Genomic DNA, 55,841 nt, shown 5'->3' on the forward strand with positions numbered 1-55,841 from the left:
ACCAGACACTTACTACTCTGCCTCCTCCCTCTTGACATTATCATCTCAGCCACAGATTCAACCTTATTTTAAAAACGTCGATATAATACGATGTATGTGGAAATGCCATGAACCACAGAAGTGAAAGACTAAGCCTTAACATTCAGGAGAGCAGCATAACCTCTCTTGCCATATCACCCCTTATATAGTAGGAGGGTTTTTTTTGGTTTCTTTTGTTATTTTACCTTAAACATGAGCTTAATCCAAAAACCACATTCAACTGTACATTTTCTGAGGCTTCAGAAGATGCCTCCCCCCCCCCATTTAAAAAGAAAAAGAAAGAATCGAGGTTAGATAGAAATGATTAAATACAAGGTCCTTTTGGAGTCCACCATCAAAGGGTGGTTCTCCAGAAGTAGTCATCTTCCTCGATCTTGATGTTTTTTTGTTTTCGTCTTTTTCTTTTTGTCCTCTGTTTTGGGTTTCAATGCACAGACACATGCAGACACGCCAGCAATTGCTTTGGGTAAGTCAGTTCCTTTGTACCACTTATTTTTCTCCTTATCATAAACCTGGACCGTTTTGGAGAAGACTGTTTCCTCCCAGCTGTAGCCTCCGAGGATATAAATCTTGCCTTCCCAAACTGCCACCCCTGACTCGCTGTTTGCTTGCAACAGAGGAGCAACTCTGGTCCACTGGTTACATTGAGGGCTGTACGACTCCACACTCAGAATGTCAAAACGAGCCATGGTTTCTATGTTGTCATCGCTGCCACCAATGGAGTAGATATTGTCCTGTAAGGTGCACATGCTGTGCCACCCTCGGGCAGTGATCATTGGCCTCTTCTCCTCCCAAACATCCGTGCGGTAATCGTAACAGAGCAGGTTTTTTCTATAGGGGCCAATTTGGTAATCATGGCCTCCTGAAATGTACACAAATTCCTTGTAGACTGTTCCAGCGTGGCCGTAGGTAAACCTAGGACAGGGAAACAAAAATGATCTGACTTAGTACTTATGGATTCTACCAAGATACACAAGCATTCAACACGGACTGGTACTAAAGAAGAAAATAAACAGTAACTAAAGACAGAAGAATCCCTAATCCTGTTCGTTACCCAGTAACTATTCTTATTCATACTGCTTCACCCTGCGCTGCAGAGTGCTAAGGTACGACAATCACTTTTTAAGGCATCCTTTTCATACCTGGTCGCTACAGAGCGCTAAGGTATGACAATCACTTTTTAAGGCATCCTCTACAGTGTGTCATACAACAGAAGTAACCCATCCTGCTCTAGTTGGCATGGCCTTCTCTCCCATTTTCCTGCTCCAGTGCTTGGGTTGGATCAGTCTGAGAGGGCCAGAGAGGAAAAAATCCACATCTCAGCAAGGGTTTCTATGACAGAAAGAGGAAATAATCATGATACCTCTCAGACTTACCAGTAGCGATTAACCAAGAAAAACCAACAAGAAAACTACTGCTGCCTTCCCCTTCCACAGCTTCAGGATCATGAATCACATTTCTTACCCACTACTGTTCACAGCCCAGTTTATTTCCAGTCATGATATATGTAGTGTCCTTTCCATGAGATATCCATCTGCTCTACCACTTCTGCTATACAGGTGATAACTTCTTTGGTCACCTCAAGACAAGGCAACAGACCTCAGTCAATCATAGATCAGTCTATGTTTGAAATAAGACAAAACGAGATGGTAGAACCAATATCATGCATGCTGTTTCCACAGGGTAGAGAGAAAACCCCTTTGATCAGCTATAATAAAGCCACTACAAACCTAATTCTTGAGGCTGTTCTTAACTTCACATGAGGGTATGTCTGACCAAACCCCCTTGAGCTCTTAGAAGTGGAATGCTAAGATGAGGGGCAGCCTCGGCTTCTTTGAACATACCCTTCCTGCACGTGCCTTTTTTTCTTTTTTCGGGTGTGGGGGCTGTCGAAAGATGTAGCTGCAGCACCAGCCACAGCAAACTGGCTCACACACTGGTACAAAGAGCCGAAACAATTTAGTACCCATAGGGCTGCAGAGCAATATACTCATCATGCTGCACTCATGAGCCTCTACTACCATCCTTTGTAGTCAAGGACTCAAGACAAGTCAACTCTATGGCAGACAAACCTACGTTAGCATTCCCTTAGCCTGGAATGCTTTTGAACCATGCCTGAACATGCTCAAAACTCAATGTGGATAGAACCTTGAGCTGTTTTTATTTCGCACGGTAATAGTTTCTCTCAGCTACACAAATGATATCATCACTTCTTCCACACACCTAAGTGCCAAGCACTTTTGTGCCAAGGGAAAAGGTGGAATAGAAAAGAAAACCCACATTTACCCTGAAAGCACAACACTTCTGAGAAAAGCTAAAAGATGTTTATTATTCTGGATGCCTACCAAAGCTTCTGATCCCTGACCAGTGTCTGAATCAGATATTTTAACAGGCTCCTGCTACGAGAAACAGAAAAATCCTTGACACACTTGGCCTAAGAATGCTGAGTGACCAGGACAGACCTTTCAACTACAGGGGCTGGAGCACCATCCCTGGAGACCTTGCAAAGATGACTTCAGCACTGTACTGCTTCTTAGCCACTCAGGAAAAAGAAAGAAAGAAAAAAAGAGAGGACTAAGGCATACTTATGAGACTTTATCCAAAAAGGCAACTCAAAAATTCCACAGCTCACCATCTGCCTAACCATGGAAGCACATAACTCATGCTCGGTGCTTCTGTTTGACATGAAATACCCTGAGCACGTGCGCTCCAGCTTTCGCACCTGCCAGAAATGCTGTGGCAGGTGTAGTGTACACAGATGCTGCTCTGCCTTGTTTGTGGTCTCTTACGGACAAGAACTGGGAGCGTATGTCTCCAGTGGTACCCAGTCTGGTTGCTAGAGTCTTTGCTTCTCTACGTACACAGGAATGGGTCTTAAAAAGTAGACTACCTATCTGGGAAGTGGGATGGACAACTGGAATTCACTTCCTTTCTCAAACTGCACTAGATTTTAAACCCACATCTAACCAGCAAGCTACCTGGAGGACATGCAGTGCACTCCACTGTGGAGGTAGTGTCAGATAACAGAGAGTATTGAGGAGTCAGAAGGAGAAGACTGCAATGACATTGAATCCAACGCAAAGCCCAGGGTTATTGTACTGCTGACAGCAATCACGTTACATTCAGCATTTGAAAAAAAAATGACCATATGTTAAGAAAAACTTGAGTGACCTTTGGAGAAGTAGGTTAAATGTTTTCCTACACTAACTGGAAGGTGGAATTCTGTACAGGTAAGCAAGCAATAGACATTTTCTCTCAAGCACATGCATGCACTCTAGCACAGACAGCTACAGAAAAAGTACTGATGCTTTTCTTTTTGCCTCAATCAATGGCTATGCCTAGTGAACAGCAATAGCTACAGGAGTAATTTGAAAGAGGCAATCATATCTGAAGCATCAAATCGACCATCAATTTGTTATTTTCCAATATAGAGAGATTACCCTTTGAAATACGCTAGAGGTGTTTCACTTCTGACTTCTGAAAAGCTCATCCAAAATTGCACATACCCGGCTTCACATTAATAGAAAACTGCATGAAATATAATGCATAAATTGAAAACAATCAATAAGAATCCTTTCTGCAAGCCCTATGGTTTAAACAGAGGCATTTCTAAACATAGAACAGAACAGGACACTTCAATACAGTGGGTCCAGACATCCTCCAACAGAAAGCATCAAGCATTTTGGCAGCGTTATCTCCAAGAGTGGCCAGAAAAAGATAGAGGCATTAAGGAGAAAGAAGTTTCGATTCAGAATATCTGCTAGAGCCAGCTGCCAATTCTGAATAACTTACCTAGATACAATGCTGCAAAAATGACAGCTTCTGACACAGTAACACCATTCAGTAAATGCTAGAAAATCTACCATTTATTTTCTTAAACAGAAGAACACTTGGCCTAACTCGATAAAGCTTTGGGAATCCCCTACTCCAACCAAAGTCCAGGCGAGCTGTGGTTGCTCTGAATCTCGGTGTCCACCTGTTGCAACCCTGCGAGATCATTCCTGACACAACTAGCAGAGCAGATACCATCATTCGTTAACCTGTTCCAACACATTTCCTCATACAACTGCTTTCAGTTGTTCTGCCAAACTTTAACCTAGGGCCACTCAATTAATTTCACTGATGTCTGCACCAGACTTTTTCATGGTCTATTCAAGATGAGAACACATTGCACCAACTTTGGCTCTGCCAAGCTTGTCAGCCACTGCTGCTCCCTTCCGGGCTAGAAACTATGGCAGCAACTGCTCCCAAAGAGCCTGGGAAAATGGTGAAAAAAAAATATAGGACCTCTCTGAAGAATGGGAAAGGTTATCCCACAACCAAGGACCCGAATGAGAGTCAGGCAAAATTCACTTGTAGCAGACTTGGACCAGGTCCACCATTTAGATAGCTTGGCTGAAGTTTTCCACGTTAAGCATCTGCCTCAAGAGGCTGTGTTTTCTTCTTCAGTAAGACAGCATTCAGTCAAAACAGCTCAGCTCCTTCCAAGAAAGTGGTTAGGGAAAACAGGGTGGTGTTCTGACCACGTTGGGGTGGGAAGGGGGTGGGAGGAAGAAGAGATAAGAAAGAGCTTGCAAAGCTCTTCCTTAGAGGAGCATGACTGTGCCTGTGTACAGCAACATGGACACAGGATTTGGCAGCGGACAGGAGGCATGTGTATTCAAGGACACAACCATTGCCTTTCTCCTGAAAATCTCTACACACATGGCAAGCTGTAACCCTTGGGAAGAAAACAAATAAAACCATTTTCTGCACATTCACAGTAGAAGCTTTAACAAATCTAAAATCTGAAAGTCCAACCCCACACAGCTCAAATCGAACTACGCAAGCCTACACTCCAGAATGACCACACCATGTGCCTATCACTTCAGGGAATAGTCTTCCACGCAGCCGCTGGCTTAGAGCAGTCAGAAACAACACCAGAGGTGCGGGCAGAGAGCCTGCTTCTGGTGGCCATGCACCCAAGAGGACAAAACACCTGCACATTTTCTCTTCAGAGGGAAGAAGAGAGAAAAATGCAGGAAACGAGGCAGCTATGTTGGGACGTGTCGCCTGATCAGGCAATCAGGGAGCAGAGGACTAGAGCTTCCGATTTCCTCTACGTGAGTAGAAAAGACTTGCTGCTGGAATAGGGCTGGGGAAGATGTTATTTGGGTAAAAACAGTAACTAAGATCAGTTTGAGGAACAAAAGCATGTGGCAGGGAGGAAAACAGAGACCAGATCAAGAGTATGTTGAAGGGAAGATAGGAGTACACAGAAGGAACTGCAGTTAGCATGCTTTCTTCTAGATCACAAATGCTTCTTGAATAGATCACAAAATTCTCTCTTCCTTCCTCTGCTGTCAGCAAATCCATCTGAAGTACATCAGGAAAGGCCTGCCCAGATCCCTTCCAGCAGCCACCCACACCTGCCAGAGCCACATCTCTCTGAGCTCAAGCAGCGTTCGCTTGTCCCTGCATTCAGAAGGTTTCTGTCTCTTGTCCACCTCTGCGCTGATTTTTGCCTTTTGCAACCTGCATAAAGTTCTTTTAACTTTATTCCTTCTGTGCAGAAAAATGGTTGTTGCAAACAATATACTGCCCAACGCAAGAGTTCTCCAAAAGGAGAAAGAGGGCTGAAAAGACAGAAAATCTGAAGGTACTAAGTGTCCATTAAGATCTAGCTAAAGACATATTAACATGCAATAGAGCAGCTACATGGAAAAGTGGGAAACTAGTTCACTACGCAGCTGCACAAACACCTGAGCTGGCACAAGGGACAGTTAGCATGGGACGAGGACAGAGCAGACAGGAAGAGAGGATGCAGAACTATTTTTTGGGGATGCAGCAATAACTTAAAACAGTCGCTGTACTACAGCCTAACCCTGCAGTTTAGCAACCACCTAGGTCAGTGTAAGCGGGGTCTGTCCCATAAGGGGGACTTTTCCCTAGTCCAAGCGGATCAGCTAGGCAATCTAATAAAAAATTAACACCCCTCATGTCAAAGTTCACTTTTAAATGCTGCAGCTGCAAAATCCCCAAAGCCAACACACAGGTAGCAGTAGGAACATGCAGAAAAACTGCCCCTTTTCGGACAGCTTACAGTCTGCAAGCTTCCCCAGGACCACTTATATGCTGGGGAAAAAATATCCATACCGGTTCTAAGGTGAGTGTTTTTCTAACAACATACAAGGCAGTCAGGTCACATCTACATTTTTTTGAAAATTGTTTTTTAAAAAAAAAGGGGGGGGGGGGCGGGAGAAAAGCTGTGCTACACTCTCTATGACATGTTACTGGGATCTCACAGGTCACCCCAACTAACACAAGGGCTTAGGAACTGAAGATACTCTCATACGCAGCTTCCCAGGAAAGACTGTGGTGTTTAGCCTCAACTGCTAGATCAGCCTATGTGAGCAGAAATAAAACAGAAAAAAGCATCCTGCTTCTGAAGAGGACTGGAGCCCAGCTGTTAGCCTGGATCAGGCTCGCATTGCAGCACCTGCCCAAAATAGAATTGGGCAACAGGCTTCTGTGCCTTCACTGGCTGCCTATGGCTCTGCAGCTCTGCAGCTAAGGGAATAAGGGAAAACAACCTGAACTCTAAAATCAAATTGCAAGTATCTTGTTCGTGATGCGACTAAGAAAGCAAGCGCTGAAGTTGCAGGTTTGAGACATCATGAAAATACCATCCGTATAGGCAATACTCCTGTAATTTCCATGAATGTGACATACTACTAAATCTGACTAGCTGTTTGCAAGTGAAATGCTATCATACCATTCTTACAAAGTCACCACTCAAATGTTGATTCAAAACACTAGCAATGTCCTGTGCTGCTGTTACAAGAAAAGCTGCAGTACTAAAGCCTCTCCAAAGTAGAGCAGCTAAGTTTTAACTCAGACTGAGAGAAAGAGGTCACATTTGCCGGGGTTATCTATTTGCAATCCAGGTAAACGTGGTTTATCTGCAACAGCCAACCTGAGCAGCCAAACAGAGAGAAACACCTTACACGGAAAACAATCACACCAAGGTGACAAAGTAAGGCCAAATAAATTATAAAAGCCTTTGATCAAGATCTAAACAGTGCCTCTGAAAAGATTCAACTCCAAGTGACCTCAGGAAAAATATTTTAAGAGTAGTAGAGCAAAATTACAAGAGCTCTCCCTGCCATCCTTCAGACGTACCTGAGGTACCTCAGGACAAAAATTAAAACCAATCAAGCTGACATGAGGCATGCTGCCTGGAAGAGCTGGTTGCTCAAATACCAAATGCTGATATGGTTTGTTACTTGCTGATACCATGTTGGTTATATATCCCCTTGCCGCCCTTCTAGGGATACCCATTCATCAGCTGAAGTCACAAGCTCCCTTTACTACTGTTCTTCAAACACAGGATAAGTTTCCAAACAACTCTGTTACCTGGGCAAGCCTGCTATATAGGACCACGAATCCTTCTGAGGACTGTAGGTCTCAACTGAAGATAGTGCCCCATTTTCATTCCTGCCACCAACAGCTACCAGCATGTCGGTAATAGCTCCCAGGTAGAAATCTACACGGCGTTGTCTCATGGAGGCAACCTGTCAAAAAAAAATAACACGCTGACATCTTCAAACATCTGGTAAGCAAGGTGACTTAAGGTATATTCATGTCTGAGGATAGGATAGTTGCTTCTTCCCATTTATTTGGAAAGGAGAGCTACTGGTTTTGACCATTATATTCATAAAATACTTTTGTTTTTCTGCAGTAGCATGTTACATAGCATTCATTTTCAAAAAAGGGGACAACAGGAAGCATCTAAGAGACTGGCTACTCTATAAATGTTTGTGTTACATGGGCCTCCTTCCAAAACTCTGCAGGAAACACATATTGGAATCACTCAAAACCACAACTGAACCACACAGAATGATTGGTTCATATAGCAACCTGCACTGGCCGCAGGGTTTTACAGCAGGACTGGAAATGAATAGCTTGTTCTAAGAGACATGTAGCACAGAGACATTTGACAAGTGTCAGAGACATTTTCGTTTCACATCAGACCCATTTTTGATTTAGTTATATGTGCTACTGCTTGAGAAAGATGAACTAAGCAATCGCCTCTGTAAGTCCATTCTAGCATTATTCCCAAAAGTAATGGAAAGAGTTGCAGGTGGACGCTGACCAGGAATTTCACAGATGAGATGCCCAAATCCCAAGTGAAGCTGAAAATCTGCCCCAAACTCTTTTGCCATGTGTGCGTAACTTAAGCATTCCCACAAACAATTCAAGTAGCTGCTTTTTCAACTTAAATAACTTGAATTTCCATTTGCAAGTGTTGCTATGTTGGCTATTCTCATGAGCCCTGTCCTTCCACCAAAAAGAAGAAAACACTCTAAACATTAAGGACTTTAAACAGAGAAATAATACAGCTTAAGTCTCACCTTTATCCACTGGTTACAGCGAGGATCATACCTATATAGGAGATTTGAAGCTGCATCCCCTCCATTGTCTCTTGAAAAGCTGCCTCCGGCTATGAAGATGAAGCCTCCCAAGACTGCAACACAGTGGTGACTTCGTCTGGCTGGGAGAGGGGTTTCTGCTACCCACTGCCCCTTTCTGATGTCCAAGAAGCAGGTATCATCACTCAGTTCCAGGCACCGTTCGGAAACCTCCCCACCCACAAAGAGGAGCCTTTCCTCGCAGGTCCGCAGGGCTGTCCGTTTGTTTTGCAGCACTGGCTGAGCCGTGACGTTATTATGATAGTTCACCGCCTCCTCTATAAACCCCTCACAGTTTGCTTCTTTGGGAAGAAGAGAGCAGACGGCAGGCTTGACTCGATGGAGGAGATCACTTTTAGGTATCAAGGGAAAATGAATGTTATCCAGAACCTGGTAAGCCTCGTTCTCCCTTTCCGGGTACTGGGTAAGCCACTGCAAGGCAGCCTGCAGCAAGTCGTGCTCGCACTCCTGCTGCACGTTGCTGCTGTCCAGGTATTGGCACAACTTCTGCAAGGAAATGTTCTGCAGGAAGTCCGGGGTGAAAGACAGCGTGCCAAAGTTCTGCAAGATGAAAGAATCAATGTAGGAGTCAAGGCGCTTCAGGTTGTAAATAGAGGCTAGCTCTTGCAGGTACAAATAGTTCTCCTCACTGACTTCATTCTCCAGATACTCGCAACAGAAGTCGACCACCTTCCAGATCTGCAGCAGGTGAGCTGTTTCGAGCACGTAGTCGATATTGCCTCCATCTAAAGACAGCTCACTGCCATAAAGGAAATCCACCACAGCCTTGAGACCAATGTAAGAGGCTCCAAAAAGTTCAACCTCTTTTTGGTGGGCTTCTCGCATACCAATGGTGAACATAGAGTTGAAGTAGTCACTGCAAACAGCGAGGAGGTTCCGATGGGCAGGGACTCTCTGTTCATCCACCACGAGGACAATGTCACAGAAGAGGCCGCGGTGCCTCTGCTCATTCAGGCTCTGAAGAACAAGACTAGAGTGGTCATCCCACCTGTACACCTGGAATAAACAAACAGTATCAGGCAGATGTTATCTTCACCAAGATAAATTTCAGTGTGCACAAAGTGTTTTCCCATTAGATGTAGTCATACACGAGAGAGAGAAAGCTTACTTGTGTTGCACATTTATAATAAATTCTGACTTGAAACGATTGGCAAGCAATGTAGTACGAGCCCAAGCTCCTCACCTTCACTTTGGAAGGCCTATGCAGACTTTTACTGCTTCCTACTCCTTTTTTTTTATAATTTACTCCTACATCCTCCACAATGCTGCATCCAAACCTCCTCCCTGGTGATTTATAAAGGCACAATTTTCTGAAACTCTTCCACTCATTGTCTTCGAGACATCTTGCTGACATTTCCTTTCTTACTTGGCCCCCAAATGACTCCTTACAGAGTTCTTCTCAACTAAGCTACTCGCTAAATATTTGGAGTGGGAGACACACATGCAGCAGTATGCCAAATTTTCATTCAGCCCATGTATTGTTTGGGTTAGTGCTTACTTGACAGCTACCCCCTCTTAAATCTTTTCAGAACTCTAAGCTCGTTAGGGTAAAATCCCTTCTTTCTTTCCATATTATTCCAGGCACACACACTGCATTCAGAAATAATAGCTGTTTATTTATGTGCAAAGCCACACATGTGGATAACTAGTTCCCATAAGACTCCTACTTGCTTCCAGAAGCCGAGGTAGTTTTTGTTTTAAGGAATATGACTAAATATTTTTTTTTAAAGAAGGGGGAAAATGCCCTCAGAACATGTCCGTTAAGTGCCCTTCTGGGATCCCTCTGGTCCAGACATTCTTCCCACCAGCTCTGTACATGCCACAGAGCTTTTGAGGCAACCAGCGTTCGCCTCTTTCTCAGAGGCTCGCGTTACCAGTCTTAAGAAGAACAAAAATGGAAACGTTTTGTTACCCCTTGAATGTCCCGCAGAACACGTATTGAAGGGGCTGGTCACCCCAGTATGTCAAGCGATGCAGCTTTTAGGACCATCCTTCTGGAGGAATGGAATGCTTGATGGTACAGTCAGTTACCTTGTGATCTCTCTTAATAAAAGCCAGGTTAAGTTAAATGCAAATACATAACTTTAATTACCAAATCCAAAACAGGCAGAGTTGCAGAGCCTGTAAGAACATGTAAGAGAAATGAAAGGAGGTGGAAAGGAAGCACATCTTTGTATCGTACCTAAGTTAGCTCTGAATAGTTCTGGCTGTAGGACCCTGCGTCTTGCCCAGTTCTACACCCTCAGACTGCATTCCCCGAAGTGACACCCCGAAAAGGTGTCTCAGTCCATATCTACACTGAAAACAGTCACACAGATGACCTGAGGTCTCTTCAAGCCTCTCAGGCATTCAACCTTTCCTTCACCAAACTGCTGCTTCTCCTAGAAATCCTAACTATCCGTCGCTTTCCCGGTTTCCCAAACTGAAAGCACACGATTCTTATGAGATAACCAGGATTAAGGCACGCAGCTCACCACTGTCCAGACGTGATGGCAGCCAATCATCCTGAGCTAATACCAACCTTGGGAGTCTCATCTCCCACGTCTGCCTTTTAGCAGTTGGAGGTATAGCGACAGGCAGTCCGCCAAAGATGAGACCCAAGTTAATAACCAAATGTGCTGCTCTTAGCGTGATAGCCCAGTGGTTTCTCTTTAGTTTTGCTTACGCTCGTTTCTAAACAATGGAGACTAAGCTGCCAAAAAGCCTTCTGTTGGAGTAACTTTGTACATGCAAGCGTACAGAGTTAAACCAATCTAAGTGAAGAGGCTTCAATAATTATAAGTTTTCTGGGCCAAAACTCTTTAATTTGCCTTATACTCATTGCCTCATCATATCTCTGAACTTAAAAAGGAATCTATGGCATAGACAACAAAGTAACTTCCACTGAGGAATAAAACTGCCAGAGATCTGTAACAGCAAAAAATATGGGGTTTAAGGACTGTAAAGTTTTCTATCTTCATTTTTCTGAGGTTGAGAAATGCTGACATCAGACAGGAGCCCAAGCAGAGACCAGGGGATGGAGGAGGTGGGAAGAAGAATAAATATGGCAAAGGACAAACCACACATTGGTGGCAACTGTGATAAAGGACAGTGGATGAACAGCCCTCTTCTGAATCTGACTCATGGGGGGCAGTTATTGGATTAAACCAAAAACATTAAACCAAACCTCTCGTCTCTGTAAACTGGCTGATCATTTCTCTCTAATATTCTGTAATACCACCATCGTGCATAACAAGATTACACCAGAATATAAGATTTGCCAGAGATCCCTATTTACTTAGCTGGCTGCCGAGTCAGCAGCATAATCCTGACCGCAAATAAGCCTGACAACTTGTACTCCGAAAATCCTTGTTGCCATGTACAACTGCTGCTACTTCAGAAATCAAGCATAAAATCATTACGTATAGCATTGGATGGACTCAGAATATGTTAACATATTTCAGCCACTTAGCAAGTTCATTCGTTCCGTGAGCAAATAACGGAAGCTGATAGCTGCACATTTCAAAACCAAGGCTAATTTTATACTAAACACGAACATCTTTCTCGAGCTATTTATATTCTGTAGAACAGCTTTAGCATTATCTAGTAATTCTAAGTTTAACAGATAGTGACAGCTGCTGTCTAAGCAAGAAAATAAAACAATGCTGTCAAGTTAATTGATTTTTAATGTGATGAATTATCATTACATTCAGACTAAACCATTTAAATAGTAGACAGGATCAGCACTCAGGGAAAGATTATATTGGTAGGGATGCATTTAAAAATTACTCCTATTTATCTTTTATCAATTGTATTGGAGCTGTATTTTAACTTCTTTCGGATTCAAACATCTAATTTCTTTCCGGTTGTTAATGCAGTGCCACTACTCGTCAGTGACGCAAAAGAAAATGAGATCTGTCTCATTCAACTTTGGGAAGACAGACACAGGCACCGAAAAGTTTTTCTCGTCTAGCTGTTGTTGGTAGCACAAGGCTCTTGCTCTGCAGCATCTGTAACCTAGTGCTCGCACTAGAACAGAAAAGCAGTTTTCACTGGTATGAAATAAAGTGAACATAATAATTACAGCTGATATTAACATCTTATAAATCTTAGGTCATCATCCTCATGACCTGCACAAAGAGCTACCTAAGATGGACTTCCGTGGATTCCCAACTAAAATCAATGTGTTTGTGCAGAGATTCTATACGAAGAAAATTAACCTCACAAACCTAAGAAAACATCTCGAGTTCACTGGAATAACTACTGTTTGCAGGATCAAGACTCCCGTCTTGTACAAAACAAACACTAAATCTAAAAAGTAATCCCAGCTTTGCTTCTGTAACTAGCTTGGATTTTATGAGATGGATCAGAACGAAAAATTCCCAAAATAAACACATCGCATTTAGTGACTGAATTTTCGGTGTAGAGAAAATACTGTGCTGCGATGATGTGGGTTTCTTTTTTAAGTTATGAGTCATGATGAGCAGATGCCCATTTGCTGCTGCTGCTTTTTTTTTTTTTTAAATCACTAGGTAGCAACTTCTTCTATCAAAAATATTTGAGCAGGTAGACCACTGTTTTCATCCCTCTTTTTAAAAGCTCAGAATATTCACATTCCTCCAAAACAGGCCACCCAAAGGAGAGCCTTTACACCCCTTCTTGTTATTTCTGTAACTTGTTTTTTTTGGTAGGCAACACAAAATGTACAAACCTTTGAGGATTCACTTATCTTGTGTGGACGACAAATCCTGGTTTGCCTGGTTCCCTCCATGACCGGCTGATCCGCAGTACTTCTAGAACAAAAGCAAAGAAAGATGTTAGCAGCATACCAATCCTTTCAGACTGCTAAAAACCAGACTGTGCTGCATAAATAACACAATTAAGAAGACCTGCACATCCTAATCTGCAGTTTGAAAATGTCTGAGTTAAAAAAAAAAGATTTTTTTTTTGCTCCCTGATGTTGTTTTCTCACGTTACTAGCGCTTGGTTGTGTCAACAAGTCGGGTGTACGCCAGGCTACAACCAAAGGCCAGCGCGTATATAATTGATGATAAGTTATTTACTTACTGCTAGTTCTCGCTACCGCTGCCAGAGGTAAAACCATTGCCTTTTCACTGCCAGCACGACCACGCCGTGGGCCCCAGACCCTTCACGGGGCAGCTGTGAGCGGGGCGGCGGGGCTGACCGGCGGCCCCCGGTGCTCTCCAGCGCGGGCGGCGGCACCGCGCAGCTCCCGCGCCCCGCGGGCACCGGCCGCGGCACCTCATCCTCCGCCCGCCGCTCTCCCGGCCGGCAGCTGGCCCGTCCTCCGGGAGCTACACCGGCTGCGCTTTCCCACAGCGTTTATTTAGCCGGGAAAAAAAAGGGGGGGGGGGGGGGGGGGAGCAAAGCAAAGCAGCAACAAATACCAGGAGCCGGGGAGGCGGCAGCGGCGCCCGGGGGAAGGGGCCTCGCAACCGGCTCGCAGCCGCCCGCACCCTCCGGCCGTTGCAACCGCAACGTCCCCCGCGGCGGGAGCGGGGAGTTACCACAGCGCGGCGGGCAGCCTGACCGGAGGGCCCGCCGCGGCCATGGCCGGCCCAGGAAATGCCGGCTGGATGGAGCGGGGAGGGACCAAGGCGGGGCGGGAACCAGCGCCGGGCAGGCCGCGGGGCCGGGCGGCCGCCGGGGGAGGCGCCGCGGGGCCGGGCCACGGCGCCTCCGGTGACCCCCGCCGAGAAGCAAATGGCGGCCGGGCCCTCGCTGTCGGCCCGCTGGGCTGGGCGGCCCGGCGGCGGGGAGCCCACCCCCCCCGTCCCCGGTGGGCTCGGGGCCTTTCCGTGCCGGCAGGCCGGGCCGGGGATGGTGCTCGCAGGGTGAGGAGCGCACGGCCTAGAGCGCAAAGCCCGGCTGGCGCCCATGGCGGCGCAGCCAAGGCCGTCCCTGCGTCTGTGTCAGGGGCGTTTGTTACAGCGAGCGCGGGATACTCGGCAGTGTTATTTTGCAAACCGGTGATAAAGAGTACAGAGTGGATGTGTGTGTGTGTGTGCATTAAAGTATGGTGAGAGGTCCGGTCACCATCTCGTTGTCCTCGCCCAGATGTGAATCTATCTGACTTCAAAAACGCCTAGCCTGCAACTGGCACCTCTTCAGCAATGCATGCCGCTGCAGGGCTTTTTCTCATTGATTAGGGCCCAGGAGGCTTAAAAGTTAATAAAAACCACCTTGGTGAACAGCAGGGCTGACAGTACACCTCCTCCAGTGATGAAGTAGGAAGCAAAGACTTTGTACGCACACCCCACCAAGTCCCATTTCAGTGCAATGGTCTTCACTAAAACACTACCAGTAAAAAAACCCGTTTGTTAATCCAGACCTCCTGGGTATCTTCCAGAGGTTATCGTCAGGACAGCAGAAGCCAGCAAGATTGTGCTTGCGTCCAAGCTCCATCTGCTCTCACTGAGGACAGCCCAGCTTGGACACGTGTCCCACACGGTGACGAGGCAGTTGTTGCTGGCAGAAGACGATGTGTACAGCGTGGAGCAGCAGCACTTTAACCAGGGGGAGTGTGCCGGGGCTGCCTGGGATGTTAGCACCTTCACCTACCCCAGCTGTCATCCAGCCCTCCACTGCAGGTAACTGCTCTGGCGCTGGGGCAGTGGCATCCAGCCAGCTGTGTCTGTTCTTCATAGAATCACAGAATAGTTTGGCTCGGAAGGGACCTTTAAAGGTCACCTAGTCCAACCCCCCTGCAGTGAGCAGGGACATCTTCAACTAGATCAGGTTGCTCAGGTCCAACCTGACCTTGAATGTTTCCAGGGATGGGGCATCTACCACCCATCTGGGCAACGCGTTCCAGTGTTTCACTACTCTCAGTGTAAAAAATTTCTTCCTTATATCTAGTCTGAATCTACCCTCTTTTAGTTTAAAACCATTACCCCTTGTCCTATTGCAACAGGCTCTATCAAAAAGTCTGTCCCCATCTTAAGCCCCCTTTAAGTATTGAAAGGCCACAATAAGGTCTCCCCGGAGCCTTCTCTTCTCCAGGCTGAACAACCCCAACTCTCTCAGCCTTTCCTTATAGGAGAGGTGTTCCATCCCTCTGATCATTTTTGTGGCCCTCCTCTGGACCCGCTCCAACAGGTCCGTGTCTTTCCTGTGCTGAGGGCTCCAGAGCTGGATGCAGTACTGCAGGTGGGTGCAGCACTCACCAGAGCGGAGCAGAGGGGCAGAATCACCTCCCTCGACCTGCTGGCCACGCTGCTTTTGATGCAGCCCAGGATACAGTTGGCCGCCTGGGCTGCGAGCGCACGTTGCCGGCTCACGTCCAGCTTTTCATCCACCAGTACCCCCAAGTCCTTCTCCGCAGGGCTGCTCTTCTTCAGCCACCCCAGAGAAACCGGAGATGATGATGGGTCTTTACGAATCTAATTGATTATCGAGTCTGAAGATGAGAAGCATTTTTTGCTAGCTTTGGTCTCTTCTGTAGCCCTTGTGACTGTGGGGACCCAGGATAAAGACCCGCAATTCCTGGACTGTCTGAGTAAAAAACCTACTTTGGTGACAACCCTAATGCGAACTGTGATCCGTAAATTCACAGCAGCTTTTTCCTGAAAGAGGGTATTATTCTCTCCATTATTTTCTCTGCTCCTGCACAGAAGAGACAGAGATGGAGAAGCAGGCTTGGGGACAGCCACATAGAAAGATCAGAAAAGCAGCAAAAAGGTGGGATGGCAAAGAGCCACAGGAGCAAGGCACTAGCAATATATTTTAGGAGAACAGCTAAGCCTCCTGTGGGAGCCTAGCTCTGCAGAGCCATCCTGTTTGCTCAGCTCCCTCTACCCATCCTGAGGCCCTTCTCGAACTTCATCGGTACAGTCCAGACAGCTGAAGGTCAGTCCAGATATCCAAGACTTCACGCTTGCTGGAGATATTTTTTCGAGGAAGTCCGTAAGTCCTCTTTTAAGTCCTTTCACTTTCTCTGTTGTCCGTGCTTCCTCTTTGAGGACTCCTGTGAGATGGACAGATGTTTCTGCCAGGCCAGCGACATCTTCCTGCACAGGACGAAAAGACCCATGTGCGGAAGATGGAGGTCTCAAAACTCCCATATGGAAAGCAAATCAGAGCTCACCAAAGCCAGACAAGTAGGCATTTTCCCCTCTCCAATTACAGCCTGATGAAACTGAGCACAATATTTATTTCTCCATGTGTTAAAAGAAAAAATCCATGAAAATATGTCAAAGATAAGGAAGAGAAGCAAAGAGAAGAGGTTTGATCCCACGAAGAAGGCACGCATTTCTGAGGTTTGAATCTGGCACTTGAAAGTGTGAGCCATGAAGTTCCTGATGAATATAATTCAAACACTCCAACCACTGGGTCGCAGAGACCGAAACAAGGTTGAGGTTTTCTCCTTCTAAGGGAAATGACATTGCAGTCACCCACCTCTGCCCTAGGAAACATCAGGAGCTGAGGAACAAGCGTGAAGAGACAAGGACAACCAGCAGTTGTTACAGGTATAAACAGCAGCAAGGCAGTGCCAAAGGATGATAAATGCAGACTACGAAAAAAAAATATGTTTATGAGCAGATAATGGTCAGCATAAAGGCTTTTAAAAAAGAAAAAGTGTTCCTAAAGACAGTTCCAAAAGAAAATCAATAGAAATTCAGAACTATCAATGTGTGATTATATTATCATCTAGAGCCTGCACTCTACAGATATTGAGTGCGATTCACCCAGATGCCATGTCCTACACTTGTACTGACTTCAGAAATACTTCTCTCTTCCCTATGACCTCATCTACATCACAGAGATGCACTGCAGCAATACGCTCATATTTTGGGCCCTGATGCTCCAGGGAACCTCACGTCATTCCGGACTCTCTCTGGAAGAAGCTGCGTGCAGGATTAGGGCTTCATATTGTATGGCAGTAAGTAATGTATCTCACAGTTAGCACATGCTCTGGCGATCTTGTTCCTTGAGATGTCTGAAAACACTGAGCAGCTGTATGTGGTAATGAGGTTACTTACTGTTCGGACTTCACATTTACAACATACTGACGTGAAATGAATAATGAACATCCCACTGCAAACTTTAAAAGAAACAAAATGTGATACTTTTTATCATGGAATGTAGTTTTTATTAAATTTGTAAGATCCAGCCCCCCAAGTTTAGGGTGGAAACCCACTAACATGTACAAGGGCTGGTTTTTAAAACTCTGGTCCTTGGGCACACCACCGTCTGGTGACATTTATTTCAAGCGGAGTCCTGCAAAGCGAAGGACCTGTCTGTATTTCTGTGGGCGCAGGACTGAAGCGCAATCTTACAGCCAACCCTTATCCTCTTGCCTAAACCCCAGCATCTCTCATTAGCGCATTGACCTGGGTTAGATTTTGTATTTTCAATTTGCAGTGCCGGCAGCGCAGCCCGGCAGGGGGAGATCGCTCCATCTGAAACGCGGTAAAACACGCTCCCGCGCACACGCACACGCACACGCAGGGGCACCCAGCGCCTGCACACGCACCTGAAGCAGCAGCGAGCTGTCACGACTCAAAGTCACCCTCCCAGACCCCGACAGAGGTCTGGGCCAGCCCGCACGGATGGAGACGGGGACGCTCCCCAGCTCCCACCCGCGGCCGTGGGGGCCGATTCCTCCCGCCGGCAGTCTCACAAGCAGCGGGAGCGCTTTACCCGCCTCCCGCCCCTGCCCCCGGCAGCGCTGCCCGGCCGGGGCGGCTGCCACAGCCCGCATGCCGGCCTCCAGCCCCCCCCCCCCGGCCCCGTCCGCAGCCGGCCCCTCGCCTTCCCCTCGCCTACCTGCTCTCAGTCCTCCCGTTCCGCTACCTCCCGTGCGCCCGGCCCGGCTCCCGGCCCCGCCGCGCAGACGGCGGCTGCTCCATCTTGCGCATCGCTTCTCCCACCTTCCTCCTCCCCTCCGTCAGGGGCTGGAAAAACATCAGCGGCCGAAAAACGCATCACCGCGGCCAGCCCTCCGCGCCGGGACGAGCCCCTCGCCCCCCTGCCCGGGCAGCGCCCCGCCTTTGCATCCTCAAGGCAGGTGCCCCCCCCCCCCCCCCCCCCCCGTCTCCCCCCCCCGTCCCCCCGTCCCCGGGCTATTGCATCACCCCGAAACCCCCGCGCCGGGGCCGGGAGGGGCGGGCGGGGGCAGGCTCAGCGCACGCCGCGGAGCCATTGGCAGCCGCCGGCGGGGCGGGGGCGGGCCGCGGGCCGCGGGCGGCAGCGGGCTCGGCACTGCGCGGCGCTGCGCGGTGCGGTGCGGTGCGGCGGCAGCGGCGGCGGCGGCGGCAGCAGCAGCAGCGGCAGCGGCGGCGGCCCCCCTTCCCGGCTCCGCGCCGCTCCGCGCGCTCCCCCCCCCCCCCCCCCCCCTTCCCCCGGCGCGGCCGCCCCCATGGCCACCAAAATCGACAAGGAGGCGTGCAGGGAGGCGTACAACCTCGTCAGGGACGATGCCACCGAGGTGAACTGGTAGGTGGCCGCCGGCATCTCCCGGACAGGCACCGGTGCTCTGTGATTCCCCTTCTTCTCTCCCCCCTCCCGGAAGGGTGACTTCTGTAGACCTTATTCCCCTTCTCCTTTGCCCCCCTTCCTAAACGATGTTTTTTACAGTATATTCTTCCCCATCTCCTCTCCTCCCTTCCTAAAGGCTGAGTGTTAAATACATTATTAGCCTTCCCTTTCCCCCATCCCAAAGGGTGACTTCTAAATGTATTGTTCCCCTTCTCTTTTCCCCTTCCCAAAGGGTGACTTTTAAATACAATGGCTCTACAATCGTCCCTGGAGACCAAGGGGTAGACTATGAAACCTTTAAAAGGAAGTGCACAGGTAAGCTCCGTCTTGATTGCTTTGGCACCTTACCGTGTTTCTTGCTGCCCGGTGCAAGGGGGGAAAGGATGGGAGAAAACTTGGGTGAACTGGAATCAGTGCTGCGGCTTCCCCGTGTCTGCCCTGTCCTGCATGATCGGGTTTCCAGCCGCCACAGAGTGCAACTCACTGAAGTCCATAGTCCGGCCGGTCCTTTGTCTTCACCCTTAGACTTAAGGTCCTTTGGGCTTTTTTTCCTCCCTTTGCACAATTTTTCATTGCTTCTTGGTTATAAACAAGATAAAATGCTTGATTAGCAACGGTCTCCTTGTTTAGCACTGCAGTTTCAAAGCGAAAAAGACTCAATTTTTGTGGCTAAAAAGATGCAGTCGTACAGATCATTTTGCAATAAAATTCTTCTATAAATTGTATTCATAGTGCTAAAGTAACTGCAGTTAGAAGACTTGCTTGGATTTTTTAAGAACATGAAACTCGAGAAGAGTGTGGTTATGCCGAAGATCGGCTCGAACAATACAGCACCGAAAACAATTGTATATGTGGCGTTGCACAACTGCACCAGTTGCGGCTCTAGGTTTAAACGTGGCAGTTGATTGTTGAACTGTCGGTTGTAGAACATTAACAGGAGAAACAAAGCCTGGGGAAAATTAAAATAAATGGAGGAATATTTAACTTCATCTGATCTTAACTTTTGACGTGTTTTACAAAAGCGGGCTTTGATTTTTCTCAAAATAACTTCTAGGGGGGGAATTGTATAGCCTGTCCTGCTCTCTTGGCTGCTATTTAACGATGTCACCAAGTGACACGAGATATGAAGCATTCGTAACCAGTACTGGACTATAGCAAAGTCTTCCTCACTCATCTAGTTACTCTACAATCAAGTGTTATGGTTAACCTGTATTTTTAGAATTATGTGTCTGTACTGCGAAGGAATTGTGTATTGAGCAGTCTCTCCCTTCTCAAGGTGGGGCGAGTCCCGGAGGCACTGCAGTCAGAGTCCCAAAGCTATTGAAACGCCAGTGCCTGTCCAAATCGGTCCGTCAAGTCCTAGGGCTTGGCTGTATTTTACTGAGTTGGAGGGGAGAACTTCCAGTGACTTAAATGAGGGCCGGACTGGTCTGATCAGTCAATAAATATCATAGGAGAAAAATACGTTTTAGTCCTTGGAAAGCAGCCACTAAATCACGACGGTTTAGACTGCTCTGCTACGACATTTGCAGTGGGGTCTTACTAGGAGTAACACAGCTACTCGTCTCCAGCTGTTCCTGAGACCTGTGCAGGGAAAATTCTGAAAACTGAAAAGGATCCTCTTGTAGTTGATATCAGAAGAGCTGATAGCCTGTACTGCAAGAACTCCTTCCCACTCAACTCTTCTTAATGGGCAACATAAGGAAAAAAGCAATTACCTGGCATAGGGGGAAACCCAGGGCTCGGCACTTCTGAAGTTCACGCCAACGTTATCTAAAGGGTTAGTAGTTTTCTGGGGAGGTCAACAGCTTCAGTATCTGAGTGCCATGTTCTCTGTCTCCTCTTGTGGCCAAGATAACTGAGCATCTCCAACATCTCCAGACATCTGAGGCTTGCAGAGGAACCTTCCCCATTTATTTTCTCTCCTCTTTTTTAAGGAGTCCATGTCTTACTTTGCCTGAACTGATTTTTAATGTTTTGTCTGGAGTGGCACCCTCTCAAACCCAGTTCCTATCTTCCCTTCTGTAGCAAAGGGAATACTTTCATCCAGTGGCTAAGCAGGCAGAGGGGCTTTGGCAGAGAGCAGGCACCGGTTGGGCTGGGTAGGATGCGTATAACAGCTAATGGAGGCACATATTGCACTTTGGAATATGGCCAGTTTTGTTTTCTTGCCATCATTTGCATGTGCCAAACCCTTATTTATAAACAGGGTATTAAAATAGAGTTTAAGGAAACCTTGTCTTATACCAGCAAAGTGCCAAGCTGGCCCCAATACTGAAGCATTTTTACAGCAAAAAGGAAATTTTGCCTGTTTTAGGCATAAGCACGGTAAGGGAAGAGTTAAATAAAGGGCATCTGTGGGGTAGACTGTGGCCTATTGTTAGCCTTTAATGTGGAGCTAAATCCCTTATAGCTGCTCCCTTGCTCCCTTTCCCTCTTCCTTCCTTCTCTCTCCCTTCGCATGCAGCTGGTATGGGCTGCTCCTCGGCAGAGCAGGGGCAAGAGGTTGTCCTCAGACTTACCTCTGGAGCACAGTTGTTGGAGGCTTAAAGAACCAGGCAAATTCAGGTACCGGGTTCTTGGCTAAGCGCTGGAAAGGATCTTCCTCCACCCACAAATTACGGTGCAGCAGTTGGGGAAGCAAGAGACGCAAGTTTCGGTGCCTCCATCTGTGCAGCAACCCTTCGCCTGGACCACTAGACGTAGTCAGAAAACAAGGCTCGTGCCAGCAGGGAAGTTAGAGCTTTCCTTCCCATCTGGAAGAAAGGTGCCAAATGTTACTATGAAGTAGAGCTGGTTGGAATATTTCTACTGAAACAAAGTCAGTAAAAAAGAGTAGGAAGGGATGGGAAGAGCTGCTACATACTATTCCTTCCTATTGCTGCATCTCTTCCCTCCTGGTCCACACCCCATCTCCTTCTACATTTTGCTGGAGGGGAGAAGAGCTACTATCAATGCAAACAGCTTCGGAAAATGTGATTAAAAGATTAAAAAAACCGGCATCAGAATAAACTTCCTTCCTTGTTTTGAATTCCTGTTTTGTGAAAAACACTGCCCTGAAAGCCACAAAGTACTGCAGCTGCCTCTGGTAGGAGCTGAGCATAATTTGGTGGTTGAAGGTGAGAGCAGGAGCTGGAATTGAAAACCTCAGCGTGCAAAGTGTCACCAAGCCCCTCCGTCAGAGCTTGCTCTGTTCTACTTTCTGCACCATCTATTTCAGTGCTGTTCTGAGTGGCAAACATCTGTGTCCCCCGCTTCCTTTAATAACCATTCTCATTAAAAGCACCTTTGGCACGCCGTATGTACTGCTTCCCTCCAGGGCATTAAATTACAGAGCGGGCGGTGTCAGTGTGTGCTAATTCATGTGGCTCCGAGACCAGGAAGGTCTTTTGTACCGGTTTGGAAGACATTTGCCTGTGGTGGATATCCTGCCTTGTGCAACGACAGAGGTTAGGAAGGGCTGGAGGGGGTTGTTGGTAGCAGGGTTGTATTTTTGCTTTTTCTTCCCCCCATACATAACCCTTTTCATGCAGACCGTGGCCCAACCCATTACTGATTCTGCAAACCTCCTCGGGGAACGAGAGTGGTAGAGGACAAAAGGAAAAGCAAGAAACTGAAATTGCTTCTTTTAATGGAAGTAGCAGTTCAAAAAGACTGTGTTAGAAACCAGCTCTCTGCAAACCTCCAGCAACGCTCTGCGGGTTGCCGTTGCAGGAACACCCAACAGAGTGAGATGCTGAGCTCGTGGGGCAGTGAGGCCCGTGCTCTGAGCCAGGAACTGCTGCTGCAGCCCGTCTGCCTTGTGCAGATTTCATTACTCTCACTGCTCTACTCTCAGATACGCATTGCACATCAGACCTACATGTCACATATCCTGGGGTGGAGGTTTTTTCTTCCTAAGCTCTTTACTAAGCTTTGTGTACTAGCAGAAAAGTTCAAGGAACTGCATAATCAAACTATCATCCTTTTCCAATCCCACTGTTTGGGGACAGCAATTGCTACTCTTAAAGGAAGAAAACATGGGAAGAAAAGCTTCTTCAGTGCCCTTTTTTGTTCAGGGCCCAGGATTATGCTGCAAACACAGCCTGAACCCTGGACTTCGGTGCGTCAGTCGCTGTCATGCTGTTGCTGTCAAGGTCTGTGTCAGGCCACAAGACAACTCATATGCTTTGGCTGGGGGGTAGTAGGCACTGCTTGAGTCTCAGGCAGTAGTCTTCTCTGTCGTCCAAAGACCAGCCGCAGATGTGCGAACGCCTCTCCGCCAGCCTATCCCAAAGTAAAGTCGAGGAGGTTGGTTTAAACCACTGGCACAGGAAAGTCCTTACATGATTCGGAGGTGGCCGCTGGTGGCACTGCCTCTTGCAGTCCGGCATAATGACCAACGAGCGTGACTATATTGGCCTTTGTCTGACCCAAAGAGTCTGGAGACCAAAGTTGAGGACATTAACTGTGTCAGGGTCATGAAACACACAGTGTAGACACCCCCTGTGTCTTCTGGCTAAGGACTGTTTTGGTTGGGCTTAACAGCACAGATTACCTCTGCATTAAACAAGGACTTAATACAAGGGTTTTGATCCATTTTACTTCACAGTTACAGCTCTTGCCTCTGCAGATGGCATGGATCCAGACGTAGCGTTAATTTGGTGTTTAGTAGTACGTGCTATCAGTACACTTTTAAAAAACCAGCTGAGCTGGTGGATTTGAAGCCAGAAACACGGAAGAGTTGAAGGTTATTGTACAGAAGGATGTGAAGACTCTTGGGTTTTTTTGTTGTTGTTTTTAATTTCAAAGTCTCATAACTGGGCTGGTGATGCTGTTGCTGAGAAGAGTAGAATGACATACAACTGAGATACTGAACTAGAAGTCCAGTCAAAAACATCCACTTAAACTTTTGTGTGTGTCAGTAATACCTGGCTGCACGGGACAGCTTGCCTCAGTTTCCGTATTACAAAGCAGCAGAGCATTGCATTGTCTCTGTCTGTGGTTTACTTTAGTTTTTTTAAAGTGTGTATTCTGCCATTAAGTAATGGAGCAGTCGGAAGACTGTGTTTCCCCTCCATGCCACATGTGAACAGTTGTTTTTCAATGCATCTCTGACAAAAGAAATAATGAGACTTTTATTTGGAAAGCCCCAGTCCAGATAAATAATTGCAATGACAGCATGAAATGGGATAGTTATTCATGTGTCTGAAAAGATCAAACCAAAACCACACTGTGCATTCAGCACGAGGAAGAACTGAAAATCTTTGGTCTGAAATAAATACCCTATAAAATAACTTCTCATTGACATAAAATGTTAGGAAGAAAACAGAAATAGAATTGGCTCCTAAGACGAATGCAGGCTCTTTTGGGCTTATGACAATTGTGCTATAAAGCCTGGCCTGGATATAAAATTTCGGAGCTAAGAGCTGAGAGATCACCAAGATTACGTTGGCACCTTAGGTTGTAGGAAAGATGTGTAAAAATGCACGAGGACATATAATGAGATAGGTGCTTATCTGTATTTGGCTACATCTTAAGTTGCTAAAATGGGCTTTGTAAATCAGTCTCCTACTGCTTTTGTTTTTCCTCTAATGTTCATCTTGCCTGCTTTCCCTTAGTATCTATTTAAAGGAAGACCTGGGGCCATGGGTGGCGTATGGGAATTTCACACTGTCTTTGCAGCATTTCCCTGCCCCTGTGCCCTCCCTGCTCGCTGTGAAAGTCACGCTCCTGGGAGGGTCAGCTGAAGTGGCATGGGTTTGACAGCGATCTCCTGGCTGCCTGCCGGCTGGAGCTGCTGCGGAGGCTGCCCCTTGCAATGGACAGGAGGTTGTTTTAGGGACTATTCTCATTCATTTTTGTGGGAGTAACTCATCAGGTCGAGTTCTGCACTGAAATAGTAACTCTTTGCATTCAGTTTAGTTTTGTGATGCTTAATTAAAATAGCATGGCTGTGGGTCTGCATTTTACCATCCTGTGCTAGGCATAAGAGCAGGTAAGGAAGGGCGTTACATCTTTTGCATGCCCTTTGTTTTGGGGCCTGCCTGGCCCTTACTTCTGGCCAACTAACGCAACCGTTCCTTCCTTCAGGGAAGGGGAACAAAGATTAGCTGGATCCTCTGTTTCCTCCCACTCTGTCCTCCAGTATGTACCCAGGTCAGGAGAGAGACCACTACAGGACCAGTGTCACTGGGGTAGCAGCAACTCATGCTGATGAAACACTGCTGGTGGCTTCACTGGACCAGAGAAAGCCAGAGAAGACAGCGTGGGGTCATCCTCCCCATGCATTTGTTTCCCGAGTACCCTGTACTCAATGTCAGCCACCTCGGGCTACATGGAAAAGGTTTGGTGCCCCAGCTACAGCATGCCCTGTGGTTGTGGTCCTGAGGTCAAAGATTTTGTACTTGGCTTAGATGACTTAATGAACATGTCTGCATGGTGCAAGGCAGCATTGCATCAGAGATATACAGGCTTCAGTGCAGGGTTAAAGAGGGAAAAAACAGTGTAGTGAGAGGTAGGGAAGATTTTCTGTCTGCACTTCTAGCCACGTGACTACAGGGGTGAGTGAAGAGGTGGAAAATTGACAAATTAATCTAAAATTAATCCAATTGAAACAAACAAAATAAATCCTCGTGAAACCTGTCATGCGTGATCAGTAATTCATTGTTGGACAGAACACAAAAGCAGATCATTCCATCAGCTGCCTCGCTGTATGTGACCTTGATGTAGCAGGCAGGTGAAGCTGGGAGCGGTGGCCTTATCTTGGCATGTCTCTGGCTTGGCCATTCAGAGCTGTAAGACTAAGAACCATGAAGCTTTTGACAGCGTATTTCTTTCCTGCAGCTATTATCTTTTACTGATGAGTCAGTGCATTTTAATCTAATGGGGAATTTTTTAGTACAGCTGAACCAACGGGTTTGAGTGGATGACAGAGAGGAGAATACCATCAAGGAAATCTCTGCAGCTTGGCATCGAGCTTTGCTGACAGCCAAGGGCAGCTGAATCAGTATATTTGGAAAATCCTGCCTGCTGATAAGTAAGGGGTTTGGAGAAAAATACTAAGGGATGCTCATTAAGGCATTCATTGTACTCTTCATTGTTTCTATAGCCCTATTGTCATGCTGTACAACCATAGTTAAAGGAGTAGTGGTATTAGAGGAATTAACGTTGTTGTAATTTGTGAGCTCTTCTCAAATAAAGCTGCTATTTCCGTTCTACCCAGATCTATTATTTGCTTCTCTCTGCCCTGAAATTCATGGCTTAGTGACTAGGAAGGTGGTTGTGTAGAGCCAGGCAGGATTTCCTCTTTCAGAGGAAATCTACTGTCTCTATGATTTGTTACACTCCCCCACACACCCAGCAAATTCCTAAAACAACTACAAGTGGGTTTGTGTGAAAGGGGGGGGTTGATATTAATGCCCTGAGATTTCTAGGGGAGTTGGCACTGATGGCATTGATGACTTCCAGCGCAGCGAGGTGATCTGGCAGGGTAGAACTGATTAACTGCGAAAGAGGAAATCTGGGAGCATAAAAGAACTTGCGTTTTGGTCCCGTTATCACTCTGAACATGCTTCAGACTAATTGTGAAACTCAACCACTTCTGCTCAGGGATTTTGACCTGCAGTTGGAGGGGCTCACACCCAGGCTGAACTAGTGCTAAAAACCTCCACGGCTGTCCCTGGTGCCTTTTAGGAAGAGAGAGACCTTAATTGCTAAGGGCTCCAATTCACATTCCCTCTTGGCTTTATCTGCAGCTGCTGAAATGCTCCTCAGCTGCTGCAATTCACAGACTGGCACATCAAGTTCAAGTGTCACGTATTGGTAGTTTCTGTCAAATACAGTGGACTGAAAATTGCGGCAGCCGAAGAGCCTGTTCTGCCTACTGTGGGGATACAACCTCCATGGGGAGAGAGGAGGAGAAAGCACGCAGCTCGGGTGTAACCTTTCAAGCCCCCACAAGTAAATCGGCCCCAGGTAAATTCTGCCCAAGACGGTGACTCAGAGCCCCACATCTAACCTCAGTTGCTCATTAAACTTATTGGGACTGAACATGATGAAGTAGGAGTTGCTCATAGTGACTGAGTAGTAGGTGATCTAATAGATAAAAGCCCACGTGGAATTGCTGGGTTTGGTTCTCTTCGGTGCCACTGATCAAGCTGCTTTCAGACAGGATGGGAAAGCACTCGAACTCTTCTGCTGAGAAGCAAATCCTGCTGCTGCCAGTGATCTCTGGGTTCATGTCAAATTAAAGTTCACGCTGACAGAGAAATTCCTTCAACTTCCTTTCTATGTTGCTATGAAAAAGCACTGCTTTTTCACATTCATTTTTGCATTATCTTTATTATAAAGGGGCATACTCCAAAGCAGCCTTCAGGATCTGTAACAGCCTTTGGTCAAAGGGGCAGGGATGAAAAACCTACATACTCAAGGTGGAAAGTGATGGGTCCATGGGAAGGGCTGTGACACGGTTACAGTATAGTAGGGGCCAGGACTTGATGACATTAAAGTGCCTTCCAGCACTGTGTTCCCATAGGAACCACAGTACAATTCTTAGCAGAGTGTGGCCTCCTTTACTGGCAGATCTGGGAAAGCAAGGTTTTTTCATAGAACTGTTAATAGTAACGTTAGGGGATTTACTGTCTCTCTTCACCTTGGGTATTTCCTGGCTGTCTGTTCATTTATGGTTCTAATCAATCTTGGGAAGAGGATTTACTGTCAGAAACAGGAGTCTCTCTGTGCATTTCTTGTACTTGCCAGTAATAGAGTATCTGAGAGAGAAGTTTTGTTTGCCTGTACTGTCGATACCCATGACTCTTACTCTCCTTCCAAAGATCCATCTGGATTTTTCCTTTGAATAAGATCTCTCTTTCTCTTTGTTTCAATTTTGAAATCTTCAGAGGAGTTTGTTTTAAACACTGTACTGGCTCACACCCCCCCTACATACATTTTCCAGTTTTCCCCAGTAGTCCTCTGTCAGTGGCAAAAAAGTACATAGAGAACAAAATAGGGAGAGCATAGGTGGCTTTTTTCCAGACTTAAAAACGTCTTATCTTTTATCAAGGAGAAGTTGTCTTTACTCACACTTGGGCAAAACAAAGTGTTAAAGAAGCTCTGAGATCTGTCAGCGTTCAGAGAACATCCCACTTTTTTTGCATTGATTTCTAGCAGCTTATTTTCTGGGGATGAGCAATTTAGAGCTGCTTCTCCCCTATCCCCGGAGCTCCTGGGGCTGTCCTGACTGTTCATGGAGCATGCTGTAACGGATCCAAGGATGGGGATGTTGGCAAACATTACTACACCTGGAGCCTGCATTTCACCTGGCAGTAGTCAAGACAGCAAATAACTATAAAGCATGTTGAACTGGTCACAACAAGTGTAACCAGGATTAACATGATTCTTTTCAAACAGCAAGTTTGTTCTTTTATTTTGAGTCATCTCATTTCATTTAAAAGGTCTTGAGTGACCTATAACAGATGAAGTAGCTATGATTAGGTATATTCCACGATTGCACAACTGTCCATCTGCTCTGCTTTTCTGCACAATCCTGGGTGAAGGCTCCATCATCGTGCATGCCACCGAGGCTGGGGATGTGAGTAGATGGTATCACACGCTTTCTAAGTGCCTGTGATCGTGAAGGCGTCCAACTGCCTCGGTTGATGAGTCACCCTGCAATGAAGGAACGAACTCTTCCAGACAAGGAGTTTACAAGGTTTTTACATATATGCCCAGACTAAATAACTCTAGTCTGGCGTGATATAGCAGAAACCAGCTGTGAAACAAAGATCAGAACAGTTCTAAAATCCAAGGCCTTTCTCTACAGGGCTACGGAAGGAGTAGAAAAACACATCTGGGGAAGTAATTGCAGATTTTTCTTTTGCTCCTTCTCCCCTCCTTGTAAACTCATACTACAAGTCAGCCAAAAACATTGCTGAAGGCAAGGAGGGGAAAGGATCAGATTTGCACAATGGCCAATTTCTGGGTATATGTTACAAAATGTGACCCTAATCCCGGTATCCTATAAGAAAGAGACACTGGGAAATCGCTTTCTTCCCTTCTTGACCAGTGACCTGCAGATGCATGATCTGGCTGAATGTGTAACCGGGGTTAGCTCTGTGCCCTTGAACTGCCTGTTGACTGTATTTTAGCCATTTCCAAACTCACTAGCAGCACACTAATGTGGCACGGGTTGGCCAGCACAGCCAGTTTCCCCCCAGTAACTGAGAGCACCCCAGGAAGAGGCAGACCTAACGCTGGCAAAGTGCACCTTGCAACAAAGGGCATATGAGCAGAGCCCCTGTATTACCCTGTTAATCCCAAACAATGGTATTGTAACGCAGGATCAGTGCCTTGGCTTGGTCTTTAAGTTGAGAGCCGTAGTCTCACCCTGGAAGATGGCAAGGCAGGGATGTTTCTGGTTTTAATCTTTTTATCCTTTTTGCTTTGTCTCTCCAGATGATGTTCGATTGTTTGGCTTTGTCCGATTCACCACCGGCGATGCCATGAGCAAGCGGGTCAAGTTTGCCCTCATCACTTGGATTGGAGAGGATGTCAGTGGCCTGCAGAGAGCCAAAACCGGGACCGACAAGACTCTGGTCAAAGAAGTAGTACAGGTAACCTCTTCCTTCTGCTTCTAACCGCCAGTTCTCATCGCTTTTAGCTCTACAAGCACCAGCAGGAGGGGAGAGAGGGGGAAGGATTGGATCATCCTTCAATTTAGTAGTTAATCCTTTAAAAAGAAGGCAGTTTCCTATTGCCTGTCTTCCTACGAGGAAGACTTAACATCTGCCCTTTGAGCACTCGGGCATAAAGAAGCACCTTTGAGCTTAAGGCTGCCTTAAGTATTTCATGAGGAGGCAATACATGCACTCCCCTCCTTGTCACCATTAAGATGTTTCCCGTCTCCTTCCTTGATATGGAAATAACATAATAGTGAATGGTACAGAACAAGGCAGTATTAAGTTAAGCAGGTAAAATTAAACAGAAAAACCCACACCCTTGTTTAATCTTCTCTTGAGGCCTTTTGTCTCTGCACAATGAATTCGTGGACCTAATCAACGAAAGTCTGAAGTCCCTATCAGTACCAATTAACTAACAGCTCTTAATAGCTAACTAGATTTGAATAGTCGTCTGTTTGGCCTTGGGCGTATCAGGGAAAAAGAGAAATGTCCTTAGTACACACCTTCGAAGGGCTTCACTTGAACTTGTCTGCCCCAACTGAGCTTATCATTTAACTCTGTTAAGGCCTCCCAGGGCACTCTGAGCCGGGCTCGCTCTGTCAGGCTCCGGGCTCGCTCTGTCAGGCTCCAGGCTCAGTCCAAGCAAGTGAAAACAAGCAACAGCCCCGAGAGAACTGAATTGTGGAAGGCTGCAAAGAACTGCTGCCGAAAAGCTGACTTTAACGGAGAAGATGCTAACGTTTAGCATGTTTCCTCTGAAGAAGTATTTAAAGCAAGATTAGCTCTTTCAACTAAACCTAGGGCCAGCTATCCAATGCCTGAGAAATGGTCTTTCTTACGCGCTTGGAGAACAGGCTGACAATTGAAATAATCTCCCTCAGTAATTGTGTTCCTGCCTATGTAAAGAAATCTCCCAATAGGACAATATGAAGGATGAGAATGAAGTCCCCCTCAATTCATTTGTAGTTTGTATGATACAGAAGATTATATTTAGATAAGAAGCATGAAGAATGTAATAAATTCATATCCTTCCAGAAGATAAGCACTGGTGCTAAATGTTTCAAAATGACAGCTACGCAGAGGGGTCCATTCTGAAAAGAACCTTCCGTAATGACACCTGAGAGGCAGGAAAGCAAATCTCTGTTCGTGTGAAGCAGCTGAAACTGTGTCATTGTAGCTGAAGATGAAATTATAGAGTACTAATGAATGACTCATATAAGAGTCACTAAGCCCAAGATTCTTTTAAAAATATGTTTAGACAATTTATTCCTGTTGAGTTGAATAGCATTCCTGAATGCTGTTCTAAGATCTGTCCCTCAGGTCTGTTACATATAATTTGCAATTTCACTTGTTTCATCTTTGATTAGTAGTCTGTATGAGTTAATAATCTGGTGGATCATTAACCATTCTTGGCTGTTACTTAAAAGCTTTCATATTCCAATTAATCTGTACTAAAATATGAAAACAATACAACTTGTGCTTAATACACTTTTATTGAGCAACCATGTCTATAACCCACTCCAAAGCATTTCTGAATGTAGTGTCAATGGTGATCTTTCCACAAGAAATTATCTTGACAACTATTTTGAATAGTTCTGCATGTGCAACTGAATCCCTCTGAGTGGAGTGGGATAAAAGCAGAACTATTTTCTTCTTTTTATGCATGTAACCTTGCAGATAATCTGTCAAAACAAAAGAGGACAAGAAAGTGCAACTGAAATTTAGTGGAGGCAATTTATCCCAGAGCTATTTCACTCTTACTAGTTCTCTTGACCTTGTAGTACATTCCCAGTCACCCAACTGCTTCAGATTTTCAGAGAGATTATTTGAGAAGTGAGTCGTACATAGAAAAATACAGTTGGTTGTTTCCTGTAATGATAATCTACAAATTTGGCTCAGTGTTGGTTCATCATTTGGAATAAGCAGTACCCTAAAGTGGGAATTTTTTTCTTTACAAACCCTGAAGAGAATCTAGGCTACTGATGCAGCGTGGCTCTCTGCAGTTTTCATTGCGTGCCTGGCCCATAGGTGCACTTACCCTGTGCGACACGGCTGTCCTTCCAAGGAGCTGTGGCACAAAGAGGCTTGTTGTGCAGCAGATAACAGCTTTGATTTTGTGATCTATAGAAATGATTGGTTGGGATTCCAGAACAACAGCTCTTCAGTCTGAGAAGCCCTCAGTAAACTTGAAGGGCTCTCACTATCTTGTAATGTTTGCAACAGCTAACTGTGGCTCTTTATTTAAGACCAAAGCTCCAGTGTGAGGGGAAGCCTGCTTTATGTTCTCTGCTATGTTGTAGATGCATTGATGAGCTACGGTTGAGCTCTGCTCAAACCTGAACAAACGCCAATAAACGTAGTTCTTCCGCCAAGACACTCAAAGTGAAAGACAGTCAGCTTGAATACCACCTAGCAAGCAAAACCCACCATGTTGCATCTGTAGAATAAAGAGTGTTCACACGTGGTGATTATTAACTGTCTCCTAGAAGCACCTGCCATAAGGAAAACGCAAGGGATATTAACTTGAAGAGTAGATTATGGGCTTGTGAACAAAAGGATGAAATATTATAAAGCAAGGAGAGGAACTGGGTTGCCCTCGCTTTTGTATTCCTCCCTTGGAAGGGGGAGCAGGTGCTGTGAAATCTATAGGGAGGCGGCTTGGGAAGCAATGCTGATAGTCAGTGGAGGAGGTTGCCAGAAAATCTCTTAGGAAGAAAGGACAATTGATTTTTAGCTGTAATAACTGTAAAATTACAGGGATGGATCTCATCTGGTGCAAATAGCCATAGTTCTCCTGATCTGTACTAGCTGAGAATCAGGTCTTCTTGCTTATTTGGGACTATCGTTTTTATCTCTTTAATGTTGTTGGAAAATGGGTTTTGCATTTATTGTATTTATTTTGGATTGCAGAAGAACGCATTTTGCATTCCTGTGACCTGGTCCAAGTAGTTCAGCTGAGAGCAGGTTAGAAGTAAGGCCAGGATGGGGCACAAGTATTTATATCTTCTTAAGGGTATAGCTAAGTACTAAGGCGTGGAGACTTTCCTGTGTAAATGGAGACATGGAGTAAGGTGATGCAGTATCCCATCTTTTCTCCACTGAGCTTCTGTCTAGGCCATGGACAGACCCAGGGGTGGGGGGTAGTAGCACGCAACATCCCATGCTTTGCAAACCGTTGCCTAAGATGTTTGGGAGTTCATTTCTGGGGTACAGGCTAAACCTAGATCTACAATGATCTAAACTTAACAGCTGCGGAACTTTTTGAAACAGATGACTTCAACTACAAGGCTGCATCTATTTTGTCATCAGCAGTAGTGTGTCTTACCTTGTGCACGTGGGTGACCTGGCCGATGCTTCCAGCGAGGCACACAGGCAGCAGACCCCGCAGCATTTGTGTCCTCTGCTCAGCTGCGGTTTGATCACCGTGTGCCACTGGTTGTCATGCCAAGGTTCTACCCAGCTGCCAGTAGATACCAGCTGAATGGAAAGGCTTTGGGCGTATTTTCTACTTGGCTAAAAAGGAGATCATCCAAAGCTGGTCTTAAACTCACATTTTATGTCTCTGGCAGTGAGGATGGTTCTGCCTTTTACCTCCTTTATATGCACAAGCTGTGGCTCGTTCAGCCTTAGTACAAATCCGTCCAGGAGCCTTTCTGTGCTCTGAGGGCTGTTGTTTTGACCTCTTTTATTCCAGAGGCCCAGGAGAAACAGGTCGGTCAGCTTAAGCCCAGAAATCAAGGCTATTGTAAGCTGCTTGTCATGGCTAGGAACGGCTGCCAGCATGAGGTTCCGTTCAGCCATAAAAATTCCTGCAAGGTGAAACCTGGCAGCTGCGGGTTTTAAGTACAGGAGCGTCAGCCCTTCCAGTGAACGGCCCCGTTGACTTTGAGGAGAGGCAGAGGGATGACGTTATGGTGATTTTCTTCGAGTAAGGACAAGCCCAGGCACAACGGTTGTGGGGCTGGGAGTGGCAGCTGGTGCTAAAGTGGTCCGGTTTTGATGTAAATGCCGAAGAACTGAAATCAAGGCCTGGTTTCCCTCTGAGCGTTGCTTCCTTTCTGTGAACTTGTTGCCCTTTATGACTGCACTTCCGACCAGGAGGTTTTAACCCTTCGTTAGGCAGCGTGGAGGTCTTTCCTGACGGGACTGAATTCCCCTGCAGGGCTGTTTCAGCAAAGGGACTGCCTAACCTTTGCCAGTTTGTCTTATTTTCCATGAATTTTGACTCTTCTCTGCTTTCTTCAGCACTCCTGCCCCCACAAAGTCATGTGCTCTATTATTTGCCTAAATCATATTCAGGGTAAAACAGCTCTGTTTCTGTGAGCAAATATTTGTGGCATTTTATTCATTATTATTTTTGGTGAGGAATTTGCTTGGCTTTAGTGATGTCAACAAGTTTACTGAGTTCCTGCTTCGGAGCTCATGGCCAGATCTTTTTTTGTTCACCTTTCTCTTTGCCTCTGGATTCCTCACTGCACTGATGCTGGTACCTCATGAGGGAGGACCTACTTACGGGGTTACTGTCCTTGGTCTCGGGACAGATACAACATATATAACTCCATGTACGTGCATTAGGTTTCTCATGTTAGTACAGTGGCCTAAACAGAAGATGGTTTAATAGCTTTGTTAGAGGCGGTCAGAAAATCAAACTCGTACGGTAACAGCTGCGTCACGGTGGCTTTGAGACAGTCTTTCTCAGGAGGGTGAGTGAGATCCTGCTGGGAAGGCAAACAGAATTGTTCTTTTTGACTGTTTTTCCTCTTCTGGTTTACTGTCATGATACCATACCAAATGGATATGGATTTACAAGAACTCCTAGTCCTAGTCTAGAGAAGGTGGTAACTTTGTAAGTAACTTCTTCAGGCCAGAATAAGCAGCTTCTCATCACCCCATATCTGACACACAGCCCTGTGACTTTTCCAGTGGGATGCAGCACAGATAGGAAGAATTTGCAGATCAGCTGAAATGTAGTTCCCATTGCTGAGAGATCTGTTTGCCAGAGGTTTGGGCTGGCTTCTCCCAGTGGCTGGAACTGGTCCATGTAAAAATTGGCAAGGAGTAAATTTGAAGAGAGGGTTTTTGCTGATAGCTTGGTCTCTGACAGCTAATCGCAGGACCAGGTTTGGTGTAGCCAGGGTAGAGTGGAGGGCAGTGGTACTGTGTTGCTATAGGTGCTCGTCACTTTATAGCTCTCCTTGTACTCAGAGAAGCCCTGCTAGAACATACCTCTGCTGCAGCCATAGGACATGTCCTTTCTTCCCCATGACCCCAGGTCTAGGACTCATGCCGTGCTGGAATAGAAACATGAGAGATGTCATCTCCTCTGTACTGCATCTGCACTGAAAATAAGATGACCGTGGATGGGAGTGGTGACATTAAGCACAGTGGAACTGAGGATTTTGAACTTCAGTGGAAGCTGCTTCGCACCCCAATGTAAATAAAAACAGCAAGAAGCTGCTCAGCTACCTGGCACTAGCTGCTAAGAACCCAAGTGTCTGTAGACGATACAAGGATTTTCCTTCTGGCTTCAGGCCTACCCATGCTGGGATTTATAAGGGCCTCTGCAGACCTTTTTGGTACGATATCTGCACCAGACAGATTTTCCCTTGGCCAGCTTAGGGAAATTTTATGGCTCCATATGCTAAACATTCAGGGCCTGGAAGAGGAAGAAAATCTACTCCACCCTTTTTTTTCTCCCTTAAAGTTGTCTGGAAGAGAAAGGCTGGACAGAGCTTGCTTTACAAATTTCATGCTTCCCAAGGAGAGATGCAGGCTCACTTTTTGCAACCTGACCTACACGGTTGGAGCCCTTTCTCTCTGTAGTGTCACATGGAGGTTGACACAGGGGACTGGATTGCAAAATTGTGACCCTCTGCTACTTAGGCACAAAGTGAAGCACGTGCTAGATAGGTGTATTGAAGAACCACGAGTAATCTTTACTTTTTACGTAGTGTTCAATGATTTGAGAGGCAAAGCAAAGAGACTGTGGTCACTGTTGTGTCCTGAGAGTGATAAAGATAAATGGCATCATTGTTTTTGTTATCTGTAGGCTGCTGGTGACTCTGGGGTGAATACAAAGGCTAGAATTCATTCGCAGGGCTTGCTGCAGTTGTAAAAAGCTTGGGGATAGGGGGAGGAGAAGAGAAAAGGAAGTGGAGGATGTAAAATGAAGAGCATGTCAGCAAAGCGAGGGCCCAAGCATCAGAGTTATGCACTGTGCCTTAGGCGGCTCTAACTTCTGCAATTCTCTTGAAAGGCACTAGATATCGGTATGTGTGAGAGAAGAGAAAGCAGGGACTTTCCCCACCCAGTCTCTTAAGGGCAGAAAGAAAATCTGGTGGCAGAGCAGAAATACGGCTGAAGTCGGATGCCTGTTGGCATTGCTGTTAGCTGCTTGAAGCTAGGATTTTTCCTGGTGCTTTGCAGGAGCCAGTTTGCTATGGTCGGTTATTTATAATTGCAGATGACAGTCATGCCAAATAAGGACCATTGCCTGGTCTAGCTAACATTGGACCCAATTAAATCAGTTGGGAGCAGTTTTACATTCTGGCAGTTTCAGTGGGGACAAAAAAAGAGTGAACTCTGGATAAGATGGCCCTCGGCTGAAAAGTGCTGCTGTTGATCATGGGTGCCCAATCTCCTGATCTGAGAGCCGGAGTCCCTCCTGCCTTCCTGCCCTGATGACACAGGAGGCAGTTTCAGCTGTCTCTAAAATACTTATATGCCTCCCTTCAGCTTAAGATTTGCAACCTGAACAAAAGCTCAACTCCAGAGAGCTCAAACAGTGAATTCAGAGTGATGAGGGAGGCTACGGCTGAAGAAGGGTCAAGCAGGATATTGAAATCAGGAGTTCCAGGCAGCAACTCACCAGAAGCATGTTCTCCCCTTGGGGCCAGGCTTGATGAGACATCGTGGTGGGTAAGAGCCGGTGTGAAGAACCAAAGAAGCCCCTGACAGCACCTGCCAGCAGAAAGGAATAAAGCAAAGAGTTATTAATAGCAGTGACCCAGATTGCACTCCGAGGGTACAAATCTGGCACGAGAGGTGGCCCAGTCAGCTAAGAGGATATTTAAGAGTGGCTGGGAACATAACCCATCTGGCCACTGCTAGGGGGAGGTTGTTCAAGCCTCGCAAGGCGTCTCGGTGGCATTGACATGAAATAGTGGCTGGTGCCCCCAGATCGTCACCCAGGAATCATCTGGATAACTGTCTAGTGGGGAAGACATTTGAGTAATTATAATTACTTTGCGGTACATATAATTTAGCTCCCCTCTGTTCATGCATGAGTGCACTTGCAGTTTTAATTTCAGAATCAGCTGGATTCTGCAGAGTGGGCATTGAAGGAAACCCTCCCCGCGTTTATAAAATACACACACTTTTCATGGAATCACTCTCAGAAATGATTTTATGAGCCTGCCTCAGTTCTCACTAAAGTCAGAGCAAGGACCAGCACTGAAGTCGGGTAGTCCTGGATAATCTGCTTCCTGAGTTGAGAAAATTTGTTAAACCTATTAGCACATAGAAAAGAAATTGAAAAGGCTCAGCTCAGAAATCATGTAGGTAGTACACCTCAGTGAGCATCAAATAGTTGGAAATCATTTGTTTGGTCTTAGCAAGAGCTGAGCTTTGCAGAGATCTCACACAGGAGATCTGAAGTAGGACACTTGTGAGCATGACCAAATCTGTTGTTTTGGGCAGTTTGCCTCTTCATTTCCTATCTCAAAAAAAGGATTTTTTTCTCTAAATAAACAATTTCTTTCCCATTTTCCCTGAACTCTGCTAAGACACGGATGAGTGCCTGTGATGGCTGTCTGTCCTCACACCAGAAAAGCCGACCATTGAAGCGTGGAGCAAAATGGTGCTGTGAAGCAGTTGTTATTTCTTAGGACTTTGTCCAGCTTCTGATAAACTAAAGCAGAGCAGACAAGGCTTCTCGTAGCTGCTGTAAGCTTGGGGTTTTTTCCCCCCTCCCTAAGCAACTCTTCGGTAGTGAGGATTTCCTACAGTGTGAAACAGGATCAGCCGCAGCCTGGGAGACCGGCATGGGGGAGGGAGCTGTTTTGCTCTCCCTTCCATTTCTTCCACCGCATGAAAGAGGTGCTGAGGCTCTTTCAAGCTGAATCCTTCTCCACCCCCTCCTTTACCCGACTCTGATCTCAAACTGAGACCCTTGAGACGCTGCCAAATAAAGAGCTCTCCCATGGCTTAGAGTCTGAAACCAATTAGACCCCCACCCTCCGTGGTTGCGCCAGGGCTGTTGCAGTGCCGGGGAGACCCGGACAAGATGACTGCTTCTCTCTCAAAGCATCACCTCATTCTCCCAGGCAGCCTCCGTCACCTTTCGGGGCACTCGCTGCCCAGGGAGCCAGGCATTGCAGCTATCCTGAGACATTGCAGCAGGGCTGTTGGGATTTTAATTCATTTTGTTTGTCGTCAGTTTGTCCCTGGCCCTGCAGAGTGCAATGGATGCTTGTGTTTTTTATGCTGTCTGAAATCCCTGTGGGTTGGGGGGAAGGGAAAGACACATGCAGTGTTTTCAGTTGTGGTTGGGAAGGGAAGGAAAATGCTAAAGCAAGAAGCAAATGTGCATGTTTGCTGAAATGTCTGTGCACACACATGCATGCCACCCTTGCTATGAGGCAGGAGGGACAGCCCCCACAAAGGAACAAATCCCTGACTGCAGTGACACTGTCTGACAAGTGCCCTAAAGGCACCGTGGGATCCCATTCACAGTCATCTGTTCTGAGAAAGGTTTTCTCTGTTCCCAACCTCACATCACAGCATGCTGCCTAGGCCTTGCCCAGCTCCCATAAGTTGCAAAGAGCATTCAAGCAGCTAGATAGCTGCCCTGCAGCACACAAGCGTATTAATAAAGCGTGTCCTTAAAGGTCACTTTGGATCATTAGACCACAGAGCATAGTGGAGCTTATTAACAACACCAGCAGCCTGTCTGGTACAGTATCTTGGTTTTGGCCATGATGTGTATTAGACAGTTGAGAGGAGGAGTCAGTAAATCTACTGAAGTAGACTTATTTGCTCCTGGTACCATCTGCGTGTTGCTCAATCTTTAATCGAAGCACCCTCCTATCAGCTGGTGGGGTGTGATTCCGTAGTGTACTGCGGTGTAGCACTGTTCTCAGTTCTTTAGGAGAAGGGGTCCTAAAAAGGGCACAGATAGGATTAGTGACTTGCCCAAGATTATGCTGAGGGTCAGTGGCAGTTCGAAGGTCAACAATTTTGAGCTTTTTAGTTTGCGTACTACTTAGGAAACTTGACCTAACCTAGCCTGTGCATTTATCGCTAGGAAGAGTGGTTGCATAGGGCAGGATTGGGTCTTGCAGCCGGTGACTGTAGAAGTAGACACATACAATTTTCCAGATTAAAAGTCTTGTGTTTTGCCATCGCTAGTCTTCTGTCTCATCCACAGCATTCTATTTATCATCCCTACCACAGCATATAAGGGTATGCAGCTCATACAGCCATGGAAGCTGGATAACCCATCTTTATTCAGGTACTTGGACAAGTATCCCCTTTTTTAACAGGCTTTTTCTTTATCTCTTGCAGAACTTTGCCAAAGAATTTGTGATCAGTGACCACAAAGAGCTGGATGAGGATTACATCAAGAACGAGCTGAAGAAAGCAGGGGGGGCTAATTATGATGCACAGACTGAGTAAACGCACGAACCTCCTGGCACCATCACCTGGATCTCAAAGGGAGGGGAAAGGGACAACAAACTAACACAACTGAGAGATGAGGCAACTGAAGTCCCCAGCTTTCTGTGTGTGCACCTAAGAACTCCCTTTCTTTGCATACAGCGGACTTTTATTTTCCATTCCATCTCATGAAACATCCCTTTCTGGGGTTCTGTTTTTCTTTTTTCCCCATTTTTTTACTCATAACTCTGTCCATATTCTCGCATCTGTGGAATTTAGGTTTGGCTCTGCTTTGGTCCTATTCAGCATTGTGTTTGTAGAGGCTTGCCATTGTGTCCTTCTTCATATGCGTGCATGTCTGTGTGTTTTAGTTGGGCTCAACCTGGTCTCTGAGGGGAGAAAGTTTTGGGGGAGTTCTGAACATCGATTATTTTAATTTTTTTTACATTTGTTCTGACTGATATTCTTGGGAGTAATAGTTTTTGCTGTTCTAGGCTCAGATCAACTTGAGTTGACTTCACTCAAACTTTGATTAAATTGTCTCAGCTTAAATGTCCAGCTGAGATATTATCTAACAGCTTAAACAACAAAACGAACAAACAAAAACATTCTTCGACTCTTAATAAATGGGAATAAATTTGCCTTAAACATTGCTTGACAGTTGCTATGTTATGTGCTGCATCTCTGTCCCTCCCTCTTAAAAATAAGATCCAACATGATCCGAATGTGGGGGGTTTGTTGTTTTTTGGAGGTATCATGGCACAGTCAACTGAGGGGCTTAGAAATGTCTGGACACTTGTTCACTATTTTGTGTACGTTGGTCTCTGGGTTTGTATTTGATTTTCCTAATGCTGGGGCTCAGGAGGTAAAACTGAAATGCATAGATTTCCTTTTTAAATGACGTCTGCAAAAATAGCAGCCGCTGAATCCTAGCAGCCTTCTCTGCCCATGTCCCCCCTGGTTTTTTTGCAGTTAAACACAACATCTTCAGTTATTTGGGGCCTTCAGGCAGTGAACCATCCTGCAGCTGTGACCGAGGGACGGAGCAGGGCAGCTCTGTCCTAGTCGGGATGAAACAACAGCAGAGGCCCAGAGTTAACCTGGGCACAGTTTGTTTGGTACCAAACTGTTTGTTTGGGGGGCTTCTTTGTATGGCTTTCTTTTTCCATCAAAGGTAATTGTCCCCAGAATTATGTGTAGGGGGAAACTGTGTTGTACTGGGGCTTGGGAGTCAGCGCTATAAACCCATAACAGAAATAAATGTTTTTCAAGAACAGTTCTCAGCGACTCTGTTGTTCTTTTACCTTCCCTGCCACAAGCCTATATTTAGGAGGTCTCTTAATCCTGGGTGTAAGGCTTTGAGCTCTTGCAATCTTGGGGCTATTAGGAGAATTAAACACTGGCTTAAATGTAAAATGATCCCAGTGCCTGCAGCTCTTGTCTGCTCGTCTCCACCCTGAAAGGCAGAGGTGACCACAGTGCATCTGACACACTTTTTGTCTGAATTTCCAGCACCAAAATGCCAAGTGGGAATTGTAATTAGGTCAAAGAGAATTTCACACCCACATAAAGTAAACGTAGAGAGGTCAGGAACAGATTTGGGAGCAAGAATGACACTTTCAGAGTGAAGTTTTGCAGCTTCCTGCACAGGGTTACATGAGGCATTACAATTCTGGACTGAACGTACTAAAACTTGCCCTGAAAGAAGGGAAATGGTTATTTTTTACAGGACTGACAGCAGGGACAGGCATAACTAACAGGGAAGAGCTTTGCAGAGAGCTTACGATGCTCTGAGGCTTTGCCTTACTGGTTCAGTGACCACGATAAACTTTTATTTGACAGCTTGTGGGGTACTGAGACAACAATCTCAGTCTGGTCATGAAGCCTAGCAGGAGTATTGCAAGAAATTCATCAGCACCAGCTGTGGTGTGGGGTTTGATGCACTGCTCAAAAAAGAGCTCAGCACAGAGGCAAAACAGCTTTCTCAGCCGCTCAAAGGCATCTCAGCAAGACAAAGTGCGGCACTTGTGCTGCCTTTGGTGGGCTGGCTCCAGGGATGGAGGAGGTGAAGGCATCGCCCTGGCCTCTTCGGTTGCTTTGCTATGCTCAGCATATGCCTCCCACAGAGTATTTTTCTAAAGACTTTCTAAATCTTTTCTAAATATTTGTCTCCTCCAGGTAACTTCTCCAGGCGTGTCTGTTCCATGCCCTCTTTGACAGCCGCTGTGGGGCCCAGTGCCCTGCATCCAGGGTGCTGGACAGACTGGGGGGGAGACACGGGGCTTGTCCCTGCCTTGGATTTTCTCCTGACTTCTGCAGTGGTTTGAAGTGGGACTCCAAAGTACTTACACGAGATAACCATCCCATTTGCCCTTAGTCAGTCCAGTTCGCAGAACATGTAAGATCCCGTATTCCCTTTTTGAATCGCCTCTATGGTGTACTGGCACACGTGGTCCCATTTTGACCACAGAAATATCAAGCTTGCAGTCACTAGTGCAGCAATTGCATGAGCAACATTAGATACACATGAGAAAAATGAGGAAGAGAAGGAATTACTCATTTGTGATAAGACATCAGGATAAATCCTCATGGAAAAAAGTAGCCTAATGAATGATACTAATAACAGAGGATTAGTGGGGTTTTGTTTTGTTTCCGGCCTCAATTTCATCTTCTTGGGCAGGCTACCTAGCGATACCATCTTGCTAACGCTCTGAAGAACTTTGTGGGGGAAAAACAGGATGAGGTGTACAAACGCATTGCTGCTGGTCTGTCTCTGGCCTCACTGGAGCGCGGTTGGGTCAGTTCTGAAAACCCCACCAGGGAGTTCCTGTTTGTACAGCCCTGTTCCTCTAACAACACTGCAACAGCCAAGTTGATCAAGTCCGTGCTTGTCGAACCCTCAGTCAAATACATGATTATCTTTGTCACAAAGAATGTCTTGGAACCACACCCAGCCCCAACCCCAGCCCAAGCCGATGAATGTACATCCCAGGTGGCTGCCTAGGAGTGTTTGGGGCAAAATGTGTTTCAAGAATTCAATGCTTCCCTCCCTCTCTACTCATCACTCCTGTTAGGGTAATCTGAATTAGACATTAAATGGCTTTGTTTTTAAAATGTTGATTATACTTCAGCATTACCAAATGGTCTTCATTTTCCTCAAGAGAGTGACTTTATTGGTATTATGTCAAACCCTCATGTTTGTAATAGGAGTCAGCTAGTCCCAGGGGCTATATGCGCCTGGTGTAACACATAATCTGCTCTGCAGGCTAAAATTTATCTTGGGGGTCTGCTGTCGCTTGGCTGGAAAAGTATTTACCCCACAGTGTTTACATGCATTATCCTTCCTTGCTAATAATTAAGAATGCAAGAAACAATTGACAAAAATTGAGCAGAAGAAAGACTGGGACATGAAGAGTAAAAGTGTAAGACCAATTATTTGTGGTGTATTTGGGATCTCACGCTTGGCATATCACAATAACACAACATAAACTGGAAATTGTCTCTGTTTTAAGACTCCAGGCCTCCTCAGTATCATCCTTTGCAGCACATTAGTGTAGCTGACTGTCTGCAAGCGGCTGATGCTCTGATCAGATATATTAGGGACTCTGTTATGGACAAAGAAGGAATTAAGAATACCTATTTTTTCTGTAATGCTTCTCATCAGGAGGTCTCAGAGTGTTTCAAAAGATTAGTATAAACTAGACCGTACTGTCATTCCTGGAGCACAATATCCTTGTTTAGGAAAGGGCCTTTCACCATGGAATTGAAGCAGAAATACCAGCCCATGTGTTACAGGGCCCCACAGCCCAGCCTGGGGAGTCAGCCTCTTAATATATGCATTCCTCACCTTATCAGAGCAATGCTGATAACACTCCAGCCTGGGATTTATGCTAATGACCCTATGAGGCATGGGTTGTCTTTTTCATTTTTAATGTATTTTTTTATACAGTCAGGTGCCCTGTTTCATGTCCATTTAGTATTCAAAGCCTGTTTTAACCTTATCAGCCCTTTCATCAGGCTTTAAAGACCTGCCGCTGCACAAAGGCTTGTGGGCTGCGTTACGGGGGCCTGCGGTGTCCCTCGCGCCGCAGCTCAGTGGGGGCTGCGCCGTATGTCGGGGCTCAGGGCCGGGGAGACTCTGCTCTGCCTCCGACAAAGCGAGGGAGAGCGTGAGCGGTGGCGACAGCACGCCGGGGGCTGTGTCTGGCAAGGAACAGATTGAAACGGTTCAACGGCTGCTTTATATTTGGCATCGCCAAAGGATTTTCTATTCCTCCACATTATGAGTGCAGCAGATACGAGGCAGCATCCACTTCTAGCAGGGAGGGAGCAACAGAGCTGAGCGAAATATCCTCCAAAATCTTCTTGATTAATACAGAGAGTCAGAGACAGCAGATGACTTCATTTTAGCAAGCCCAGATTTGGGGGCTTTTATGCAGCGCAGTCAGATGGTGGTAAGGGATGGGGTGAACGGGTGACCCCCCCGAGATGTTTAGGAGGCCATGGTAGCCATCAGGGAGAAGAAGGCTTAGTACCCAGGGGCGTAGTCGTGGTTTGAGCATGGGAGGCAGCAAGGCTGCTCTGAGTCATAGCAGGCTGCAACACGTGAACAGCAAATTCTCACTCCAAGGAGTAAGTGGGCCTTTGCAGAATAGAAAATAGCTGAACCAGGCAACCCTGGCTGCACGGACTGGCCCATGGAAACCGCCCTGTGTTTTTATAGACTGCTGTCCCAAAGAGTGCATAATGCTAGATTACTGGCCGGTGTTAAGTAGGACCCCTGGGGTGATCTAATCTCTCAAGCTTGAATTGTTGCAGTTATTTAGCAACAAGACACCGGAGGAGCTGCAGAGAGGGGTGAAGGGGAGATGCAAGATATTTTGTGCATTACAGTATGAGTCTAGCTCAGCTCAGTGCTCCACGACACGGCACAAAAAGGGACATTGTTTAATCGCCGTCAATACATGAGCTATAAGCTCTGTTCCAGGCGTGACGACAGCAGCTCATTTTCTTGCCTCGTCCCCGGCGGCCGTGCTTCCGCTTACTCCTGGCACTGCATCTCTTACAGTCGTGGTGGTGCTTGGGTGGGAGCTGAAACGAGGGAACTGGGGGATCTCTCACAGATTTCCCCAGACTGGAACCACGGGCTTGTGGAAGTGGAGTTATGTCTCTTACTGAGCTATGAAGTGAGTCCTCCTCCGCCCCGCAATCTCACACTTTTGGGACCTCTCTGGTGTATAATAAGGGCAATGTGTTAATGCAGTCCTCATCTAAGTCTTGGCTTTATGGCCCAATGAGGTAGAACACTGAACGAGATGGTTTAATTGCAGCATGATGAACTGCGTATTGTTTGGTGGGAATGAGTGCAATAAAAGACCATTCACAGCCCACTCAGGCCTTAATCCCTGGAGTTGTACAGTCTTTCCTAGTGTGATTTGCACCTATGCTGGCAACCCATCTGCTAAAAACATGGTCTCTTCAGCTTTCACAGACATCTGTTTCTGGCCTGGAGTAGCTCACTGTGCTCATCTTACGACGACGACTGATTTACTTGTGTAAGTTTATCAGGGCTGGGAAACAAAGAGAAACCTTCCAAGATATTTCACCTTTCGCCCTCCCTTCCTCCCCCATCAAAATGTCCAATAAGGTTTTTCATTAACCTTAAGACATCTTCAGAATGAAAGCACATTTCCATGTAAATGCAGCTGAAGGGGAACAAACAGCATCTGTTCTGCAAATATTAAATGCAGGCAGTAGATGAATAGACTTATCTCCTTTATCATGATTAGCCACATTTCTGCCTTGTAATTTTGGCCAATCACTCAACAGAAACTGTAATCAGGATGTAATACATCCTATTGGCAAATTACAGCAATGCAGTTGTTCAAGGCAGCAGCTGAACCCTTCGGCAATTTAAACTAGGTTTTATTACACCCAGGGCAAAACTCCAGTAAGTATATTAGTGACATGATTTAAAAATACTAAGAGCTGGATCTTGTCCCGCTGAAGTTAATTCTGACGTCGGTTTTCATGGGAGGAAGCGTTTTGCCAAAATCAGAAATCAAACAGGTCTCAGGGGTGTCCTCAGCAGAGTCGGAGACTCTGAGCACAAAGGAGCTGTGGTGAGATCACCCCTATGCAAAGGTGTGAATGCTGCCTTCTCACATTGATTGCTACGTTACTATGCACCAGGAAAAGTTTCATGGGAGGAAACTTATATGAAATCTGACTGCAGAATACAGGGCTCAGAAAAGACCTAAAGCATGCTGTGACGAAGTCTGAATTTTCAGCTCTCTTCTCTCTAGAATGTAACAACGAAGGGTGTGTTATCATACCAAAGAGCACGATAAGTGTATTTAACTTAAAATTTCAATGTTTCAATTTTGCTGAGTTCCAAATCAAAATAAAAATAAAAGCTGTCACAATTCTTGAGAGCAGAAATCCTGCAAAACCCCCTAAAGTTTCATGCAAAAATTACTAGCGTTTTTTCAGAAAAAGAATCGTAACTCTTTATCGTAAAATGATATTCATGTTATAAAGTGACAAATTATTCTGTTATCCGTAGGCTATTAAAAGCATTTGAAAATAACTAGTAAGAATAGCGAGAAGCACTATACTCTTGTCTAGATGGAAAGTGACCCTTGTCTATTTTGCAATGAAAGGGTTTCAGTATCCGTATCAATGTACCAGTATTCACTGTACCACCTAGACAAGCAGCTGTTCTCAATATCCTTGTGTTGGCTTCATCAGATACCATATTCTGTTTGAAAAGGTTTTGCCTTTTTTTTCCCAAACACCTTCAGTTCAGGTGGAATTACGGGGTTAACGAAAAACATTTCAGACAGAATTACAAAAAACTTTTGAAGTCAGAAATAAGCACTTCCTTTCTCTTTTAAGCTGCTTTCCAGGAAGCATCTTGCATCTAGCTATATCTTCCTTCTAACACACTTAGGCAAACTTTCTGGAGAATCCTTAAGCTTACAGAATCGCACTGCCACTGGGTTAATATGGATGCAATTATGGAGTGATTTGATAGAGAATCTCAACCATGATCTGTACAGAGCAGCATATCTTACATCAGAGCTGTAAATCAGAAACACTACAAAATTTATTATCTTCATCTTCCTTATTTAAAAGCTAGAACCTGTCAGATGAAACCATAAATCTGCTAGATGGCCCTCCTTGCATCAAGCCTCTTAATATTCCAGTTCATGTTTGTTTCTGAAAACTCTGCCAACATTTCATTTTCCTCTCATACTGATACTTAATGCCTTAAGTGCTTGGAAAGATAAACACTGGCTTTAAGCAGTACAATCTCATGATCAGTTTATCTGAGGATTATTACACGAGTGCACGGAGGAGTCAGTCATAAATTGAGCACATTTTTGCCCTAGCTGGTGATTTAATTGCAGTGAATGGGATGGCATATTCCAAGAAGAATCAGGGACCTGGGACATAGAGGAGATTCAACTAACGATTTTATCTAATTAACAAAACCCACTGTGATGGGGCATCAATCTGTATAAACATGAACCACGCTACCTGGTGCTGGGGGGTGAAGAGAGAAGATGATGTTTTGCTGGGGGCTGAATTGAGATCTTGTAGCTGAGCCCAGCATGACAGAACAAGAATCAGTGGCTGAAAGCTGAAGACAGACAACTTGAAACAACAAACTAGAAACAACAAACTAGACGTGCATTTTTATAAGGGAAGGTGATTAACCTCCGGAAGAAACAGTCAAGGCAATTGACTGATTCACCATTTCTTCTACTACACAAAGCAAGAACGGTCTCTTTCTGGAATAGATGCTTGAATGAAACACCAATTATTGGGCTCAACAGGGGAAATACAATTGTCTGCTGCGCACAGATGATTAGATTTGATCTCATCTCTCTTCTGAACTCCAGGCATCTTCACTATCTCAGGTACAGTAATACAAGAACTGATTCAAACTGCATCTTCACTGAACTCGAATGCATTTGCAGTCACAAGGCATAAATGAGCCAGCTCTACTCTAGACTGAACGGAGGGACAGAGCAAACAGCTGAAATAGTAATGTCTTAAAGTGTTACAGCTGCAGCCGAAGACAAAACTTGTCTGAAGTTCTTGAATAGATTAAGTTGTCTGAAGCAGGGTTTATGACTTATGCCAAACGCTACTTTCAGCACAGCAAGAAAAGCTGAAGCCTTCCAGTGGGAAAAGAATTTAAGAACTGATGTGGAATTAAGTTAAACCAGCACAAGCTCATCCTCTTAAACCCAAACCAGGCAAGAAACCAGGAAAGTTTGGTTTTAGTGCATGTTGGACTGAAATGTAAAAAAGAGTCTGAGTGATGCGCTGGGAAAGAGCTCCGATAGAAATGTAAGGGCAGATTAAAACAAGGTATGGAACTGGTCACTGGCCCCCAGCCGCCTGCTCTGCCCTCCTGGCAAGTGCTGCCACCCCAGACAACTGCCCCTAAATCTGCTTGCAGATCACTGAGTTTTCCTCTCAGCAGATTAATAGAAACTGAAAGTCTCTGAACAGGATAAACAGCAAGAACACACAAAGCCTTCACTTAACTCAGAGGCACAAAACGGAGCAGCAACCCCAAATAGTGCCTGTGGAGCTGGGTAGAGAGGTTCTGGTTATACTTTTGCTATGGACACCATAAAGTAGGACCCTTCACCCAAGGCAGGAGGGCACAATGCTCAAAAATGGCAGTAAAAGCAGTGAAATGTATGCTCAAGTTTCTGTCTTTTCCATTCAAGCATTTAAGCTGCCCCCAGCAAGCCAATCTCACTGTTTGCAGAAAGAATGAGTGTTACTTACCAATCCCTTATGCAGCATAGGAGGAAAGGGGAGGAGGTTGTCCACTAGTTATTTTACATAGTGAATCCTGTGCAAAATTATAATGATTATATCTTAAACTAAAGTTGGAAGAGTCCAGCTAGGGCAACTGCCAATTAATTATTGCCCTATTAATGCAACTATCCCTAATATTAATGCACAGCTTACAGCTTTCCATTCTGCAAGGATATTTTTTTGGCAAGTTTTAAAATCTGGTTAGTGGAGAAAGTCCACATTCTGCGTTCACCAGCTTGCAAACACCCCACACAGGCCAAAATTCTCCTGGGGTTTAGCTTTATTGGAAATGTAAATCACAACAACAAAACAGCTTTCCCTGTAAACTTCCTTTCCAGGCTTAACTGTTCCCAAGGTTGCTTCCTGGTGACACTTCCGTGCCAGTCTGCAATTTCTCTCTTTTATTTGGTTGCAACTTGTAAAACCGATCTGCAAGTGTGATCCAGCAATAATTATATTGTTCCTTTATGTATGGTTTAGTATTTGAATTGAGTACAGCTCTGCATTTACAAGCAGGTTCTCAGAATTACTACCCAGTTTCAAGTTATCTTCTCAAATATACACAAATAATTCTTCTGAATTCACATTTTACTACATTACTTATACCAACAGATGTCAAGGCAAGAACACACTTGAGTCCTTCCTGAAAACTGGTACTAATTTCACTTTGGGAATACATTTTCCTAATGAAAAACCCGTTAGAGGCAAGGATGTTTTCAAAGCAACCGGTTCTGGCATGTTACACTTTGAAGCTAAAGATATGCTTTATTCTAAAAGGATTCCATAAGATTCACACATACTTGGGAAAACAAAAGATCTTTTTGTTTGTTTGTGAAAATTGACCCATTGCTGGACCAAGAAATCCAAGCTAACAAACGAATCTGCAATGGTGATAGATCATTTGGGGACTTCTTTACAATGTAGGTTCTTGGGCCATTCATAGCAGTGATTTTTGAAATTCTTTGCTTTTGAAAGGTTCTTTGTGAGGGAAATGTGGTTTAGATTGAATCAGGGATATGGGAGCTGGAATAGGAACAGAGTCCACTTTCTCATTGAACAGAGTACTTTTCATGTTACAAGCACGACAGACCAATGTAAATCACAGCTAGGTCTGAAATTCAGTATTTAAATCCACAGCCAGATTTGACCTTCCACTCTATTTCAAGGGAAGGGAGAAAGACACATCCACAGTTTACGTTCAGATCCAGTTCAGAAATCACTGAACATTAAGAAGGGACCAGAGAGCTCCTGCTTCAGCAGCCTGGTGTACGAGATCGATTGGTGCATGAGATGGATTCAGGATAAACCTCCATGGAGCCCTGAAAATACCTGAGAGTACTCAGAGTCTCCCAGGAACCTCTAATATTTTCCAGGACAGAACTGGTGAACTCTTATCTGTCTCCTCACGCACTTACAGCTTCCCTGTTGCTGGACACCCTGTAGGTTGCTGCAGTGATTAACTAACGTACTTCCACAATTCCTCTGTGCAAGTAAGTTACAGCAATGTCTGCTATCCTTGTGTCGTCTGATACAAGCTCTGTTTGTTACCCCATAATTGAAATTGTACCTCAGTATCATCTTCTACAGAACGACAACCTTTTTCACTTTACCAGGCTTTCCGATCCAGATTATGTTTCAACGGTTACAAATGTGGTGTGGTAAAAGCATCACCAAAGAAAGTGTCTTATAAATAGTACTAGGGTACTGTGTTACCCTCTCGCTCTTTCAGAGAGAAAAATGATGTTCATTTCAGCGATAAAGTACAGAAGAAATGATAAAGACCTTTTGTCACAGGTCATCTGGTCCTTCTCTCTGTTCCTGTTGATTAAGTGGAAAGGAAAAAACCAGACTCAGAACTGTGATTTTTTTTTTTATTGTGCATTCATAGTTTTATGTTGGATTCAACTACATGAATTATTACTAAGCTACATCTGTTAAAGAACACTGACCAGGTAAAATCAGCATCTACTGGCTCCTGCTTACCTGAAATCAATAGGCTTCTTGCCATCAATTTTTATAGGACCAGATACAGAGATATTGCTGTAATGTGTAAGGGTAAAAAATTTGGACAGGCAGACAGATACAATGTGTCTCTGTAAACCGAAGCCAAAGCTTTTCAGGCTTAGTTAAGTACAAAAAAGAAGGATAATTTGGTTCAGAAGAAACATTATCTTTCCTCTACCTCCTCTCACACCAGAAGGTACATTTGGTTTCACCATAATAAATCAATCACACAGAGCATCAAGCATACATCTGCGATGCTGCAGAGCTTCCCCACTATGCTGGTTAAAAACAAGATCAGATTAATCTAGAGCTCAGGGCCAGGTGTCCTGAACTAGTTTTCAAGCAGTGAGTGCTACGGAAAAGATGGCTGGAGGTTGGGCACCATGCTGGGTATCTATTAAATTTAAATGGTTTTTCTCAGCAAGATCACAGAGCTAAGATGTTCTACTTGATGAGCTCAGGAAGAAACGATCACTAAAAGGAATGTATTATAGTGCTCTGACTTTGACAGCTTCATCGCTGCAGCACGGTTGCATTTTTATGCCTTCCTTTCAGTGTGACAGCTTCATATTGACTTAAGAAGCAGCTTAATATTGACAATGGGTCATCTCCACTGGTGTGATTTCTCTAGCAGCTGTAATGTCCTCTTTGATGTAGTTCTTTGAAAAGTATCCTACACAATGAAGCAGTTTTTCAGGATAACTTAAGAATGTACAAGTGATAAGATGTTTTTTGTTTTCTTCACTCATCGATCTTTGCAAGGCCTGTGAGAAGGGCTTTAAAGAAGAGCGATATTTTCTGTATTTGCTTGCTACCCAGTGATAAAGGAGAGGATATACAGAGTTCCTATACTTCCATCCCACCTGGACATCACAGTGCATCAGAGGACAAACGATGGCACAGACTGGATCACCTTCCTGTCTAGTTTTTATTTCCTTTATCTCACCCATGGATCAGCGGAGAGAGGTAGCTGAATTCAGAGGACACAATCAGAGCCTCTAAATTAGCGTTTAACTTTTCTCTAACTTCAGTGCTTGGGATAATCTGTTTGGACATTGATATGGTTAGGGATCAGTTAATTTCCCCAAACTGTTGAAAAAGCATATAAAAAAAAAGTTCTCAACACAGTTCATCAAAATGAAACAATCATTCCCTTCAGGAGCAATAAGCAATACGCAATTTTATCAGAGGCTTGAATTATCTCCTGTCCCAAGTTCCAGATTAACTTCGAGCAATTAGCGGGGATGTCCTTAGTGGCCATTTACTCAATTGTTCTCTCCCTTCATAAGACAAAACCAGTGAGAAAACAATACAGATGAGTGACGGCAGTATCATCCGTACACCCACAGATCATAAAAGCAAACCAAACTCCTAGAAGCACACCCTCTTCAACATCACCACAGTAGACAAGTGTTGCCCTGGGACTCCAGCTGCCCAGTATATGCAGACACTTCTACCAGTTCACCTGGAATATCTTCTAAGCGCCAAGGCAAAGATTCAATCATTAGTATGACAGAAATCTACAGCAGCCCAGAGGTAAAAGGGAAACTTCCATGCCACACTGAAGGAAGACTGTGGCTACATAATCAGAAATTTGTCTCTAGGTGTTTGTATCTGACATCTTATATCGTAAATTAGATTGTTAGGATTAGGCTGGGTGGAGCAGGTCTAGGGTTGGACTGCTGATTGGGGGTTAGATCTCAAATTCCTGGGTGGAGGGACTGCTTTTCTATGGCTGTACAATGCTTTAAGTCACATAGGCCTCGTTCACGAGCAGACTTCGAGATGCTTCCACAAATGGTGCATGTTTTCAGTGGAAGACACAGCAATGGTTACATGCAAGCTAGCCTGACAAAGGAATGGAATGTGTTCAGAAAAAATAACTGGCCCCAAAAGCATCACCAAAGATGATCAAGCAGAAGATGAAAGGAAGGTTGGTTTCAAAGAGAAAATCTTAAGAAGGCTTTTGGAAACACAGATAAGTAGAGGAGACTATTTGGAGTTGACTAGAATATTTTTAGTGAGGAAATTAGTTCAATGGCCACAATTCTCTGTGTGTCCAACACTGTAGGAAATTTCACATTAACATTTACGAACAAGCATGCATTTTCTCCCTCATTGAAGCATTTTCCCTCTATTTTCAGAGCACTCTGGAGTGCTCAGATAACCCAACTCTGTAACTTAATCCCAGCAGGAGACTACTTAACAAGAATCTTTTTAAGATAAAATTTTTCTACAAAGGTGGAAATAATGCAATACCCTACAGTCCTTTTCAAAAGAAACAGCATCAGAGAAGTTAGATGTGGAAAAACCCTTTTTGATCATCCTCGTCCCTTTCTCATTACTGCAGGATACAGGACTCCAGACTATCTGCCCAAAACACAAGTGACAGAGGTGCAGCTGTGGTGTGTGATATATGATTATGGCAATCACTGAGACTCATCTGGAGACCCGTGAATTTCATTATTCTGTTCCACATCATTGCCATTGACCCCGTAATGTCCTTGCACCTACTCAGATCTGTCTGATGGTGGTTTCAAGTTATTTTGGTTGCTAAAGGGCCACAACAAGAGCTGGGGCCTGTGCTACAGCTATTATGTTTGCCTTCCTGCACCTCTTGATCGTAATAGCAAGGGTACGTGACAGAGGGACCTGCTTTGTCTGCTCCAGTTTAACAGAAAATCCTCTCTACTGGTGTATCCTCATGTGTCCAAATATACCTCTCTTGAGCGGGCCTGACTGTAATATAATTTGCCAATCTGACGCAAGAGTTGTTTATTGCTGGTTCCTGAAAAGTCCCCAGGTTGAGGGCTGTGGCTTGCTCTGGCAGAATCAGATGGTTTAATTTTGCTCAGCCACGGCCAATGGTAGTTGTGCTCGACTTCTCCAACTGAGTTGTTATTTTCTGGCTCTGTATCTTGCTTTGAACTGAACCAGCAATGGAACTGTGCATGTGTCAGTTTGCAGTGTCTACACTGGTATGGGTTTGCATTTTATTCTGTACTATGGAGAATTGTCCTTGTTCATGTAAGGCACTTCAGTAGTTGAGTTGTTTATTTATTTGCTATCTTCATCTTATAATTGCTGAGCACATTCTCTCCAGCCTTCAGAATTTCTTTTCTTAAAGGTCAAGAAGAAACATTTTGAAACCTTCCCTCAGCAGGTGTTTCTGGCCAGGTATTTCTGGCCCTTGAGTGATATTAGCATCCCACTTGTGTGTGCATGTGCCTGTGGAAAGCCAAGCATGCTGGGCTCTCCTGAGACTTGGTTCTGCTGTCCTTTCTTCAGCTGTGACTTACATCAAGGAGAAACATCACTCCCCCGTCAGATGAGCAATCTGTGTCTCAGACAGGAAAGCTTCAGGCTTTTCATGTCACTTCACAAGCAGGAAAGTCAACAAAGTGAAAAATGTGCAAGGTCTCATGTACTGTCTGACAGCCCAAATTGCCAGAAAACAGGAACTGAAAGTCTTTTCAGCTTATTCATTAATCTCCCTCTTTCTCCCCCATACATCCACAAGATAACAGGATAATAGGACATATATTCTATTTCATTTTGACTGTATTTCAAATGATGAAAGTTTTTAAACGCAGCCACAGCTTCAGAAAACACTCATTGTTTAATGAAATTATCACTACTGTCTCAGCACGCAGCAAGGTGAAACCTTTGATTAGGCAGGGTGCTTAGTGTAAACGCACCAATGTTTACAAGATACTTCCTCAGAGGTACTGCCTCACGTTTGCTCAGTGTAAAGCGAGCCACTTCTGACTGCTGTATTTCCCAACCCTGCAGCTGATACGTTTACAGAGTTTACTGAAAGTTGTGTTATGTCACAGGACACGCCAAACAACCTATTTTGGTTTTTTATTCTCCTTGCAAGTGCAATTGCAGCAACTTCATCTTGTATCAAACCCCCAAGGAATCCTGCAAGCTCGTTTGCCTTTTATGACAAGGCATATGTTCTCGGGTCTCCCATTTCAACCAGTTGAAAAATAATCTGAGAGCTTGGTCCTTCCTCAGCTTTTGTTGTGTTAGGCAGTCACCTTTCCTCATGCGCTCAGGAAACCATCTTAGTTGTGTCTTTATTTTCAGACACTAGGCACTTCCCTGGCCACTAAGAGTTTTCCAGTTCCACCCAGTGCTAAAAAATCAGGGAAAAGAATGCTACAGGTCTGCAGGAAATAAAAATCCTAACATTTTGCATCATCCACTTACTTAAAAATGATCCAGAGCCTTGGCAGAAGGGTAAGAAAGTCATTTTGGCTCACAGTTTTCTGCACTTTACAATAAGGCCAAGAGATATTTTCTGTGTCTCTAAAGTGATCTGCACTGACAAACTGCTGCCGAGATAAAGATTGACTCCCTGAAAGACGTTGATGATGAGGGAGGGTAAAGATGGTGAAGGAGCACTGGGCAGGGAGAATAGGAGAGAGCAACTAAAAAACGTGGATTTGGCAAGTGAGACACTGCCAGCGTTGGGCTGTCCATCCCCCTGCCTTTTTGCCTTTTCATGTGATAAGTATTAGCCAGTTTCTTTTTCAGATGATACTTCACAGAAACAGTCAAAAAGCAAATCAACACAATTAGCTTCCTCATCACCACAACATCCTGCATTGCCCAGCCCTGCTGTTATGGCTGACGGACCTCATGGGCGTCAACATGAATTTGAATTCCAGGATGCCTGGACAGGAGAATCCTCCGTGCTTATCCTTTTCCAACTCAACTTCCTGGCATGATGCTGTGCTGTGGTTTGAGAGGAGACAGTTACAAGTTACAAAAAAGGAAATTCTGATCAAATGTAAGGGGAAAAAAATGTTCACAAAGAGAGTGGTGAAGCACTGGAACAGGGATCCAGAGAGGCTGTGGAATCTCAGTTCTTGCAGAATTTCAAAATTTGTGAGGACAAGGTCCTCCGCAACATGATCTAACTCAGAAATTAGCTCTGCTTTGAGCAGGAGCTTGGACCACGTGGCCTCCAGAGGTCCCTTCCAACCTCAGTTTTTCTATAAGGCTGTAATTCCAAATTTGCTTTGTTCCAAACTGAAAACACAACCAGAAAAAGTTGTGATGCTTCTAACAAAGCAAAATCTTTTTTTGATACAACCGAACCGTTTTGTGTTGATTTTGATACAACCTTTGTATATGTATAAAGAGTCATAGAAATTGTGTCTTCACAGTGACATTTCTTTTATTGCTATTTTTTAAAAAAGTAATAAATAACAAATAAAAAAAATTAAACAATTCAACTTATCTTTTTTTTCCTTCAATGCTAAATTGAATTGATGCGTTCCTGGGAAAGGTTTTAGTTTTGCAAAACCAGCATGTTCCAAGGAATTTTTGTCCCATAGGAAAATTTTTATCTACTTGCATCCGGCAATTGTTCTATTTTTCACTTCGAAAAGACCTCAGTTTGATCAGTTCAGCTTTCCTATCCTGGTTTACATTTATTTCCAACAGGAAGACATATCTGTCAACAACTGAGTATTCTACTTGTAACTGGAAATCTAATCCAACATGCAATATCTTTTTCTAGCACATTGCAAGAATGGAAAAAGGGCATTTTGGACAAATTAGAGGTATTAATATAAATGTGTTTCACATACTAGGCATTGTTGAATTGCCATGGCAATTATTTCCATGGAGATTTCTAAAATATAGATTCCTGGGTACAATGGTAAATGTTTCCACTACT

At 45.2% G+C, this 55,841-nt stretch overlaps 2 protein-coding genes across 2 annotated transcripts; one reads left to right on the plus strand and one right to left on the minus strand.

The window, feature by feature from the left end:
• Positions 1 to 298: 298 nt before the first annotated feature.
• On the minus strand, positions 299 to 18,326 carry KLHL36 (kelch like family member 36). Its single transcript, XM_050904225.1, has 5 exons — positions 18,279 to 18,326; positions 13,201 to 13,282; positions 8,433 to 9,506; positions 7,435 to 7,592; positions 299 to 954 (listed from the first exon to the last, which is right to left on the minus strand). The coding sequence occupies exons 2-5, from the start codon at positions 13,258 to 13,260 to the stop codon at positions 399 to 401; spliced, it is 1,848 nt and encodes a 615-aa protein (XP_050760182.1). The 5' UTR covers positions 13,261 to 13,282; positions 18,279 to 18,326; the 3' UTR covers positions 299 to 398.
• Positions 18,327 to 18,836: 510 nt separating this feature from the next.
• Positions 18,837 to 40,580, plus strand: COTL1 (coactosin like F-actin binding protein 1). Its single transcript, XM_050904262.1, has 4 exons — positions 18,837 to 18,947; positions 19,222 to 19,304; positions 29,424 to 29,581; positions 39,212 to 40,580. Exons 1-4 carry the CDS (start codon positions 18,871 to 18,873, stop codon positions 39,320 to 39,322), a joined length of 429 nt encoding a protein of 142 aa, XP_050760219.1. The 5' UTR covers positions 18,837 to 18,870; the 3' UTR covers positions 39,323 to 40,580.
• The last annotated feature ends 15,261 nt before the right edge of the window (positions 40,581 to 55,841 follow it).

This window comes from Gymnogyps californianus, chromosome 12 (genome assembly GCF_018139145.2).
Source record: "Gymnogyps californianus isolate 813 chromosome 12, ASM1813914v2, whole genome shotgun sequence".
NCBI lineage: Eukaryota > Metazoa > Chordata > Aves > Accipitriformes > Cathartidae > Gymnogyps > Gymnogyps californianus.

What these genes read in the sequence shown, in the direction of transcription:
- KLHL36 (XM_050904225.1), bottom strand. Translation starts at nt 13,260, where the DNA reads ATGGAGGGAACCAGGCAAACCAGGATTTGTCGTCCACACAAGATAAGT. An exon ending in AGATAAGTGAATCCTCAAAG is followed by an intron (nt 9,507 to 13,200) that starts GTTTGTACATTT and finishes TGTTTATTCCAG; the next exon opens with GTGTACAGGTGGGATGACCA. An exon ending in GCTGTAACCAGTGGATAAAG is followed by an intron (nt 7,593 to 8,432) that starts GTGAGACTTAAG and finishes TTTTTTTGACAG; the next exon opens with GTTGCCTCCATGAGACAACG.
- COTL1 (XM_050904262.1), top strand. Translation starts at nt 18,871, where the DNA reads ATGGCCACCAAAATCGACAAGGAGGCGTGCAGGGAGGCGTACAACCTC. An exon ending in GATGCCACCGAGGTGAACTG is followed by an intron (nt 18,948 to 19,221) that starts GTAGGTGGCCGC and finishes CCCTTCCCAAAG; the next exon opens with GGTGACTTTTAAATACAATG. An exon ending in TGGTCAAAGAAGTAGTACAG is followed by an intron (nt 29,582 to 39,211) that starts GTAACCTCTTCC and finishes TATCTCTTGCAG; the next exon opens with AACTTTGCCAAAGAATTTGT.